At 37.8% G+C, this 72,089-nt stretch overlaps 5 protein-coding genes and 1 non-coding gene across 6 annotated transcripts in view; 4 read left to right on the forward strand and 2 right to left on the reverse strand.

Annotated features, from left to right (window-relative positions):
* The window catches only part of LOC110803587 (la-related protein 1C), a 4,809-nt gene extending 3,602 nt beyond the window's left edge, over positions 1-1,207 (forward strand). The window contains exon 6 of the mRNA XM_022009115.2: positions 121-1,207. Coding sequence (XP_021864807.1) covers positions 121-399 — 279 coding nt within the window. The 3' untranslated portion in view covers positions 400-1,207. The remainder of the gene's footprint in view (positions 1-120) is intronic.
* Positions 1,208-10,655: 9,448 nt separating this feature from the next.
* LOC110803594 (bZIP transcription factor 27) lies at positions 10,656-12,987 on the forward strand. Its single transcript, XM_056839623.1, has 2 exons — positions 10,656-11,006; positions 12,949-12,987. Exons 1-2 carry the CDS (start codon positions 10,656-10,658, stop codon positions 12,985-12,987), a joined length of 390 nt encoding a protein of 129 aa, XP_056695601.1.
* Positions 12,988-15,560: 2,573 nt separating this feature from the next.
* On the forward strand, positions 15,561-15,632 carry TRNAE-UUC (transfer RNA glutamic acid (anticodon UUC)). Its single transcript has one exon. It is a non-coding gene; the product is annotated as a tRNA-Glu (tRNA).
* A 3,947-nt stretch (positions 15,633-19,579) lies between these two features.
* On the reverse strand, positions 19,580-21,745 carry LOC110803589 (uncharacterized). Its single transcript, XM_022009117.2, has 3 exons — positions 21,579-21,745; positions 21,400-21,454; positions 19,580-19,921 (listed from the first exon to the last, which is right to left on the reverse strand). The coding sequence occupies exons 1-3, from the start codon at positions 21,677-21,679 to the stop codon at positions 19,841-19,843; spliced, it is 237 nt and encodes a 78-aa protein (XP_021864809.2). The 5' UTR covers positions 21,680-21,745; the 3' UTR covers positions 19,580-19,840.
* A 56-nt stretch (positions 21,746-21,801) lies between these two features.
* On the forward strand, positions 21,802-24,016 carry LOC110803588 (pentatricopeptide repeat-containing protein At3g51320). The gene has a single exon (XM_022009116.2). The coding sequence runs from the start codon at positions 21,936-21,938 to the stop codon at positions 23,643-23,645; it is 1,710 nt and encodes a 569-aa protein (XP_021864808.1). The 5' UTR covers positions 21,802-21,935; the 3' UTR covers positions 23,646-24,016.
* A 597-nt stretch (positions 24,017-24,613) lies between these two features.
* On the reverse strand, positions 24,614-26,992 carry LOC110803585 (SKP1-like protein 1B). Its single transcript, XM_022009114.2, has 2 exons — positions 26,533-26,992; positions 24,614-25,189 (listed from the first exon to the last, which is right to left on the reverse strand). Exons 1-2 carry the CDS (start codon positions 26,869-26,871, stop codon positions 25,016-25,018), a joined length of 513 nt encoding a protein of 170 aa, XP_021864806.1. The 5' UTR covers positions 26,872-26,992; the 3' UTR covers positions 24,614-25,015.
* Positions 26,993-72,089: the final 45,097 nt, after the last annotated feature.

A 72,089-nucleotide genomic window follows, 5' to 3' on the forward strand; every position in this document is an offset into this window, starting at 1 on the left:
ATTGCTGCTCAGTTTATTACTCGACCGTTGTCTACTCTAATTGTGATATGTTAGAGCATGGTTTTTGAAACTGTTGGAGGAGTGAATTTTTGTGTGATTGCTATTCCTTTCTTATTGCAGGGTGATAAAATCAGGAAACGCGATGATTGGGTAAAATGGATAATGCCACCTTCTGTTCAGTTTTCACCTGCATCAGACTCGCTACCTCCCATGTCTCCAACTATTGCTACATTGCCAGCACATTTCCAAAATGTTAAAGTTAATGAGAAGACCATTGATCAAAATCATCCCAAGGGTCAGATAGATGTTAATGCTGCCACAATCTTAAGCTCATCCTCTGGGGTTTCGCATAACCCGTTACAGACTGTCATGGATGGGGAAAGTTCAAATGGGCGTTGATCACCTGGATCCGCTTCATTGTGTCAACCAACACCATTATTGAACGTAGGAAGAGGGAATGACCTTTGGTGAGTCTAATCTGTTTGTTCAAAATTTTATTAGAGTATCAAACACTCCGGAAAATAGTTTTTTAAAAAAGGAAAAAAGTTTGAGAGATACAACTGAAAAGATAGACTGCCGAAAAAGAATCCTAATCAAATTTTGGTTTTTTTTTTTTTTTTTTTTTTTTTCTTTTTCTTTCTTGAAAAATCTTGACCTTGTGGCAGGAGTTTCTTAGTCTTTTTGTTTTGTTTTCGGGTCTGATAAGGGTGGAATCAGTTTTGCCTTCTTGTTCTCTGTTGATTCTGGTGCCTAGTAATCTTTTTGGGGGAATTTTGCTTTCATGTCCCTGCTCTGCCCCTCAGCCTATTTTTATCATAAATCTTTGGGGCCATTTGAGAAGTGAATTGCTGAAATGTTATTCCGTTGGTATAAGTCCTGTAAATTGCTGAGGATGACAGAGGTGGTGAGTTGTCTGAAGCTGCTGGTTGCGCATCACTCCTGGGCTTTTTATTTTTATTTTTAATTTTAATTTTTTTTCGTGTGTTTGGAACTCTTTTGGCTCCTATCTATACTGTGTCATATTTAGTTTTATACTGTGCAGTTCAACACTGCAAAGGATGCACTCTCTCATTCTGAGAAAAGTGTTCTAGGTTAGAATATGGTATGTTCAGAATTTTATTTGAAAGTAGATAGTAGTAAACTTATAATTTTGGATGTTAAACTTGATTGTTAATTTTTTATTATTGATAAGTAGATTAGTAGTAAATTTCTGTGTGCAGGGAGACAGTAGATACCTTGTGGGATCTATTCATCTTATTTTTGTTTACACAGGAAATGTTTGCTTAGCAACCTTTTGTTGAGTTAAACATGGACTTGAGATGATACAATTTGATATCATATTAGTCCCTTCCCAAAATTACAGGGTGCTTTTGGCTTATAGGGCTAAATTTTGCCAGCTCTTGTCCATTGTATTATCTCCGTCTCGTATAACTTGCTACATTTGACTATATTTTGTGAGAGTTTTTTGGGTCAAATGAAGTAATTAAATTGAGATGGAGGGATTAATTGTTGCGAATAACATATGCCCTTGATAATTGGCGTACAAAAGTTTTGTAGGGAGTATTGTGGTCAGCCTTGCATTACTCATGCGAAGTATATCATGTACTGCAAATATTCAACTCGTTTGAGTGTTGCCTGTTACACCATTTACATTCTTGACCCTTTAAGTGTAACGTATTTTCTCTCCTATTACTTCCCTTTGACATATCTCTTCCTCTAACTTCTACTTTTTCTTCTATAGTTTCTCTCACCTACTTCTATTTTGCTAATCACCTTCATCAAAACTTATTACCCACCCTTGATAAATTAAACTTACCGATTACTTTAGTTTCCAAAGCTCTCTCCATTTTTCTTTTGTTCATCTTTCTCCCCCAAAATAGGAGCAATCTAGTTATGGGGTCATGCTAGTGAACTTTTAGTTTATACCAACAATTATTTTTCGGTTATTTTCAACCTTATAACCTTTGTCCTTCCAACTTTGTGACTATGGCAAATTAGGGTTGTTGGTGGGAACCTTAGAGGCTTAGAAGGCAGTGTTGAAGAAGTTATGGCGGAAATTTTGAGATCATAGTTTGAATCTACGCTTTTAAATTTTAAATTTGAATAAGTTAATTTTTCTATTCAGCAATAAATATAGATAAGTTTTCTTATTGGTGGGAATCCTTAGAGGCTTAGAAGGCAGTGTTGAAGAAGTTCGGAAATTTCGAGATGATAGTTTGAATCGACGCTTTTAAATATCAATCTTGATTAAGTTTTTTCTACTCAAAATAATTACTGATAATTTTTCTTTATAATTACCGATAAGGGGTAAATGGATATGGGTAGATATGGGATCCTGATCAAGTATCAACACAATATGACAGAAAACTCATTTTTACCATTGTAGCATTTTTATAATGTTAACCCCTATTAAACCGAAGGTTATAGCTAAGGTTGTAGGTGCTTTTAGTCAAAACATTGGCTAGTGATTGTCAATTTTACTTGCAATGTGTTGTATGTACATCAGTATTCTTGATTAAGTTGCAAATTTAGTTTATTGTTTCATAATGAAACTCTTAAATAGTTTAAATTAATCAAACTCCTACAAAACAATATAGTTCTTGAATAGGTGAAACGTGCAGCTTTTCCTCCTCTTCCCCACCACAATACTCTCACTTTTTGTTGTCGCTGCTGCTACTGCAGTTAGGCTTCATTTGAATAAGTAGAATAAAGTTTTACCTATTACAACTACAAGTCTATAACCAATTACCTGGGTTATTAAAACCTCTTACATAACTTACACAAAAAACTAACAACATGCTTATTAAAACCGGGAAGGTAGCATGTTATTCGCATGTCGACCTTTGATTGTTGTCACGACTTTTTTATACGATGCTAGATTGAGCATAACTGTCAAAGCCATTTCCGCTTGTGATTTCCTTATCAGACGTTGAGTCATAGTTGGGTTGGTAAACAATAAGAGGTTCCCTTGAAAACCTGTGAAGCTTGGATAACGAAGAAAGGAACGAAAGGGAAGTGACATGAATTGGTCGCACATGGTGACATGACTTGTGAACTGGTCACAAGCCATGAGTCACTAAAAGAAACTCGATGACGACGGTGAGCATACTATGAACCTCCAAAGGGGAGCAATGTAAAAATAATTTTTTTTTGAAAGCAATGAGAACTATTCTCATCACTAACCTAAATTGAGAATTAAGATTTGGGCTCGATATTTTTAGGGAAGTCTGGAATGAAGATTTGGGCTGGATATTTATAGGGAAGTCTCCAAAAAATCGCCTAAGTTCCGTTCAGTTCTACACCGTGGATCAAACGAAGTCGTTAAGGCGATCGACACTTGTCATAAATGCACAAATTCAAAATGCTTTTTGAGTTAAATGGCGGGACTTTTGGACTTCAAAAACCGTAAAGATGCATATGGATACCCGTTCTTTCAATCTTAAATGAAACGGGTCTAAGCGCATGTTGTTTGGGTGGCCAATTGAATACCAATGCTGCTCAAAAACCCAATTGGCTAAACACAACAAGCCTACGCCCAATAAAGGCTCCATGCCCAATTCAAGTAGCCCAAAGCCCATTAGTAATAAATGTCCTATCTGCATTAATTACACGAACACTATACATATGTCGCCTTAGCGCATATATCAAGGTACGTTAACTTATTACCTACACACTTATAATTCTCTAGAGAACATTCTCTAGATCCGAACAAAGTACTTAGTTAGGCACCAGAGGGTATTTTCTCGAAAATACCCCCGAGATTAGTATTTCAACTCCACACAACCAATCAAGCGATATCTTCCATATCAATAAAAGGGCTTCGGATCACTATTTCATACCCGAAACAACATATAAAAGTTCATGAGCTTAAAAATGAATAACGGACATTTTTTAATTGATTTTCTAACTAGTCATCTACAGACTACAGACTATAGAGTATCCCGTACAAACTTATCCAATCCCACATATCATTCATATTCTTTTTAAATTTTAACTATTATCCCCAAACACAGTATCAAGTACATTATCAACTTCCATTAATTTTCGAAAAAAGTTTGAATATAACCGCTAGCTGTAGATTCCTTTGACTGCATAATAATAGAATTACCTCTACCTTATTTTCATCCCTAGAATAGTACGGAGTACTACATCCAACTTTTTATTTTTTTTGTTTTACTATGTTATTTACCAACTCAACCTATGTTATTAACCAACTCAACTAAAAATATAAGCTTATCGTTGAAGCCACAAAATTAGTTTTATACTCTAAAATGCCACCTCAAATGAAAGCTCTTTGAACTTGAAGTGTAGAGGCAACATTGACATCTCCATATCAGCGCTAAATATTCCACTTTAAAAGGAGGGGTGAATCAGATTTAAACTCGTGACCTTTGTGCCACTCTGATAGCATGTCATAGGACCAACTGAACAAAAAACTTAACCTAATGGTTAAAGCCACAAGATAGTTTTATACTCTATCGGTTCTTCATAATATTATTTTTAACATAAAAATTTACTATATTAGAATATTCTCTTGCCTCACAATATTTACATATTTTTACCTAATTTTCTCTTACTTTGTTATTTTTGATCTTACGATCACACGTCTTTTACCTTTTCTCTCTTCTATAACCTTCTTACAAGCTCTCTCTTATTTGCATTTGTGTAAATAATTAATTACCGTAAAAATCATTATTCCCTTTGTATTTTTTAGGAGTCACCATTTCATTTTTGATAACTTTTATACCCATTTTTCAATTATTTATTATTTTACTTTTTTTTACGCCCACTTAAATCATAATCCGTAAATAATTTTATTTTTAATAACTTTTACACTCTGCTAGTTTATTTATTTATTTATTTCTTTATTGTTAACTACCACTTATATCGTTATTAAATCAACTTTAACTGCGCTTTCTTAATACTTATACCGATTAACATGTGACGCATAAAAACATACAGAGGGAGTATGCATGACATATGCTAGGATTAATTGCAGTATAAAACAATAAACCCATTGGTAATAACTGTTGGAAATCCTAGTGAGAATACAAAAGAAAATGAGTGGGAAGTGGGAAAATGTGGGAATATGAAAAGTCCCACATGGGAAAAACACAAACCATGTTCAATGTTTATATTGGGGGACTTGAGGGAAACATTTGTTTAAGAAAGCATGTGAGTGACATGGGTGGACACACAACACACTAGCTTGGGGTGGGTTTTGTAGTTTTGTGGGCCGGGTTATTATATTTGGTCAAAAGTGGGTTTAATTAATTCTAACGGGCAGAAAGAATTAATCAACCACTAATCCCGTAACTGTCCCATTAAGCCCCACTAAATGTCGTTTTAACTACCTATTAATTACCCAGTAAAATGGTAACCTCCCACTACTCCACTACTTGTCTATATGGCGGTTGCAGCTCTCCTATAAATACCTTCCCTCTGTTTTCCATAAAAACACATTCACAGAAAACGATTCTCTTTATTCTCTCTAAAATAAACTCTTTCTGGGCAAGTATTCTGGTCTCCAATCGGGGCTTGTGAGTGCACACAAACCTTGGTGTCGTGTTAACCCTGGAGGGCAACCGCAAGCGTTCTACTGCACCGGGGTAGCGCGGAATTGTCTTTTAGAGCAGTGGTTCGGCCACGGCGCGACAATCGTTCCAAATCGGTTACCTCGTTCATCACGATATTGAGATAAGTTTATTCTAATTATATTATTGTTGCAACATTATTATTTTATGGCATTAAATAGCAAGAATCTAAAAGACATATTTATCGATGTTGCGTATAATTTGAATGGTGTTGCTAAACCTTTTGATTTCTTATTTGGGGTGTGCGCATAAGATTTCTTATTTGGGTGTGCGCATAATTTGATCTGGAGTATTGAGTATGATTGCATAATAATGTTAAGAGATTGAAAGCGGTTCTTTTTACGAACGGCGGCCGTCTGAGTTTCTTATTAATCTTGTGTTCTGTGATGTGGCAATTTTAATTGGCTGCTGTTGCACCAATGATTGGAATTATGATGATCAGATCTCAAAATGTTGCAAGACCTTTGAAGAATATTATCCTCTTAGTTTTTACATTCTGCCTTTTTCCGGGAATAAAAATGACAACTTGTTTCTTTTTCCATATATTTATATTTTGTGATTAATAATATTAAGATGGGAATTAGTTTATTAGCTCCAATGACAGTAATTCCAGAGGGCTTTGGGAGTGTGATTTATGATAAAGATGGTATGAAGATAAACACCAGATCAATTCTTGGATGTCGATTCACTCTCAACGAGTTTGTAAGCCTGTTAGTCAAGATTGTGTTGTTCAATGTCAGAATTATTTATTTTTGTATTTTGTGATATTCATAATAAGGATTATTGCATATGTTAGTAAATTCTTGTTTTTTGGGATGATTGATTTATCTGATGATGGTTGACAATCAAAACTATAGCTAATACTGTGGGGATTTGGTCGCTTCAAAACCCCTCATTTCTTCCAACAGTTACGACGGTAATACAGTTTGTGGATTTTCAAGTCTTGCAAAAGATGGTGGTTGGTTATGGAGGACTAGTATTTCCAGTAATAGGGCATGCGCCATGGAATATTGGCATGAATTGCATTTAACTGATCTTGTTATGCTTTTCTTTCTCTTCACCGTTGGACTTTCCTTGTAATTGCTTACAAGAAAGTTGGAGATAGGATGGACAAAAAGGCAATAATGAGGGCGGTGATTTTTTGGACACTTTTAACTGCTTTAGGCGTTTTTCTGCAAGAATAATTTTTTTTTTTTTTTTAAACTTTCAAAAGAATCATTGGTGGTTTAGGTGATAATGGATAATAATAATTATACTAATAATAATAAAGCGATTAAAGACTTAATAATTATACTAATAATAATTTTATTTACTAGAAGAAGGAATCAAAGGAGCAGAATTTCAATGGTGGTTCAAAGCCTGAAATCAGTTTACTATTGTAAAGGGAAGTTTTCTTAATCTATTTGGGTTGAATAAATATGTGTTATTCTCTAAGTTTACTTAAAGCAATTGGCTAGTTTGTCAACGATGGAACGTGGTATGTCAAAGAAAAATAGCTACTGCTATTTTTTCTCCCTCAACTAGTCAACTGTCTTCTTCTAGTTTACACAACCAATGTGATTAATTAATTAATTAATTCCAATGATCAATGTTTACTTTGTGTATGACATGGAAATCATATTTTGTGTTGTAGTTTTGGTGTAAATTTTCTATATGCCACGGGTTTAATAGTCTGGTACGAAATTGGTTGCTAGTAAAATTGTGCAGGGGTGTTAGACTCACAGTTGATACGACAATTTTCGTGTGATACTAGAAATACTAATGAGGTTGTTCAGATACTACTTGGCAAACAGGTGCAGTGATGGTAGTATATCCATCCAGCACGACAGTAAGGAAGTCTTTAATCGCTTTATAATATTTGAATATTTATTATTATTCATATATGTTTTACTTGTGCCCTGTTTATGCATAATATTTGTTTTGGTAAATAGTTGTGCAATGTGGGGGTGAGCTAGCGTGAGACTAATTAATATGTTAGTTACAAACTTGGTTATGACTTATGGTGAGTATGTTTGTAAAGCTACGAAAAGAATCGTTTCAAGCACCTACGATTCTCTTGGCATATAATGTTTATAATTTATAACATGTGTGTAGTTTATTAAAGTTGGTTTTGATTGCATTAATATGCCTTAATCACATGTTGTTGCTTCACACGTGGTTTAATATTGTTGATGAGACTAAAGTTTTAACTTCATAAGCCAAGATGAGTTTTTGAGGTGAGATAATTAGTAGGATACTTGGGGGCCTCGTAGGCTAATTAGTTGGTAGAGGTACACTTAAACTCATTCTCATCATGTAAAGAAACTGTTGACTTCACCTTACTTTTTACAGAATGGTCTTTGGTAATTATTAGTTACCTAGTATAGACTTGTTGTGGTTCTAGCATACTATTGTTTATAGTTTTTGAGAAAGTAATCTAAAAGTAGTATGCTATTGGCTTGTAAGTAAAATGTGGTTATTATTTACTCTTGCCTTGATGTTGTTTTGCAGTAAACAACGGTTGTTGGTACAATCATAATACTACTAGTAAATTTATTTTTCAGTAGGTGTTAGTGTAATGTTATGAGAAGATGAAAAGACGTATGTTATACTACTCACTATGAAGTTGAGTTCATAGGACTAAATCTCAGGTGTTAATAGAACAAGGTATGTAAATTGGTTAAGTCATTAAAAGGACTAAAGCAAACTCCTAAATAATGGCATTACAAGACAATGACTGGTAATGGTTTTTCATGTCAACGAGGTGATTTTGTGTTTATTCTAAGCAAGAGTCTCATTGTTTTTTGGTTATTTATCTTCTTGTGGATGACATGCTATTTTTTGTACTAACTTAGATCGAATAAATGAGACAAAGAATTTTTTTTTTTTTAATTTTGAAATGTAAGACATGGATAAGGCATATGTGATTTTCAGAGTAAAATTCATACGGACTTCAAATGGCATTTGTCTTAGTCCGTCTCACTAAAGTTGAAAATTTTCGTAAAATGTTTTTCTCATTTAAATGTCGATCAAGTTACGACTCCCTTTGATCCAAACATCCATTTAAAGATAAAGAAGAATGATCTAGTTTGTCAATTTGGATATGCTAAGATTGTTGGTAGTGTTATGTCTTGCATGAACTACGCTACGCTTGACATTGTATATTTTGTGAGTGAATTGAACAGGTACACTCATAGCCCAAGTAATGATTATTGGGATACTATAGGTGATTGCTTCGGTACCATATGGGTACCATGGATTGGAGTTTGCACTATTCCAAATTTACAGGAGTGTTGGAGGGATTATGTGGTGCCTATTTGGTATCTGACAATTATAAAGTTCACTCCAGTAGTGTTCATGTCTTCACCCTAGGGGGTGGAGCTGTATCTTGGAAATCTTGCAAGCAATCTTGTACTGCTATGACTAATATAGAATATAAATGTATTGTTATTGAATTGGCACGTTGTAAGGCAAATGGTTGAGGAATGTGCTCGCAGATATTCCACTGTGGGGGAAGCCAGCTCCTTCTGTTGCAATCGTTGTTGCAAACAACCTTGTCTACAATGGGAAGAAAGACACATTCGTTTGAGGCATAAGGCCGTCAAAGGTATGTTGTCTATTAGAGTTATAACTTTAGAACTTGTAAAGTCTAAAATGAATAATGTGGATCCGTTAACGAAAGGCCTATTAAAAACTAGTTTTGGAAACATCGGAGGGGATGGGCTTGAGGCCCATTGGATGAATTGTAAAGTAATGAACTCCTACTCTTAGAGTTCAAAGGGGGACATTACATGACAATTCTGAAGCACATAAATTAATTTTTGTCCATCCCTAGATGTTTGTTATGTGCTTGCTACTATTGGAACGAGGTTGAGCACACGGCTCTTAATGAACCCATATCCATATTTTTGGTGGTGTGATGTAGCTCACACTTGATGGGATTCACCTACTTAGGTGTGGAAGTGAGGCCGCTTCCTATGAGAATTGCATGGGCTCTTCTCTAGAGCACCTATGAGCATCCAGGTTATGGACGTATGGCCAGTACAATGCGTCACTTTTATCGGCGGAGATTCAGAATATCATACATGTTCAATTGTGTGCTTTGAGTAATGAGTTTCTAACCTCCTATTAAGTTCAAAACGAAAGTCACTTGGTAGGAAAGAGATTCTAGCTTGAATGTCACTAAGTGTTAATTCAAGTCGCAAGACATTGACACCTATTCAATTGTTTGTTTTGCCCAGAAATCCAATTCTCTTATTTCTTTCTTTTTCTTCTCATCTTCGGACCTGTGGGGGATTGTTGGAAATCCTAGTGAGAATACAAAAGAAAATGAGTGGGAAGTGGGAAAATGTGGGAATATGAAAAGTCCCACATGGGAAAAACACAAACCATGTTCAATGTTTATATTGGGGGACTTGAGGGAAACATTTGTTTAAGAAAGCATGTGAGTGACATGGGTGGACACACAACACACTAGCTTGGGGTGGGTTTTGTAGTTTTGTGGGCCGGGTTATTATATTTGGTCAAAAGTGGGTTTAATTAATTCTAACGGGCAGAAAGAATTAATCAACCACTAATCCCGTAACTGTCCCATTAAGCCCCACTAAATGTCGTTTTAACTACCTATTAATTACCCAGTAAAATGGTAACCTCCCACTACTCCACTACTTGTCTATATGGCGGTTGCAGCTCTCCTATAAATACCTTCCCTCTGTTTTCCATAAAAACACATTCACAGAAAACGATTCTCTTTATTCTCTCTAAAATAAACTCTTTCTGGGCAAGTATTCTGGTCTCCAATCGGGGCTTGTGAGTGCACACAAACCTTGGTGTCGTGTTAACCCTGGAGGGCAACCGCAAGCGTTCTACTGCACCGGGGTAGCGCGGAATTGTCTTTTAGAGCAGTGGTTCGGCCACGGCGCGACAATCGTTCCAAATCGGTTACCTCGTTCATCACGATATTGAGATAAGTTTATTCTAATTATATTATTGTTGCAACATTATTATTTTATGGCATTAAATAGCAAGAATAACAACTACGGAAAAATCATGGAGTCCAACACAAATATTTTGGGGAAATCCATGGAGGAGATTTGGGATCATATTAATCCACTCTCCAACACCCAAATCCACCACGTCCAGCCGCCAACACCAAGCCCCCCTTTCAATGGTTTCTTCTTCCAAGACTTTTCTGTTCTACCACCACCACCACCACCACCACCACCGACGCACCCTCAACCTCCGCAAATCAGACCCGTTGCCGCTGTAGATCGAAAGACCAAACGTTTGATTAACTGCAGGGAAAGTGCGAATCGTTCTAGGGCTCGAAAAAAGGCGTACATTGAAGAGTTAGAGTTAATAGTTGAGGATTTAAAAGCTAAGAATAAACGTTTGAAAGATGACAATGAAAACAGGAAGAAGCCACACCTACAGGTAATGAAGAATGTTATTAGCACATTTTTTTTTACAGGCGAAAAATAATACGGAGTAATATTATTAATAATTAATAATTAATAATTAATAATTAATAATTAGTCATATGTCATCTACTAACTCCATAAATTATTAGGTACACCCGGTTGTACTAACTCAGTAACTCAGCTTCATAAGAGTATTTTCAATCGTAAGCTAAATGTTAGATTAGTTTGTCATGCTACATAATATTTAAGCTATTATTTTATCTAACTAGTTAGTACCCCAATAGTTAGCGACGTACTAGCTTGATATTTGATTTAGTCATATTTATCAACTAATATTTTAAATTTAATATTATTTAATATTTGATTCATTGGCTTCCAAGCTAATTTTTTTGGCCAAACTAATTTATTATTTCAACTCCAATGGTCAAGCTACAATTGAAAATACTCAATTTTTAAATTTGCTTGAAATTTTTAAAAATTATAAGCAAGTCCATAGCTACAACTATTGAAGTTGCTCTTGATGTTTACATTTGCCTTTTGCATAAATATTAAGATTTTTTTATTTTTTGATAATCAAACTGATTCATTGATAATAAGTCATACGACGTCTACATAATATATAGATTTGAATGTAACAAATACATAAACAATCGAATCAAATAAAAACTTCATTTCACCTATCTACAATCGTAGTATATCGAACATTCTGTATACCCTCTTTTACGTTGTAATTCACGTCCTATTTCGACGAGGGGGTCTATCGATCTGTTGTAGCCGTGATAAACATGATTTCCGTCTGATTGTAGTCAAGAGATTGACCTTCTTTTCGATCCCGCACAAATCGTTACTAAAGAAACAACCTAAACTAAACTAAACACACAAAACTTAGCTAGAATCAAACTCATCATAGAGGTACTTACTAACGTAAAAATCAAAGCAGAATTGAAAGAAAAAGGGTCGAAAATAACCAAATATCCGAAGAAAATTGGCCATAAACCCTAGACAGTGAAGGGAGAAGTGGGGGGGGGGGTGGATGTATGATAAAATAAGTAAAAGGTGGGTGAATATAGTAAAATATAGAAAACATGACATAGATAATGTAAAATAATATGAATAAAGTTAGTAGAAATGTAGATTTTGTGGGTTAAGACCGTAAGATGATACACTATCATGTCAAATTATAGTACAAAATACAATGTAAAAAATATTAAGAAATGAAATAAACGGGAAATGTAAAGATCGTTTTGAAATGGAGGTAGTATAATGATAAAAGATGTATATCACATATTTAGAGAAAATATAACTTTCGGAATAAAAACAATTACTATTTTGCTTACTAAATCGCAACTCTTATTCCACCTTGTCTAACTTTTGCAAGCAGCGATTTTTGATGGCGCATCTTTCTAACTTCTAAGTATAACAACATTCTTAATTCGCGCATGAATTGTTTCAATAAGTTGATTGCAAACCCTAAACTCATCTGAATCAGATCACCTTCCCAATTATTGAAGCCCTAAACTCATAAGAATTCAGATCACCTTCCCGATTATTAAAACCCTAAAAATCAAATTCTCAAGAACCCAAAAAACATTAAGAAAAAAGTCAACAATATAAATAAAATGAAAACAACTTGAAAATGGGAAACAATCAAACAATCCAAAGGAAAAGAAACAAAAAAAAAAAAAAAACAGATCTTTGTAATCGTTAGTAAATGGTAATCTTTGATAAAATGATACAATACTCCCTACTTTGTATGTTACATTACACCGCTATTTTAGTTTTGGAAATTTATTTTATTTATCTTTTCACTGCTTAGCTTGACAGAAAGGGAGGTCTCCTTCGAACAACTACAGCTCCATTTTGAGAAAAAAGGCAACAGAAAACCCCATTATTTATTGGAGTACGCCGGCTAGCTGATGTTGATGTAATGTCTAATTTGTTGATATTGATTTCAGGCACATTGTACTCCACTGTTATTTTTCTCGGTTCGGTAACTGAATTGTTTATCTTATTCCGATACTTAAGGTTACTTAGCGTTTAGTCCGGTTTTTCGGTTTCGTTTTAGTTTTCGTATGAACACCCCACTGCTAGCTAAGGGTAGGAAGCTAATTAATTTAAAGGGGTACAAGTGTAATTATATTTTTTTAATTATTATTTTTAATTAGTAAAAGTTTATGTTTGCATATTGTTAAGATGATTATGAAGTTCTTTGAAAATTGGGAAGCGTCCTGTTCCCTAAATTGGTTGTATTTAGTACTAATTTGATTCCAAAAGTGGACTCTCCGGAGGTCATGTCTGATTTTAGGTCCATATGTAATACCTCGTGTTTTTCGGTATTTAAAAATATATTTTATTATATTTATAAAGTACTTTTATGATTTTTAGAATTTAAATCGCATTTAAATATTATTTAAATGTATTTTTATTTAATTAAAATATTTATAATTTTAATTAATTACGAAACGAAATTATTATTCGAAGTCGGGAATTTATTGGGTTCGATTTTTAAATGGTTTGAATTAATTATAAGCTCAATTCGTTCCACCAGTTGAGCCCAACTGAAATTTCTAATCTCAATTTCCAATTCAAACCCACCCATCTAATTTGCAAAGTCCAATATTTAATTCCTAAGCCTAATCCATCAGGGGTTGGGGAAGCCTATAAATATACCCACTTCATTAATTGATCCCCACTTCCCTCATTAATTTTCTCCCTCCTCTCTTGCACTCTCACCCGGCCTTCTCTTGCTCTCTCGTCCCCTTGCCCGCGCACAACAAATTAGAATTTATCATTGGCTTGACCAAACTAATTTATCATTTCAACTCCAATGGTCAGTTAGTAGATTAGAATTTCTAAAAATTGCAAGCAAGTTCCTAACTACAACCACTGGAGTTGCCCTTATGAAGTTATTTGAAAATTAGGAAGTTTCATGTTCCCTAAAATGATGGCATTGGAGTACTATTTTGGGGGAAAAACAAGAGTATGACTTGATTAGATTAGACTTTGTTGATCCTAAGTTTTGATGATGACAACACAAAATTTCTGATTATTGTTTAAGTATGTTATTGTAATGACCCGAGATCCTTTGAAGGACAGTGCTAAGTTAGAGAGTGCATGAGTTGGACAAACTAAGCATGTGGAACAAATACAAGCAACACAAGCAATATAAGGAGCTACTATGAAGAATCAATCAATTTGCAAAAGTTGAAACCGGAGATCCTCAACGAAGATCCTCAACAAAGATCCTCAGCGAGATCTCAGTGAGATCCTAAGCGAGTTCCTAAGAGAGTTCCTCATATATTATGAGGATCCTCGATTTTCCGGAGAAGGAACATTGCATGAAGCCTTCAAGTGAAGCTTTGGCATGCTAAATCACACTCCTAACAAGAGTGGTGGCCGGCGACACAAAGGAACGAGGAGGAGAGGTGGTGGCCGGCGACGCAAAGGAACGAGGAGGAGAGGTGGTGGTTTGGTTGGTGATTTTCGGGGAGGGGAAAGAAAATTTGATGTTGAGACATATGAGTGAAGAACAAAAAATGAGATGAAATAAAGGTGGGGAGGTCGGTGAAGAAGGAAGTCAGACTTCCTACTTCTTTCTTTTACTCTATATATATATTTTTTTATTAATTAATTAATTAATTATTATTGTTATTATTATTATTATTATTATATATATACAGGGCCCAATCACCAATTTTCCGGAGAAGGAACATTGCATGAAGCCTTCAAGTGAAGCTTTGGCATGCTAAATCACACTCCTAACAAGAATGGTGGCCGGCGACACAAAGGAACGAGGAGGAGATGTGGTGGCCGGCGACGCAAAGGAACGAGGAGGAGAGGTGGTGGTTTGGTTGGTGATTTTCGGGGAGGGGAAAGAAAATTTGATGTTGAGAGATATGAGTGAAGAACAAAAAATGAGATGAAATAAAGGTGGGGAGGTCGGTGAAGAAGGAAGTCAGACTTCCTACTTCTTTCTTTTACCCTATATATTTTTTTTATTAATTAATTAATTAATTATTATTGTTATTATTATTATTATTATTATTATTATTATTATTATTATTATTATTATTATTATCCCACTTGAATTCTAGAAACAACAATAATCAATAAATATTTTTTAAGATAAACTATATTGGGATAAATATTTATAAAAAAAAATATTTCCTTTATTGTTATGTAGTATATAAAATGTTGGGGCATCACATAAGTAGAACAATGTTTTACTCCATACTAATTAGATGTTCTTAAATAGAGATGATATCTAATTTTTCTTTTAATGACCTCCTTAAACATCTCTTTTTTGCGTATTATTTGTCTTATTTTTTATTCAATTTTAAGTTTTTATATAATCCCGAACGCATTGCGTGCATATAAGACTAGTATTTCATATTTGAACGGCTAGTCTTTTTTCCAAACAATTATTCATATTATATATATACAGGGCCCAATCTCCATTTTAGAAATGTTAGACCGATTAAATGCCTTGTGTAGTTGTGTACTTGTGTCTATAGAGTACAGGGTAAACTAGTTATATATTGTGTTACGGTAATTAATTGAACAAGCATCCGATGTCGTCCAGCGGTTAGGATATCTGGCTTTCACCCAGGGGACCCGGGTTCGATTCCCGGCATCGGAATTTTTGTATTTTGTTTTTCTACCCTAAGTTTTAGGGCAAAACTCTGTATTTTAGCTTCAGCTTGGAGCTCGAATTGAGGTTTACTTCATGCAGAGAAGCCAACGATGTAACCGGAGATGGCCAACGTGGCAGGTTAGATGGGTTTGGTGGGTCATGGGTCGTGAGTCGGAGATACTTGAACATGACTCGGCTCAATTAAACTAGGGTGGGTCGAGTCGTGGGTTGTGTCGGAGATAATGGATACAGTACATGATGGGTCCTGGGTTGCGTGGGTTGGGTGGGTTCGATGGCTTGTGTAGGTTGAATGGGTTGTGGGGGTCAGGTGAGTTTGGACGATTACTTAAGCGTTTAGAGTTACAAAATTTGTATGATTAATTAATTTTTATGTTATTCACATACTCACATTGTGGTTAATGTTTTTTTACACAATACATTTAGAATTTATTAGCATTTTAAACGTACAAAATTGTTTAAATTATGATGGGTTTGGTGGGTTGGGTTCGTGGGTTCGATTCCCGGCATCGGAATTTTTGTATTTTTGTTTTTCTACCCTAAGTTTTAGGGCAAAACTCTGTATTTTAGCTTCAGCTTGGAGCTCGAATTGAGGTTTACTTCATGCAGAGAAGCCAACAATGTAACTGGAGATGGCCAACGTACGTGGCAGGTTAGATGGGTTTGGTGGGTCATGGGTCGTGAGTCGGAGATACTTGAACATGACCCGGCTCAATTAAACTAGGGTGGGTCGAGTCGTGGGTTGTGTCGGAGATAATGGATACAGTACATGATGGGTCCTGGGTTGCGTGGGTTGTGTGGGTCGGGTGGGTTCGATGGCTTGTGTAGGTCGAATGGGTTGTGTGGGTCAGGTGAGTTTGGACGATTACTTAAGCGTTTAGAGTTACAAAATTTGTATGATTAATTAATTTTTATGTTATTCACATACTCACATATATGTGGTTAATTAATGTTTCTTTACACAATACATTTAGAATTTATTAGCATTTTAAACATACAAAATTGTTTAAATTATGATGGGTTTGGTGGGTTGGGTTGGTCGGGTGTGCCTTGGTGGGTTGTGTCGGGTCCGATGTGGTGGGTTGAAAAAATTGGACCCATGACACATCAAAAAAAATACCTGGGTTGCACGGTTTGTGTCATGGATCATAAGTGAGTCCGACCTACGTGACCCACTATGGGTTGTGTCAGGGTGGATTGGGTCAAACTCGAGCCAATGGCCATCTCTAAATGTAACTATGTAAAGTACGGAGTAACCATATATGATTAGTTGACACGTGTCACCCTACCATATATAATTAGTTGACAGGTATCACCCTACCATATATGATTAGTTGACACATGTCACCCCTCATATATCTTTCATCCATAAATTAGTTTTTTTTTCCAAATTTTCATTTTGTTGTTTGTAATACGGAATATTTTACAGCTTCAACACCTATTTCACTTCATCTTCCTCATTAAACATCAATTCACAATTTAATTCATATATTCATTCAATCGCTTCCACTAGGTCACTCCATCTCCCTCTGTAACACTCAAATTAATTCACCATCTATTTTTTTTTCAACTTTCACCTCTATATTAATCATCTATTCTCACTACAAACGCAAGCCCTCAATAAAATTAGCACTTTAAAAGACGGCTTAACAACCACTATGTAATTGTCCGTTCATTGAACGAGCTCAAAAGCTTGTTATCTTTAAAGAGATTTTAAAATTGCTATCCAAAAGCCAGGAACGATTCTTTAGGGCAGCAGAAGGTTGCGAGCATAGACAATACTAGAGGATACTTAATACTGAAATTTAGTACTGCTGACAGAGAATGGTTTGAAAATCTAAACTGTAATTAGTGTAGTATATACTCCGTATGTTTCTAGTAGTACATACAATTATACAAATGATACTTCTTATTTCACCCACCTCCAAACTTTGCTTTTTTTTGTTTGTTAATTGTATTTGTAGCCCACCAGAAGAAATTCTCTATTTAGAAAACGTTGTAATTAAACACGTAAATTGGAATACTAAAAACACTTGTTTCGCAATCCGTGGAGTATGGATCATGGTGTACAGTGAGCATGGTGCACCATGTGCACCAAAAGAACACATGTGCATAAACAAAAGAACATGACACTACGGAAAAAGAACATGCGATATAATATTTTACTTTTTTGTTATAAAAAATCACAATTTATTAAAAATATAAAAAAATATATGTCATTGTTCTTTTTACGTAACCATATGTTCTTTTAATTATATACTTATGTTCTTAAGGTGCACCATGGTCCAACTTCTAAATTGCGCTTGTTTCGGACATTGGTGGAGATTTAATTGAGATTGTTATATATTCTCTCAAGAGTCAGTACATACTCTTAAGAAACAAAATAAGAATAGTGCATATGGTACGTACATCTAACTAAAATTATTTTCCAATCACTAAAAAAAAAAAAAACTTAGAAAATGCCAGACAATCCAGTAACATGGAAAGAAGAATACCAAATCATCATTTCCCTATTTTCTTCCTTCTTCTCCTCTTCCACGAGAAACCGGCAAATCGGACATGTTTTCCGGCGTGCACTGAACCACTTATTGACACATTTGGAATGGAAATGGTGAAGGCAAGGAAGAATTGCCACGTCTTCTCCTTCCTTGTTTAGACTTGATAAACACACACAACAATCATCCTCATTCGTGAAACTTGGATTCTTTGCTTCTTTGATCACCTTTCTTAGGCCGATGAAGTTGAAGATGAAGCACATAATGTTCTTCGGCATAATAATTATCTGTTATAGACTAGTATGTGGAGTTAATAACAAGTGCACCTTGTGTAGGCCTTTTTGCTTGATTTGTAAGTAAATGAGAGGTTGGGTCAAATTGGTTGTACCTAAACTCAAGAGTCAAGATTCAAGTGAGTTTTAATTTAATTTAATATAATATAATATAATTCTGGTCTTTGTATTAGTTTGTTAATTTACTCTACTAATTTTAAATTATGTCGTACGAACAATATAGCTATATTTGGACAGACCCAACAACCCTTGGGCAATCAACAATATCATTGGCTCCACCATATAGTGTTTGTCGAGCAAATTTAATAGTAGCCAGGAAGCTAAAAAAAAGGAGTATCGGATGACAGATAGGATATCGGGCTTTCACCCGGGTTCAATTTCCAAAAAAAGGAAAAAATACTTACATAAAACATTTAGATCGGACCAAATCAGAAATTCAGACCATGAAAAATCAGACCAGACTAGAAACTAGAAAAGTCATACCAAATCAGGTAAAGTTCTAGAAGTACTTCTTAATATGAAAGCAAGCCTTGCTCGTCATATAGTCCCATTATTAATCCTAAAATTCTACGAAATTAAGATGAAAGGAAGAAGATAAAATAAATAAAAGGGTTTCTAAAACCTTACCAAGAAGTTGCTGAAATCAACAGTTCTGGACTTCTGGAGTTCTGGGTAAGATTAAGTCTGCACTCGTGCGCATAAAAACAGGTGAAGGATCCTTAAATTTGAGATGTTTATGAAGTTTACCCAGTAAATTAAAGTTTAGATGGCATCCCCCTCATACAAAAATCTGGAAAAGATAAATTTAAGAGATTAAAAATGCGTGTACTAATGTTAGTATCTATCCTTTCCAATATTTTTTCTTACTTTTATGGATTAAATTTGCCAACCCATAACTGCTAAGACAGACGTACAGATTCATGGTTTAAGTTTTGCATGAAATTAAATGATAAGAATGGTGACTAGTTATTTACTAACAAATCCTGACTAAGCAGCAAGAATAGCATTCGCATCGCTCACAAAACAATATTGTGTAGCGTGTACGGACTGCGCATCTGTAAGCGTTACCCATCAGGTATACCGTGAAATCAAAATATGCAGCTTTTGCAGTCTACTCCAATTTCATCCAATTATCCATGTCGAATAGTAACAGAAATTTGTAAAATCTTCAAACGTGTAGTATTTTATAGTATACGTGTAGTACAAATGGGATGTAGATGAAAGAAGATGATTATATGAAATTATTGATCACCTAGTCCTAAAACACCGAGCTAATGTTACATGTGACTCGTAGCAGTGATCTCAGGGAAATACCAAGAAACATACAAGTAAAATTCCGTGGATTTTCCTGCATAATACGAAGTAGAAAAGTAGTCCGTACAAAACATCTCAATCTTTCACTTCCATTTTAGCTACCTGATTTGGATAATTCTTCATCTTCAAGTATCTTCCCATCCTTTGGAACCAAGCGAGGTATCCCATCAACTATCTGTTATGTAACAAACATCAGAGACACATTAGGTGGAGAACTTATTTTGTGAACCCCCAAACAGCAAGAACAAGAAAGCAGAACAGTTATCTATTGTAACAAACAATAGTAAGCAGTCAATCAAGACTGAAATAAGATCGAGAAGCATCTAATATATGCAACCTTTGAGCCGTGGCAATGTTTCAACTCTTGTTGACACTAAGGCTCTGTTTGGTTTGGTTTTGGTGTAAAACATTTCCAATGCAAAATGATTTTCCAGGGGAAAACGCAATGTTTTCCTTTGTTTGCTTTCTTAAAAGAAAATTAGAGAAGATGGTGGAGAGGGAGGTAAAGAGGAAAGGTGGAAAAGTGGTTTCCCTCCCTTTCAAATGGAAAATGTTTTGGCACCTTTGAGGGAGTTATGAATTTTTTACCAAACAACGTAAAATGATTGAAAGGGGAAAATTGTTTTCCATGAAAATCGTTTAGGGGAGCCTAAGACTATTAGACTAACAAGATATGACTTATGATTCATATGACCCACTGATGTGTTCATGAATCCTAACATGAACATAAAGATAAAGATTGAATATAACCTTTAACATGGTGTTCGGTTTTAATTTGGAATGTCCAGTGTGAGGCTGTATTGTGAGTATTGAAGGGAAGGGCAGAAGGATCAAACATATTTCTAGAGACCATTAGTGTAGACTGTAGAGCGTAGACAAAGCTCGATTTCAGAAAATTTACTCAATTCATTCTATTGCGGTTGCTAGCATATTGCACCAACGTTACTGAACTCGGCTACAAGTACGTGAAGTACCTACCCCTGTGCCATTATCTTACAAAACTGGTGCTATGATGTGCAGGAAGAATCAATATATATGGTGGATTGCAAGTCCAAAATGTATTCAAGAACCTTAATTTCTATTTCTTATCACAGTAATAGTCCTTTGACAAATATGGATGTATGAAAGCCGATCCATCACTGATTCAATTCTCATACCAGTTTCATAGAGATAATGTTAAAAGAACAGGCACACAAACTTAATTTGCTAGTTGAAATGCATTACTTTGGACATTCCATGTCAAATTATACATAATCCTTATCAATTTCCTTTGATTTATCAGTTTATCACATTACATTGAATCCGGCATTCAGGTGTAAATCACTCAATGTGCAATTGTGCATTGTTTATTGCTTCTTAAACATTTCAGGCTTTCAGAAACCATACTCAATTTCAATAGGATAACCTAAGCTTCTATAATTCATACAAAAAAAGGGGCTTCGCCAAAGAAAACCCAAACCAAAAACATGATTATTAGTTATTTTTCATTCAACAATTTACTGAATATTTGGCTTACTATTAGTTCATCTTTCAGCTAAGAAATCTTGAGCCTTTAATAATTGTAAAATCTCCAACTAAAACCATGAAACTCCCCAAATATACAGCATGTAATTTCTTATAAGAAAAAACGAAGCAAAAAGATGTGAAATTCACCGGAAAAGAAACCCCAATTTCATCACTAATCAATGATCCTGTCTTCTCACAGTACCTGCAGGAAAATATAAACCAGAAATCAAACAGAATTTTGATAAATAAATGAATAAAATTGATTTGTTTAAGAAAACTGCAATTCAAATCTAGAATGAAGAGGAAGAGAGAAGAAAAGATGAAACCTTAAGGGCTGTTTGGTTAATGGGCAAACAAGAATTTCAGAGAGAGTTTTAGTGATTCCTTCTCCTACATTTTTCATCACCACTCTGCTCACCCTCACCATTTTTTTCTTTCTTCCTGTTTTCTCTCTCCTCCTCTGTTTCCCCTGTTTTTTATAATCCCCCCAATTTAATTTCATAATAAATGTATAAAACCCTTTTGCTGGTTTAAACGACGTCGTTCTGAAGCTTAACAATTTTAGTAAGTCTACTGCGCCTCCAGTTGCTCATTTCTCATGGTTTTGGAGAGAGAAAGCTATGAGCGTTAATGGCGGAATCCAATTTGATTGTGAAATCCCATCAATACCCAGTTGCAGATGAATGGCAAGAGCTTTAGTTAGAGGCATTTCTTGTCTCTTTCTCCCTACATTTCGACGTTATCACTCTTCTTCTTCCTCTAATAATCTCCCTTTTTCCCATCAAATTTTAACCTGCCTCAAATCTCAATGGTTGAAGACGAAAAAAATCAAACAAATTTATGCCATCTTGATAACTTCTGGTCGTGTAAAAATACCATTTTTTGGAAGTAAGTTGCTCAAATTTTCATCCCAAATTGGTGATTTGCGTGATACTTTGTGGGTTTTTAACAGCATTGATTTTCCAGATATAGTTTGTTATAACACTGTGATTAAGGCTTACTCTGGTAGTTTATTTCCATCAAATGGTGTCAAGTTTTATTTTGAGATGCTGAAATCTGGGGTTTTTCCCAATTCTTATACTTTTCCTCCGTTGTTGGGTTGTTGTGCTAAAGTGGGTAGTTGTAGAACAGGTGAAGTGTGCCATGGTCAACTCATTAAGAATGGGTTTGATGGTGTGATGCAAATACAGAATTCTTTGATTCATATGTATGCTAGTTGTCGGGTGATTGAGCTTGCCCTTAAGGTGTTTGATGTTATGCTTGAGAGAGATTTGGTGTCTTGGAATTCAATCTCTGATGCTTTTGTGAAAGTTGGTGATATGAACACTGCACACAAGTTGTTTGATGCAATGCCTGAGAAAAATGTTGTGTCTTGGAACATTATGATGACGGGGTACTTAGAAAGGCACAACCCTGGCTGTGTGTTGAAACTTTATAGACAGATGATTAGATGTGGATTATTGGGGAACGACACGACTATGGTTAATGTGCTTGCTGCTTGCGCGAGATCTGGTAGGTGGAAAGAGGGAGCATCTGTTCATGGTTTTCTTGTGAGGAGGCTGTGGAATTTGAGCTTGATAATGAACACTACCCTTATTGATATGTATAGTAAATGCCAAAAGGTAGAGGTGGCTCGTTGTATTTTTGATGGCCTACTTCAAAGGAATATAGTGTGTTGGAATTCAATGGTCTTAGGGCATTGTCTTTATGGCAAACCTGAAGATGGAATTCATTTATTTGAAGATATGATGTATTTTGTTGGGGTAGATAGGAAAGCTGAAGGTCATGGGTATGTGCCTGTCGGTGGAAGACATCAGGTGCTCCCCGATGAAATCACATACATCGGTGTTCTATGTGCATGCACACGTGCAGGGCTGTTAGAAAAAGGGAAGTTCTATTTTGATCAGATGGTAAATTTGTTTGACATAAAACCTAATTTTGCGCATCATTGGTGCTTGGCAAATCTACTGGCAAGTAAAGGGCTGGTAAAAGAAGCAGTGGAAACGGTTAGGAAAGTTAACGAGTCTGTTGGTGGTATGCCATCAGGATCATGTTTATGGGCGAGTTTGCTTAGTTCATGCAGATTCCAGGGTGATTCGTCTATTGCAGAACAAGTAGCAAAGACATTAATTGAAATAGAACCACAAAATACAATGTGTTATGCATTACTCTTGAATATTTATGCTGCTGGTGGTAGGTGGGAGGAGGCTGCTGAGGTGAAAGAACTGATGAAAAAAACAGAGGCTGGAAAACTGTATGGTTGTAGTCTTGTAGACTTGATTGAAATTGTTCACAATTTTAGATTAAGAGATGGGAAAGAGTATGCAATGGAGATGGCTAAGATGGTGGATAGAGGATGTTTGCACGATGGAGCTGTCAATGACCATGGCTGAATGTCATACTATAATCTCAGAGCTTAATTGCTTATGATGTATCATTGCATTTTCCATATTGATGTCTAACTGGTGCAAATTATTCAGATACTGTAAATGGTGTTGATGATGGTCTGTAGCGCAAATTTACACAGCATCTGGTAAAGAATTGCTCAGTTAATGGCGTCATTGCCGAGGACTCGGGTAAATTGGTGGCTTTATGTAAGGGAAAGGGGATGGATGAAATGACGGGAGCGCCCTATGAGAGGGGGCAGCTTTCTTGAGGTCGAAAATTCTTATACATGTTCAGACCTCAACTTTGTGTTAGTGTACCAGAGTATTTCTCTTAACCTTTTCCAGACTAATGGTTCACCTTTCATTTCTTATACTCATTTGATGCTTCACTTTGTCTATCAGTTGCCTTGAACAGTTGAACGTTCTGCTTAAAGCTGTACCACACTTCCTATCAGTTTCCTTGAACAATCAAACATTAAGAGTCTGCAATTCTGCATGGTTCGTCTAAAACGAGGCTCAAACACAATCAAAGAACAATACATTATCACAGTCAACAAGTTCTTTTAAGGCTCGAGTGTTGCCATTTTATTCTTGAGTTTGCAACATAAGATCTTTGAAGGCTGTTCTTTTTCTTTTTGGGTCCAGTTTCTGTAATCTGAAGATTTGACCATTATCATTATGACTAACTGATGATATTTACATGTAGAGTATAACTCAGAAAAGATTTTTGCTATAGATTAAACTTCTCATCTATCAAATATGCAGGAGTAATAATACTGTAGATAATGATTAAAACTTTGATAGGATAAATCACCTTTATAAATAAATGAACCGAATATTTATTGAAAAATAATCTAGTTGGAATGGAACTTTCAAAACCAAGCCATAGGTCACATTCAATCCGAAGGTCAGGCCAAGTACCTGTAAGGTTGCAACTTAACAAACAGGTTCACACCCTAAGGCGCAACTTAAAATGCAGCAAGAACTCGTAATAGCTTAGTCTCACAGAAATCAGATACATATGTTTTTAAGGCAAAGTACTCAACAAATCCCATAAATGATTACACGATAGAAGGTGTGATTGTATGAAAATGGGGCATACCAACAGTAACAAGCAAGCACCCACTAGCAGCCACCCTCCAAAAGACTACTATTATTTACAATCCATCTTCGTCTCATAATTGAAGATTGTATTCTAAAGAGAGGAGAATACAGATGAGATCAAGTCTGGACAATATCAACTACAAGATGCATAAAAACAGTGACATGTTCATAGAATAACCAAACACATCCTTCCCATAAATTTGATTCTCTTCTGTGCCCATGAACATCATCTTTCCCATAAGTTTGATTGCATCAGTTCTGTGCCATGAACATCATTCAAAGGCCCATTGATTCTCCCTGCGAACCTCCTCCTCTTCCTCCGGGGTGAAGTCGTTCTTGATGTTGAACGTCTTTCTGATCTCCTCGGGTGTCTTTCCCTTGATCATGTCGGCAACAGTTTGACAAGTCAAGTCCAGCAAGCTCTTAATATTCAGGTAGTTGGCAGCCTGAAATTTTGAAAAAAAAAATCAATCAATTAGTAATCATTATTAACAAAAGTATGTTCAATACTTTAATGACAACATCAACCAAGAATCTTGTTGCACCTAAGACGCATTATTAATCATAAAAAGGACCAAAACTCAGTCAACTAAATACAGAAAGCATTCTAGCTTATCAGGGGGGAAAAAACAAGAAAAAACTTGTTTTGACCATTCTTTCCTGAGCACTTCCAGCCCTTCACCATATAACAAAATAAGGTCTTGCACAACATTATCCAACAAATTGCAACTGTAATCTTCAAAAATTACCGAATAAATCATAATACAATCTCAAGCAAATAACACTGCAGGAAGTAAAATAGGAAATAATTAGACCATCCATTAAACTCTTTGTTATGAACTTATGAGTTATGACTGATACATACGGGAGTATACACGTTACGCTATCTTGAAAGTTGATGAAGGAATCCAAGGGTGAATGAAAAACGTTCCAGAATACCAAGTATGTACCACTTCTGCACAAGAGCCACGCAGGAATACCTCTTTGGAAACCAAGAATTATACAACCACAACATAATCTTATCCGGCCTCAAACCAAAGAAAAGGTTCACGGACAAACAATTTTTAAGTAGCAAAAAAAGGAAATAGGTGATTGTAATGTGTTCTCACTTCCTAAACCACTTTGACAAAAGCTTACTACTATAGGTTATTGAACCCCTCTATATTCTAATGGCTGCAAGTTCTACAATTATTCTAATGGCTGCAAGCCAAGTGAAAGACAGCAACATGACAAATAAGCTCCCATGATATTAACACAACGACATGACGAACACAATGGCTTAACCTTCAAAAGTTTGGAAATACCACAACATTCATAAGCAATCTATGTAAATGGGACCAACAAACTTTCATTTCACATCAGACTCAGCCTCAATAAACCTCAATAAACAATTAGACAATCATCCAAGCAGAAACCATAAGCTCAAAAGTGATAAATTTCAAACAAGAAAATCCTAGTCAAAATTAAGAAATTGTCACAAACTCGATATAAATCAACAGAAACTTCAAAAACGTCACCTGGTTCCAGAAAATGAAAGCAAAGCTTCAAATTCAAACAAAAAACAACAGTCCCAAACTTCCTGAATTACCAATTATAAGAACATAATTGATATTATTTCAAACTCAATTTCCAAAAATAATCAGCTGCAACAACATCAACCCCAGAAAAAATGACATCCAATTTCAAACCCCCAATTACAACAATAATCATCACAACTAGCACAAAAACATAAGAAAATCCACATAAAAAACAATTAAATTAAGAGAGAGAAAGAGGGATAGAGAGATACAAGGATGAGATCGAAGAGGGTAGCCTGGTCAACTTTAACGAAATCAGCATCCCAACTCTTGAGTTCGTCATCAACCTGACGATCGGTGGCGGTGGCGGTAGCGGTAGCGGTAGCGGTGGCGGTGGTATCAGAGGGTTTAGGAGAATCGACATGCTTCTTACAGTACTCAATGACCTTAGCTAGGATCTTGCTGCTAACATTCGGTAAAGGGATCACATTATCAGCGCAATCGTCTTCAACCATGTGCTTGATCGTCTGCGATTCCAAAGCAACCGTTTCTTCGACCTCAAAAGTTTCACCATCTGAACTCTTGAGTGTTATCTTCCTTGTTGACGCCATTGAAATTTGATTTCTGTGGGATTGAAAACCCTAACCCTAAGGGAGAGAAAGTGGAGGTAGGAGGTAGACGATGAGATTAGAACGAAGGAAATCCGTAAGTAATTTTGGTTGTGACTTGTGATGATTATTGTATTTGTATTTATTTTTTTAATTAAAAAAGAAAGTTGAGGAAAATAAAAATCCGCGTGGGTAAAGGAAAGGAAACCTGCATGGATGGGCCCATGGCTATGCGGATCATTAATGGGGTGTGTTTATGTACGTGTCGTGTTTTTATTGGTTTTGCCTTGATTATTATGGAGTAAGGTTCCGTTATTTTTTTAGGCCGTTGTGTATTGGAATTCCGTCGGTATGGCCTGACTGTCGGTAGGAGTCCGATTTATTATTATTTGGTGTATGGTGGGCTCCCATCACCCTTTTCTTTTCTTTTGAGGATACTTTATTTTATCCGTTCGAAACTGCTTTTCATTAATATGTGAGTCAAGAGTCGTGTCATGTGTCGAGTCTTGTCTCCATGATTATCTGTTTATTACATGGCTTTTGCATGTTGATTATTTAATTTGTCGAGTGAAGCATGTTAGGATAGAATGTTATTCTGGCTTGTTCGTACTCAGCTTTTGCTGATTTCGTGCTTCATGTCTTCTGGTCATGGTCTTCGCCTTAATGACCCTATGATGATCCATCCATTGCATTTGCGTTGTTGGGGAGTAGATTCTTAATAAAGCAGGTTTGTAGAGATAACTTGCGGGAGAAGTTATCATGGGATTCGAGTTGAGAGTTTATTCTTCCGTATTTTACACACTCTATTTTTATTTAAAGTCATGACTACTATTTTCAGTTAATGGATTTCAAATGATTTATTACTTTGGATTTGGGCCTCTAACGGTTCCAACTTGTTTAATGACCATTAACTATTTATTTATTATGTTTTGAAAGTTAGTTAATTCCGCTGCTGTGAGGGGGTCGAAAAAGCACGAGGCTAATGCGTGACCTCGTCCCTCGTGGGCATGACGTTTCTTTTTGTCAAATCAAGTGTAATTGGATTTCCGGTGAGTTTACACCCAATTGACTAGTAATATAGGAGTCGCCATTCAGTTTTTAACGACAATGAGAAAAACTAACAAAACTCGGTTATCGTGACATAAAGGGAGTGCAATTATGTTTGACCACGACGGCCATAGGTTCCCTTGTGATCCCTGGTGTGGGGATCTCTCAACGTACACCCGCAAGGTAGAGATTGAGGGTTCGGGGGACTGTAACTACCGAGAAGAGTACTCGCTCTTCGATAACTCCAGAGGCAGGATATCCTTACTAGCTCAGCATAAATAATTGAAGGGACATGCGTTAACTATTAAACTAATCTGAATTGATTTTAACAATATGCAACACATAATACTAGATCGACCGTGATTATCTTGTTTAGATTGATTTAAGGGACCTAGCATGATAGTTCAATTTCCCAAGATATTATCTTTATTAGGCGTGATAGAACAATCAGATTCAATAGTTTAACAGTTTTATAAAAGGACGAGGAAAGCGATTAAATCATACGAAGGGACACATTACGACGCACCCTTGAGAGGTGCGTCATGGTTCTCAGAAAACTAACCACTTTGGCTTTGCTATTTCTCCTGTTATTTAACGAATCTCAAGTTTCCGGGCTTAATTCTTCAGCTACAAGGGACAAGGTACGTTCTGTTCGATTTTTGGATCGATTGCGACAGAACGCGGGATCAATTTCGCAGCGTGAGGCTTAGGCTTAGGGGTTGGAGTCAATACTCATAATATGAATTGTGTGTTGTGTCTTTTTCACGTCGAATTTGGGGATGTATTTATAGGGAAGAGTTCGTGGAAAGATAGAATTGTAGAGCTCTAATCCAAGAAGAATTTGGAGAGAATACGTACCCAGGTATTTTCAGCGCCCAGGGCTGGGCGCCGAAGATTTCCTTGTCAGATTTGGACTCGTGGAATACGGAGTCTTTGAGACTTATCCGAGTCTTTTAGTGCGTATTAACTTTATGACGGAATGCATCTGGGCCCGTTACGAACTCTAGGCTCGTTAGGATTTTAATTAATACGTAACTCTTATTTTCGAATTATACTAGGAACTAGATTAGGTCCCGTGCACGCACGGATATTTAAAAATTATTATTTGACCAAATTTTTTATAAATTTTTTTTATTGAATTATTTATCCCTTAAACCTATTGCGTAATTAATAATCTCGAATGTACTCATTTTATCATATAATATACAATTTTAACCTACTACGTATTATATATTTTAAATGTTTAATATGATGATATGACTAAAATATTTGATATATTTAATTTGCTACCCCGTAATTTGACCAAAATACTGAGCAAGAATATTTTCTATTATGGATATGACAATTTGACTAAAATATTACCAAAATTTTCTAATAATGGCATATTCCATGATCCTATATTTTTTTTCATATATTAACATTTATACAAAAGGAGAGAAAAAAAAATAAAAAAAGTAAACATGCATGTCTTTTTAGGTAAGAGTTTTTGGCGGGAAATTTTTTCACCAGGAAGTGACACGTGTCATTCCTGGTGTCTCTTTTAGTATATAGTAATAGATAGGATTCCTCTTGCAAATTCTATCTCTTTTAGGATTTATGTCGGAGTGTAACACCTAATTCTGACAGGTTTCTATCTTTTATGTCTTGCCACTTTTAGCAACTACCTGTTACGGCAGTTACTATTTTTAGCAGGTTTCTATAAATAGCAGGTTCGGGTGAAATGAAAAGGGCGATTGAGATTCGTCATTTTATAGGAGATGCGTTGCCAAGTGGAGATTTATGTTCTCATCATTGAACCTTCCTTTCGGGAATGGGGACAAAAGTAGGTGTCTACAGTTAGCCCCCACTTTGACTGAGTCATGATCTCGGGATGAGACGATGGTCAAAGTACTGGACGGAATGCGTCACACAAGCCATAGTGTATGTGACCTGTTTTGCGAGGGTCTCACGAGCCCCCAAGTGATAACATTTGACTTAAGGGTCATCACTTGAAGTGTCGACATATCCCTCACGTGTCATTGGGATTTGTCAACTGGTAGTATAGAAACTCCCTCACTTTGTCATTGGAAGTATCTAAAGATGCGTAGAAACTCCCTCACTTTGTCATTGGAAGTAGCTACAGATGTTTTCGAAATCAAAGCTATAAAGTGTAATTGGGCCTGACCAAGCCCAATCACGGGGTAAAATGTTTTTAAAGATTCTCATTTTCAGGGTTAGCTAAACGAGAAAACCCCCTTGTTTTTATGGGACGTAAAACGAAGGAAAATCCAGCACATCGTTCTTTTTTTTGGAAAAACGGAAAACCAATCCTTTAATTTTTGGAAAAAGGGAAAACCGATCCTTTAATTTTTGGAAAAAGGGAAAACCGAAAAAAGTTATCGCTGCAGCGACTAAGGACCTGCGCGGTTAGTGGCGCAGACCCCGCCGGCTAAAGATGGCGAGCCTGTCCGCTAAGGGTGGACACCCCGTGCGATAGAAGTGGACGAATCTGTTTTGAAGTTTGTTTTTTTTTTGAAAATAAGGACCTACGCGGTTTGTGACGTAGACCCCGCCGGCTAAAGATGGCGAGCCTGTCCGCTAAGGGTGGACACCCCGTCCGATAGAAGTGGACGAATCTATTTTGAAATTTGTTTGTGTTGTTTTGAAAATAAGGACCTACGCGGTTTGTGACGTAGACCCCGCCGGCTGAAGATGGCGAGTCTGTTTTTTTGTTTTGAAGATTTTTTCGAAAACTGAGGACCTGCTCGGCTAGTGACGCAGACCCCGCCCGCTGAAGGTGGGCGAGCCCTGTCCGCTGAGGGTGGACGTCCCTGAATTCGTTTTTTTCAGTTTGGAACTCGCGTGGTTCGTGACGCGATCTTGCCCGCTGAAGATGGGCAAGTTCCTATTTCTTTTGTTCATCGTGATTTCTTTTGAGAATTTCTTTCTTATTCATTCTCGCAGGAGCGAATTATTTCGAGGGATGCTCGAATTTAGTTGCAATCTGAATGTGGGTTGACAACGGGCTTAGACGGACCCTTGTCTTGTGGTCATCTTCTTTTGTGGTTTTGAGCTAGTCTTTACGGCTCAATTTTGCCACCACTTGGTCTTTGATCAGAGGACCATGTACAAGTATCAACGGCGACCTTTATTCTGAGGTCGAAATCCGTTTTTTTTTTGAGATTATCCAAACACGGGACTGTGTATAGCGTAGTCCGGGGATATGATTTTAACTTTGCATACTTTCTTTTGAAATGTTTATTTTCTTTCTAGCCCCCAAGCATTTGTGCTTGGCGGTCATTTCTTGTCAAAGAGATTCCTTGGGGATACGCATTTCGTAATGTTCTCGATCGTATTTGGGATCGTGCTCGTAAGTGCGAGCGATCTTTGCAGTGGTGTGCTACTCTTAACAAAGCCGCGAGGTGCGACTTTCAGTAAAGAAATCGGCAATTTTCGGGTCGAATGGATACGGCAGGGCCCTATAGAAGTCAGGGGCCATTTTGGGTCTGGGATCATTTTCGGCGCCCATGCCTGGGCGTTAAAGATTTCGGCACCCAGCGCTGGGCGCTGAAAATGATTTCTGGCGAGGTTTCTTGATGACACAATTGGCCTCTTGTTCGTTCGTTTTCTTTTTTTTCTTTTCGTCTAGAGATTCTTTTCTGGAATGAACCGTTCATTTGAGATCACCGTTGATTGGTGAATAATTATTTCTCGAGAAACCGTAGCCTAATAGTGGACCAACGGTGTTTATTATTTCCTTATTCGTTCGCCATTTCTTAGCTTAGAACGATTGTGGGATTAATCGTCAACGCCCAAAGTCAGGCGTGGGATTTGGCGTGGGAGTTGATTATTGGGCAGATCTGCCTCTTTTCCGTTCGCTTATTTCACTTGGAGATTCCACGTATTCTCTTCTCTTTTGTTTTTCTTTATTTTTGGAACGTAGATTTTTATTAGAGATCACAATGAGCTGAGTGATCGTGATGATTTCTCGAGAAGCCGTAGCCGATTGGTGGACTACGGCGTTTGTCGCTTTGGGGCGCTTATATAAAGGAACTGTCGCTCTTAAGGCGTGCAGTTATTGCAATAGTTGGGCGAGTCTATATGGCCCGAGGAACATACCTTGAGGCGTATATTTTTGATCGCTCGTATATATATTTTTCTTTTGAACGCGTTCGTGAATGTTCGATACTTAGAATGATGATATGTATGTGCGAACGAGCGTTCATAGAATGGCCGTTGTGTGCGGTCCATTAATCAGTTTGCTTGAATCATTTTTTTTGAGCAATGATTGATTTTGAATAGTTTGCTTAGAAGCTTGATAGGGTTCAGGCCCATTCATGAAGTGGGCTCAAACATCGTGCCCTTTCGATTGTTCAAACATTTGCTTCGAGATTTTTTTTATTTTCCTAGGGTCGTTTCGTAGCTTGGAGCCCCCAAGTATGCATATTGGGATGCTTCCTTTTGGCGTACGATTTTTGTAGGTTCTTTCGAGAAAGATGCCTTGGGGTTCCGCTCGTGTAGGTGCGAGCTATCCCTTCCGTGGTAGGTAATGTTTTGCTACCTTTAATCCTTAATGTAGAAGTCGTGTGGCTTGCATTTTGAATTAGTCTTTGCCTCTTTTACACATGCTCTTGGTCGTGCCCGCATTAGTGCGATATGCCTTACTCTTTTTTTTAGACTTGTACCGTGGGACGGTTGAACTTATGGTGCGACGTAGGCTTGTGTGGCCTAACAGCGTGTCTTAGATCATTCGTCCAGGTGTTGGGATACTATTATTATTTTTTGCATTGGAGTACTTCATCACGCCTCGTTCAGGTGCTTGAACAAGTGTAGCACCTTCTGCGTGGGTGTGCACGGCTTATTACTTCGTTCGATGCGAGGATTCATAGATGTTTCTTTCTTTTTATTTTCTTATCCTTGATTTTTCTTTCGCTTTTGCTTTGTAACGACGTAGACTGTGTAACGGGTGCTTATAGGGCGAGCGTTATGTGAAGTAGTTTGATCGGAGTTTTGGTGACTCGCGATTTTCAGTTACCCTTGATAGTGGGGTGACTTTATATATTCTAAGTAGTGCTTAGAATTTGGGAGGGGTTGTAGCCATTCTAAGGTTCGTTTTACACGATTGACCTTAGGATTGTTCCCCTAGGACGTGTAATTTGAGATAAAATCGTCATTTCGAGCATTTTTAGAGTGTTTTTCTCAAGCCCCCAATTGTAGCTACGGGATTGGCTTGGTGCTATAATGCTTGGCATACGTTTTTATGCATTCATGGTGACATGGATCATGAATAGTTTGAACCAGACTCGTTTAGTGCGAGGTACGTTCGAGTAGTGATTTGCTACTTCTCATGTAAATGTCGTATTGTGCGACATTGCCATGGGAGACTGAAGGAAATAGTGCCCTTGGTCCAAGTATGCATTCAATGTTAAGTCCAATAAATGCGGTTCAGTATTAATTAACAAGTTAATAATTCAGTGAGATCAAGTGAGCTGAATGCCTAGCTAGAGGCCGCTTCAGTTCAAGTGGAATTAATGATATTAATCCACAGCTTACTCTTGACTGAACCCGTAGGGTCACACAAATAGTACGTAAACGGATCAAACATTTAATGGCATTAAATACTCCATCTATGGATATACGGAATCGACGGGTCTTGGTTTCAGTGGGAGCTGAGATCGTCACAAGCAAGAAATGAATACTCCGGAAACGATAATATTGCCGGAAACGGAAATATGGATTGTATCGGAAATATAAATATTATCCAAGTCGTAGATGTTGCCGGAAACGGAAACATTGTACGTATCGGAAAATATTATTGGAAATGGAAATATTACCGGAATCGGAAATATTGCCGGAAACGGAAATATTGTCAGAATCGGAAATATTATCGAAATCGGAAAATAATTCCGGAAACGGAAATATTAAATATTTGTTCGAAACGGAAATTAATTCCGGAATCGTAAATATTAAATATTGTTCGTATCGGAAATGAATTCCTGAATCGGGAATTTAATCGGAAGAGTATCGTACGAATTAGCATCGGACGAGGCTTGCTAGACGAAGGCCCAACACGAAGCCAGGCCGTCGCCCAGCAAGCCACACGCAACAAACACACGCCAAGCTCGACCAGGCCCAGCGCAAGGCCAGGCCCATCCAAGCCTTGGTGCGCGCGCATAATGGGCTGCGGGCAAAGGGGCTGTGCGCCGTGCGTGGGCCGCGAGGCTTGCGCATGGGCGTGCGGCTCGTGCGTGCGTAAATGTTTGTGTTCCTGTACGAATCCTAAAGCTATCGGGATTCTACATATTGATTAAATCCTAATCCTAATAAGATTATATTTATTATTTAGAGTTCAAGTTGGATTCTAATTAATAAATCCAAATCCTAGTAGGATTATAATTCCTTTTCCATACCTCTATAAATAGGAGCCTAGGGTCATAATTTATAGACACAATTGAAGTATTCAAAAGGTAAGTTTTTGAAAGAAAAATTCAGCCATACACTTGCACTAACCTAGCCGAAAATCCTAGTACCTTAAGGGCGATTCTAGTTGGTCAATCTTGAGGCGGATCCGGACGTACTGTTGACTATCTACGGAGGGACGACACTTGGAGTCCTAAAGACTTGTTCTTGTTCGGTTCGGGCGCAGCTAGGGAGGGCACGCAACAAAGTGTATGCATCTAAACTATGCTAAATGATTATGTGTAAATAATATGCTTTCCTGGCTTTATGGTTTTTCCGCATGATTTATGCTTTGTCATATGAATCATAACCAAACAGTGGTATCACGAGCCTCTTATTATTTTCATAATCTAAATTGCATAAACATGGTTAAAATTCACAAATTTGCAAGGAATTAAAAGGGGTGATTAATTTTCGTAATTGTTAATTAATTGCAAATTGCGTTTATTTAATTATATGTACGCAGTTTTTCGGCAGTTTCTTCGTTACTCATCCAAATCGAGTGATTTTTGTGTCAATTCCGCATGTAAAAGCATTCTAAATTTTTGACAAAATTAGTATTTTTCGTTGAAACCCAGAATTCCCAAATTTGAAGCCTAACTATGACTTTTCGGAGGTTTTAGTTTTTCGAACGCAAAAACTTGTAAATTTAAGATGTTAAATTAAGTATTTGCGATTCTTGTTGATAAATCTTGAATTTTTGATTGACCTACAGTATATGTTTAACAAGTTTGAATGCCTAGCCTTGTTAATTATACAACCTAATTTGAAATTATGATTAATTTGTTGAAATTCGAATAATTTAGAATTAATTTGATTTTCATAATTAATTAATAGTTTAATTAGGTATTTATGATTAAAATCCACCATAAAAATTGTTAATTTATGTTAAATTTTTAATTTTTATGACCTAGATTTGAATCCATGTTAATCGGAAATTAATTGATTAATAAATTTTCGATTTTTCGCCCTAAAATTATGAAATTAATATGTTTTATTAATTTGTCATTAATTTTCAATTAAAAATTTTAAATTTTTATGAAAACGCTCATTAATGTTGCACGCACAAAGTAATGGAAGCTACGTGTTACCCTTAAGGGGTGTTGTAAAGTGAGGGCACGCGACGACGAGCAAGGGAGCTCGTCGCCCGTGCGGTACGAATGCAGCGAGCTGTTAGGTTATGATACATATGACAATTCATAAATCATGCGGAAAAACCATAAACCCAGGAAAACATATTATTTACACATAATCATTTAGCATAGATTAGATGCATACTCTTTGTTGCGTGCCTTCCCTAGCTGCGCCCGAACCGAACAAGAACAAGTCTTTAGGACTCCAAGTGTCGTCCCTCCGTAGATAGTCCACAGCACGTCCGGATCCGCCTTAAGATTGACCAACTAGAATCGCCCTTAAGGTACTATTATTTTCGGCACTTTATAGGCAAATGTGTGACTGAATTTTTCTCTCAAAAAATTCACTTTGAATACTTTGAAACTTGTGTTATAAATTGTGAGCCCTAGCCTCATATTTATAGCGGTATGGAAAGGGAATCGAAATCCTATTCAGATACAAATTAATCAAACCTAGAATCCTACAAGAACTCTAATTTAATTAATTTATCAAATAGAATTTAGGAATTTAATCATTAACCGAACTCTGCATGTTTTAGGAAACGTGCACGAACACAAACACTTGCACACACACGCACGGCAGCCACGATGGGCCCCATGCGTGCGCGCGAGCAGCAGCCCACTCAGCGCCCGCGCGCGCTGCGCGCTGCGCGCTGCGCGCAGCCTGCTGGGCCTGGCCTTGCGCTGGGTCTGGCGTGGCTGTTTGTGCGGCGCGCTTGGCTTGCTGGGCGATGGCCTGGCTTCGTGCTGGGCCTCGTCCGGCAGGCCTCGTCCGATGCTTATTCGTACGATGCGCTTCCGATTATATTTTCCGATTCCGGTAATATTTCCGATTCTGACAATATTTCCGTTTCCGGCAATATTTCCGATTCTGGCAATATTTCCATTTCCGATAATATTTTCCGACACGTACCATGTTTCCGTTTCCGGCAACATCTACGACTTGGATAATATTTATATTTCCGATACGATCCATATTTCCGTTTCCGGCAATATCATCGTTTCCGGAGTATTCATTCCTTGCCTGTGACGATCTTAGCTCCCACTGAAACCAAGATCCGTCGGTTCCGAATATTCATAGATGGAGTATTTAATGCTATTAAATACTTGATCCGTTTACGTACTATTTGTGTGACCCTACGGGTTCAGTCAAGAGTAAGCTGTGGATTAATATCATTAATTCCACTTGAACTAAAGCGGCCTCTAGCTAGGCGTTCAGCTCACTTGATCTCACTGAATTATTAACTTGTTAATTAATACTGAACCGCATTTATTAGACTTAACATAGAATGCATACTTGGACCAAGGGCATTATTTCCTTCAGTCTCCCACTTGTCCTTAGGGACAAGTGTGCATTTCCTAATTCCTTTGTCGCTCGATGCTTGCTCTTGAACATAAGGTAAGAGTTGTCATCCTTATTATGTCCAGAGGTGTTCCTCGGTTTCAGAGTTCAACTGATCAAATAAACAGATAATCATAGCCTATGATTCATCCGAGCACGGCCATGCATTTCACAGTTTCTAGCTCTCCGAGTGGCCTTGTACAACTTTTAAGCATCTCATCCCGATTTTTGGGAGGACAATCCCAATCTTGCGATCTTGAGATTAGACTTCGTTTGATAGGTGATTACCTGAGCGTTGCCTTTATAGCCTCCTTTTACGGTGCGACGGTTGGTCAACGTCAAAGCAACCAGTTCTCAAACAAGTAATCTCAAATCACTCAGGTATTGAGGATTTAGTGTCTAATAATTTAATGAAATTTACTTATGACAGACTTTCATCTCTTACAGTAAAGTTTCATAGGTCTCGTCCGATACTAGTCTTCCCAAAGTAAGTATCTATGCAAATGATTATGACATTGCCATGTCCACATAGTTCAAGAAACAGAACTACTAGTCATCTTGCATTCTAATCGTCTAACGTTTTCTATGCGTCCAATTTTATAGAAAACTCCAATTAGGGACCATTTTCAACCTTTGACATTCAAGTTCACTTGATAGACATTTCTTAGTCACAGGACTGGTCCTGACAGTCTATCTTGAATATATCGTCAAATTGAAGGGACTCATCATTTAATAAACCACAAATTAAATGGAAAAATGAATTCTTTTCATTTATTGTGAATGATTAACCAATAATGTTTTACAAAGATTTAAACTCTAAAACTTTAAAACATTAAACAGAGACATCAAAGCCATTCTCCAATATGCTTGATTCCCATAGCTGCAGTGTGCGAGTTGTGCTTCGCCTGCGGCAGAGGTTTAGTTAATGGATCTGATATGTTGTCATCAGTTCCAATTTTGCTTATCTCGACTTCTTTTCTTTCAACGAACTCTCGTAGAAGGTGAAATCTACGAAGTACATGCTTGACTCTCTGGTGGTGTCTAGGCTCTTTTGCCTGTGCAATAGCTCCGTTATTATCACAATACAGGGCTATTGGTCCTTTAATGGAGGGGACTACACCAAGTTCTCCTATGAACTTCCTTAGCCATATAGCTTCCTTTGCTGCTTCATGTGCAGCAATGTACTCCGCTTCAGTTGTAGAATCCGCAATGGTGCTTTGCTTAGCACTTTTCCAGCTTACTGCTCCTCCGTTGAGGCAGAAGACAAACCCAGACTGTGATCTGAAATCATCTTTGTCGGTTTGGAAACTTGCGTCCGTATAGCCTTTAACAATTAATTCATCATCTCCACCATAGACCAGGAAGTCATCTTTGTGCCTTTTCAGGTACTTCAGAATATTCTTGGCAGCAGTCCAATGCGCCTCTCCTGGGTCTGACTGGTATCTGCTCGTAGCACTGAGTGCGTACGCAACATCCGGGCGTGTACATATCGTAGCATACATTATTGAACCAATCAATGATGCATATGGAATCCCATTCATTCGTCTACGCTCATCAAGTGTTTTTGGGCACTGAGTCTTGCTTAGAGTCATTCCATGAGACATGGGTAGGTAGCCTCGCTTGGAGTCCGCCATCTTGAACCTATCAAGCACCTTATTGATATAAGTGCTTTGACTAAGTCCAATCATCTTTTTAGATCTATCTCTGTAAATCTTGATGCCCAATATGTACTGTGCTTCTCCTAGATCCTTCATCGAAAAACATTTCCCAAGCCAAATCTTGACAGAGTTCAACATAGGAATGTCATTTCCGATAAGCAATATGTCGTCGACATATAATACTAGGAAAGCAATTTTGCTCCCACTGACCTTCTTGTATACACAAGATTCGTCCGCGTTCTTGATGAAACCAAAGTCACTGACTGCTTCATCAAAACGTATATTCCAGCTCCTGGATGCCTGCTTCAATCCGTAGATTGACTTCTTTAGCTTGCATACCCTTTTAGCATTCTTTGGATCCTCAAAACCTTCAGGCTGTGTCATAAACACAGTTTCTGTTAAAACGCCGTTTAAGAAAGCAGTTTTGACATCCATCTGCCATATTTCGTAATCGTAATATGCAGCGATTGCTAACATTATTCGAATAGACTTTAGCATTGCAACTGGTGAAAAGGTTTCATCGTAATCCACACAGTGGACTTGCCTGTAACCTTTTGCAACCAATCTAGCTTTGAAAACTTCAAGTTTCCCATCCTTGTCCTTTTTCAGTTTGAAAACCCATTTGCTTCCAATGGCTTGGTAGCCATCTGGCAAATCGACCAAATCCCATACTTGGTTTTCAGACATGGAGTCTAATTCAGATTGCATGGCTTCTTGCCATTGCTTGGAGCTAGGGCTCGTCATAGCTTGCTTGTAAGTCGCAGGTTCATCACTTTCAAGTAATAGAACGTCATAGCTCTCGTTCGTCAAAATACCTAAGTACCTTTCCGGTTGAGATCTATATCTTTGCGATCTACGCGGGGTAACATTTCTAGATTGACCATGATTCTCACCAGATTCTTCTAAAGATCTCTGAGTTTCATCCTGAATGTCATCTTGAGCATTCTCTAGAGTTTGTTGTTCGACTCGAATTTCTTCGAGGTCTACTTTTCTCCCACTTGTCATTTTGGAAATGTGATCCTTCTCCAAAAAGACACCATCTCGAGCAACAAACACTTTGTTCTCAGATGTATTGTAGAAGTAATACCCCTTTGTTTCCTTTGGATAGCCCACAAGGATACATTTGTCAGATTTTGGATGAAGTTTGTCTGAAATTAATCGTTTGACGTATACTTCACATCCCCAAATCTTAAGAAAAGACACATTTGGAGGCTTTCCAAACCATAATTCGTATGGAGTCTTTTCGACAGCTTTAGACGGAGCTCTATTTATAGTGAGTGCAGCTGTATTTAGTGCATGTCCCCAAAATTCTAATGGAAGTTCGGCCTGACCCATCATTGACCTGACCATGTCTAGCAAGGTTCTGTTCCTCCGTTCTGACACACCGTTCCATTTTGGTGTTCCAGGAGGAGTCAATTCTGATAGAATTCCACATTCTTTCAGATGGTCATCAAATTCATAGCTCAGATATTCACCGCCTCTATCAGACCGCAGTGCCTTGATCTTCTTGCCTAATTGATTCTCTACTTCACTCTGAAATTCCTTGAATTTGTCAAAGGATTCAGACTTATGCTTCATTAGGTAGATATAACCATACCTACTGAAGTCATCAGTGAAAGTGATAAAGTAGCTGAAACCACCTCTAGCATTTGTACTCATTGGTCCACATACATCTGTATGGATTAAACCCAATAGTTCATTTGCTCTTTCTCCAACTTTAGAGAAAGGTTGCTTCGTCATTTTGCCAAGTAAACACGATTCGCATTTACCATAATCCTCTAAGTCAAATGGTTCTAGAATTCCTTCCCTTTGAAGTCTTTCTAAGCGTTTCAAGTTTATATGGCCTAATCGACAATGCCACAGATAGGTGAGATCTGAATCATCCTTTTTGGCCTTTTTGGTATTTATGTTATATACTTGTTTGTCGTGATCTAATAAATAAAGTCCATTGACTAATCTAGCAGATCCATAAAACATCTCTTTAAAATAAAACGAACAACTATTGTCTTTTATTATAAAGGAAAATCCCTTAGCATCTAAGCAAGAAACTGAAATGATGTTTTTAGTAAGACTTGGAACATGGAAACATTCTTCCAGTTCCAAAACTAGCCCGGAGGGCAACGACAAATAGTAAGTTCCTACAGCTAATGCAGCAATCCGTGCTCCATTTCCCACTCGTAGGTCGACTTCACCCTTGCTTAACTTTCTACTTCTTCTTAGTCCCTGTGGATTGGAACATAAGTGTGAGCCACAACCTGTATCTAATACCCAAGAAGTTGAATTAGCAAGTATACAGTCTATAACGAAAATACCTGAAGATGGAACGACTGTTCCGTTCTTCTGATCTTCCTTTAGCTTTGGACATTCTCTTTTGTAATGGCCTATTCCATCACAATAAAGACAGCTTGATGTGGACTTGTCCTGCTTTGATTTAGCATTGCCCTTGGACTTTCCACCTTTCTTGAATGGTCTCTTTCTAGCCTTGAGTAAATCTTTGGCTTCACAGTCCAGTACTATTTCAGCCTTTCTGACAAGGTGAATAAATTCTGCAACTGTTTCTTCTCTTGGTTCACTTAGGTATAGTTGCTTGAAGCGACCAAACCCACTGTGTAGTGAATTGAGCAAGACAGAGACTGCCATCCTTTCGCTTATTGGTGTTCCTAGTAGACTTAGGCGATCAAAATATGAACACATAAGATCCACATGGAACCTCAGTGGGACGCCTACCCTTTGTTTAGTGCGAAGGAGCTGAACATGTGTTTCTTGGACCTCCATCCTATAACACCTGTTGGGAGAACTAACCTTTAGACCAGACATTGATTCAATCAACTCATGGAAGTTCAGGTCCCTGTCCTCCGTACTTCCACGACAGATATCCCTCAGATTCTTGATGAGCGTAAAAGGTTCATAGGCTACAAACCTTCTAGCCCAATCATCAGGGATATTGTTCAGCATGAGACTCATAACCTTTTTGAGATCCGCATCCCAGGCGTAAAATCTCTCAGGGGTCATGTCTCTGGCATAGTAGCTTGGCATGGGATGTGACAGTACATACTCAAGTCCATTGAGTTTGACTATTTCAACTAGCTTAGCTTCCCATTCAAGAAAATTTGTCAGGTTCAGCTTGACCATAAGCTCAGAACCCATGATGATGTTTTGATTGTTGTTTGCCATATTAAAACTACAATTGAAAAGAATAAACAAATAAATAACCATTCACAGTTTCTCTTAATAAACTTTAAATTCTAGCATACATGCATAATTCAATGTTTATTAAGCATTTTATTCAAATTATGTGTTCCGGCAGGTGTGAATAAAATGATTCCAAGATCCTAAAATCATTGAAGAACTAAGCACAGTTTGTCGACTTAATCCTAGAACATCTTAGGTAAGAAAAAGCCTTTTGCTAATAGTCTAGAAACTATTCTTGGTTGATAGGTACGTCTAAGAACTTATTAGGTAAACCTATCGAATTTGCCACGACATAAAAGGACTCCTTACTTATATCGTTGAGTTTCACCAAAACTAACATGTACTCACAATTATTTGTGTACCTTGCCCCTTTAGGACCAATAAGTAACACCTCGCTGAGCGAAAACTATTACTAGATTGATGTAAAGGATATCCAAGCAAGTGTATATTTTGGCATGGCACCTTTTAACTCAATTTTTAAGTTTGGAACTTAAGGCTCTTACTATGTTGGTTAGATTTTAAGTGAACTAAAATCCTTAATCATGCAACATAATCAAGCTTTTGATCTCATGCATTTTAAGACATATTTAAAACAATAAATAACTTAAAACATGCATAAGATATTTGTGATCTAGTATGGCCCGACTTCATCTTGAAGCTTTGACTTCAAAGTCCGTCTTGAAAATCTCCGTGGGAGGCATCATTTTCTTCAAATAGGATAAGCTATAACTAATTACAACTATTTGATGGTTCGCAGACCATATTTGAATTGAAAAATAACTTTGGTACTTTAGACCAATTACATTCAAATTAATGGTACGCAGACCATATTTTCTATCATATTTGGGCCATACTAGTCACTTCATAACCTGCAAAACAGTACATATACAATATATACCATTCACCCATTCATTATCATGAATGGCCCACATAGCTGGTTAGTAAAACACATTATGCATCACGTAAACATTTGCAGCAATTAATCAAGGGCACCAATAATCTACCAATTATTCAGTCCTTATTAATTCTAATCAAGTTGTTTTAACCTTAAGGATTTGTAGACCTAATCAAGAGTTTATGACTAAAAAACGCTCCCACTTAAACCAATAAATTCATATGCTTTACCAATTTTAAACATAAAAATGTATTTCTAGTCTAACCGGAAACATACAAATTTAATTAAAATTTAAAGCTCATATAAATTTATAATTGAATCCAAAAAGTTTAATTTAATTTCAGTCGCATTTAAATTAATTCATGATTTTAATTTTAGTAAAATAATTAGAATAAATAACATTTATTATAATTATAATATTCAAAATTAAAATCCAAGAAAATAATTTAAATTATTAATTTTAAAATTAATTAAAATTATGTGAACTGAAATTTTCAAATTAAACATTCAGAACGATCTAATCGTAACGCAAACACCCTACGCGTTGCATGCCCATGGGCCGCACGCACACAGCCATTGCTGGCCATGTGCGCGCAGCCCATGCGCTCGTCGCATAGCTGCTGCATCCCTATCGCAAGCCTCCGCACGCATTGGTGCTCGCTGCGCGCGCCAGCGCTCATCGCACGCGGGCTATCGCTCGCAGTGCGCGCGCGACATCGCTCGCTGGGCGCGCGACATCGCTCGCTGGGCGCGCGAGCCATCGCTCGCTGGGCGCGCGACATCGCTCGCTGGGCGCGCGACATCGCTCGCTGGGCGGGCGACATCGCTCGCTGTGCGCGCGAGCAATGCTAGGCGCAGCGCTCGTGGCACGCGAGCTTGCGCTCGCTGCGCGCGAGGCTACGCGCTCTTGTGCGAGGCAGCGCGCGTTGTGGCGCAGCTCGCTTGCTGCCCACACGCGACTGCCTTGGCTCGCCCTACGCCCATGCCCATTCGCCCATTGGTCGTGGCACACGACACAAGGCAGGGCTGCTGCCTTGTGCTCGTGCACTACGCCCTTGCTCATTGCATTCGTGCCGCACGGGCGACGAGCTCCCTTGCTCGTCGTCGCATGCCCGCATTATACAACACCCCTTAAGGGTAACACGAAGCGTCCATTGCTTCGTGCGTGCAAGTTTTATGAACGAATCGCATAAAATTTAAAATTTATATTTAAAATTAATGACAAATTAATAAATAATATTAATTTCATAATTTTAGGGCGAAAAAATCGAAAATTTATTATCCAATTGATTTCCGATTGTTATGGATTCAAGTCTAGGTCATAAAAATTAAAATTTATCGTAAATTTACAATTTTTATGGTGGTTTTTAATCATAGGTTTCTAATTAAATTACAATTAATTATGAAAATCAAATTAATTCTAAATTATTCTAATTTTCAACAAATTAATCATAATTAATAATTAGATTGCATAATTAACAAGACTAGGCATTCAAACTTGTTAAACATATGCAGTAGGTCAATCAAAAATTCAAGATTTATCAACAAGAATCGCAAATATTTAATTTAACATCTTAAATTTACGAAATTTTGCATTCGAAAAACTAAAACCTTCGAAAAGTCATAGTTAGGCTTCGAATTTGAGAATTCTGGGTTCGGCAGAAAATTACTATTTTTTGTCAAAATTTTAGAATGCCTTTTACATGCGGAATTGACACAAAAATCACTCAATTCGGATGAGTAACGAAGAAACTGCCGAAAAAACTGCGTACGTATAATTAAATAAACGCAATTTGCAATTAATTAACAATTACGAAAATTAATCACCCCTTTTAATTCTTGCAAATTTGTAATATTTAACCATGTTCATGCAATTTAGATTATGAAAATAATAAGGGGCTCGTGATACCACTGTTAGGTTATGATACATATGACAATTCATAAATCATGCGGAAAAACCATAAACCCAGGAAAACATATTATTTACACATAATCATTTAGCATAGATTAGATGCATACTCTTTGTTGCGTGCCTTCCCTAGCTGCGCCCGAACCGAACAAGAACAAGTCTTTAGGACTCCAAGTGTCGTCCCTCCGTAGATAGTCCACAGCACGTCCGGATCCGCCTTAAGATTGACCAACTAGAATCGCCCTTAAGGTACTATTATTTTCGGCACTTTATAGGCAAATGTGTGACTGAATTTTTCTCTCAAAAAATTCACTTTGAATACTTTGAAACTTGTGTTATAAATTGTGAGCCCTAGCCTCATATTTATAGCGGTATGGAAAGGGAATCGAAATCCTATTCAGATACAAATTAATCAAACCTAGAATCCTACAAGAACTCTAATTTAATTAATTTATCAAATAGAATTTAGGAATTTAATCATTAACCGAACTCTGCATGTTTTAGGAAACGTGCACGAACACAAACACTTGCACACACACGCACGGCAGCCACGATGGGCCCCATGCGTGCGCGCGAGCAGCAGCCCACTCAGCGCCCGCGCGCGCTGCGCGCTGCGCGCTGCGCGCAGCCTGCTGGGCCTGGCCTTGCGCTGGGCCTGGCGTGGCTGTTTGTGCGGCGCGCTTGGCTTACTGGGCGATGGCCTGGCTTCGTGCTGGGCCTCGTCCGGCAGGCCTCGTCCGATGCTTATTCGTACGATGCGCTTCCGATTATATTTTCCGATTCCGGTAATATTTCCGATTCTGACAATATTTCCGTTTCCGGCAATATTTCCGATTCTGGCAATATTTCCATTTCCGATAATATTTTCCGACACGTACCATGTTTCCGTTTCCGGCAACATCTACGACTTGGATAATATTTATATTTCCGATACGATCCATATTTCCGTTTCCGGCAATATCATCGTTTCCGGAGTATTCATTCCTTGCCTGTGACGATCTTAGCTCCCACTGAAACCAAGATCCGTCGGTTCCGAATATTCATAGATGGAGTATTTAATGCTATTAAATACTTGATCCGTTTACGTACTATTTGTGTGACCCTACGGGTTCAGTCAAGAGTAAGCTGTGGATTAATATCATTAATTCCACTTGAACTAAAGCGGCCTCTAGCTAGGCATTCAGCTCACTTGATCTCACTGAATTATTAACTTGTTAATTAATACTGAACCGCATTTATTAGACTTAACATAGAATGCATACTTGGACCAAGGGCATTATTTCCTTCACGAGCAACATAGCGCATGGCGCGCGCACTAGGCAATGCAGCCTTTGCGCGTGTGCGTGTGTGCTATGCGATGGGCGAGGGCGACGATGCAAGGCACGAGCGACGAGCAAGACGCTTGTGGGCAGCGATGCTGCCGCGCCACAGCGCGCCTGGCTCGCCCAGCCAGCAAGCAGAACGCGCGAGCAGGGAGCGATCCCTCGCTCGGCGCGCGCTGGCCTGCGCAGCAACACGCGACACAGCACAGGGCTGCGCGCAGCGTGGCCAGCTGTGGCGTGTCGCTGTTTGTGCTTTGTGCTACGATCAATCGAACGGGGCGCGCTGCCTCGTAGCTTGATGGGGCTTGGGCGCAAGCCCAAGTGCCTCGTCTCGCGACGATTGGTACGTTTTGATTTTAATTTTAATTTTCAGTTCGGAAACGATTTTAATTAATTTTAAAATTCGAAATTTAAATTGTTTTCTTGGATTTTAATTTTGAATATTATAATTATTATAAATTTTATTTATACTAATTATTTTACTAAAATTAAATCTTGAATTAATTTAAATTCGTTTAATTCAACTGAAATAAATTAAGTTAATGGATTCGATTATAAATTTATATGAGCTTTAAATTTTAATTAAATTTGTATGTTTCCGGTTAGACTAGAAATACATTTTTATGTTTAAAATTAGTAAAGCATATGAATTTATTGGTTTAAGTGGGAGCATTTTTAGTCATAAACTCTTGATTAGGTCTACAAATCCCTTAAGGTTAAACAACTTGATTAGAATTAACGGATATTTCATGAAATGCCCTCGAGTTTTTCCATAATTCACCAAACGCCCATCAAGTTTCAATAATTCATAAAATACCCCTCACAATTCGTACAAATACCCAACATACCCTTACTAATAACGGACCGTTAGTCTGCCGTTAGCCAAGTTTTCAATTCACCCAAATGCCCCTATTCTGAAACTTATTTCACCAAATGCCCCTATTGTGAAACTTTTTTCACCAAATGCCCCAAACTTAAATATAGCTATTTTGATGTTTCAGCGACTAGTTTTTGTGTTTGAAAGGTAGTTGTTGGTCACGATCGACTATAAAAGCCCCTTTGCTAAATGGTTCTTGTAAGTTAGATGTTATTTTGATTTGCTTTGCTAATTTCATAAGATTTTTGTCATGAGTTTTCTTTCAAAATCATCATCCACACCCAATGAGTCCACATATATATTAGAGTACCTACCAAATTTTTTTATTGTGGTAGGAAATTTGTCATTCGAAGCTCTAATACAACACTCAATCCACAAAGGTTGTACTACAAGTGTGATCCTTGAAACAATCTGAGATGGTGAAAGGGAGTAGTTGAGCAAAAAAACAAGGGGCAACAACACGAAGGACAATGCGGGGGAAGCTTAGACGAATGAGAAAGTATTGAAAACAGGCGAAACAGTAAGATGCAAGAAGAATTGAAGCAAATGAAGAAGAAGCTAAAACAACAACAAAAAGTAGTCAAAGTTGTAATACAAATGGGGATATTGATGTTTGTAATTTTACTGTTTGTAATCACGAAGTAAACACAAGTAATGAGAAACAAATTCACATTTCATAAATAATTGATGTTGCATAATCTGCACAAAATACCAAAGTGGGAAGCATTTCTGTTTTTAGCTTCACTTACAAAACATCTTTGCACCAACTACATTTAATGTTATTTTCTACTCAACGAATATGTGCAAGATCAAAACAGATGTGCAAAAAACTACCCCAAAAAGCATTAGCAGCTATCCAGAAGAGCTTGTGGAACACCACTTCAACCTCCATTCCTACCACAATAACAAAATTTGTTAAGAAATTTCATGAAATTTCCGTAGAATTAATAAGGACTGAATAATTGGTAAATTATTGGTGCCCTTGATTAATTGCTGCAAATATTTATGTGATGCATAACGTGTTTTACTAACCAGCTATGTGGGCCATTCATGATAATGAATGGGTGAATGGTATACATTGCATATGTACTGTTTTGCAGGTTATGAAGTGACTAGTATGGCCCAAATAGGATAGAAAATATGGTCTGCGTACCACTAATTTGAATGTAATTGGTCTAAAATACCAAAATTGTTTTTCAATTCAAATATGGTCTGCGTACCATCAAATAGTTGTAATTAGTTTAATTATAGCTTATCCTATTTGAAGAAAATGGTGCCTCCCACGGAGATTTTCAAGACGGACTTTGAAGTTGAAGCTTCAAGATGAAGTCGGGCCATACTAGATCACATTTATCTTATGCATGTTTTAAGTTATTTATTGCTTTTAAATATGTCTTAAATATGCATGAGATCAAAGCTTGATTATGTTGCATGATTAAGGATTTTAGTTCACTTAAAATCTAACCAACATAGTAAGAGCTTTAAGTTCCAAACTTAAAAATTGAGTTAAAAGGTGCCATGCCAAAATAACACTTACTTGGATATCCTTTCTTCATCGATCTTAGTAATAGTTTTCCGCCATAGCGAGGTGTTACTTATCGATACTAAAGGGGTAAGGTACACAAATAATTATGAGTACATGTTAGTTTTGGTGAAACTCAACGATATAAGTAAGGAGTCCTTTTATGTCGTGGCAAAATCGATAGGTTTACCTAATAAGTTCTTAGACGTGCCTATCAACCAAGAGTAGTTTCTAGACTATTAGCAAAAGGATTTTGCTTACCTAAAATATTTTAGAATTGAGTCTAAATACATAATGTGCTTAATTCTTCAATGGATTTTAGGGTCTTGGAATCATTTTATTCACACCTACCGTAACACATAACTTGAATAAAATGCTTAATGAACATTGAATTATGCATGTATGCTAGAATTTAAGTTTATTAAGAGAAACTGTGAATGATTATTTATTTGTTTATTCTTTTTCAATTGTAGTTTTAATTATGGCAAACAACAATTCATTCAACATTCGATCAATTCTCGAAAAGGAGAAGTTGAGCGGGAAAAACTTCCTTGACTGGCAAAGGAACTTGCAAATAGTTCTTATGCAGGAAGAAAAGGAGTATGTCCTGGAATAGGCGATGCCCGAAGTCGCAGGCGAAGGGGTCACTCAGGCAGCCCTCAATCGTTGGATTGATGCCAACAAGGATGTGAAATGTCTAATGCTCGCCACCATGAGTGCAGATCTGCAGAAAATGTTCATTAACTCAGATGCTTTCACAATCATTAGTGAGTTGAAGAACATGTTCCAAGATCTGGCTCGAGTCAAAAGATTCGAGACTCATAGGCAAATTCTTGAGACCAAGCTTAAGAAAGGCGAGCCCGTAAGTCCACATGTTCTCAAAATGATTGGACTCATTGAGAATATGAGTCGGCTGGATCAACAATTCTCTTAGGAAATGGCTGTAGACACCATCCTCCATTCTCTTCATAACGGGTATGATCAGTTCAAACTGAACTACAGTATGAATAGTCTGGACAAAACGCTCACTGAGCTTCACGGTATGCTAAAGACCGCTGAAAAGACGCTCAAAAGTGATAAGCAAGATGTGCTTATGGTGCGTGGGGGCAAGTTCAAGAAATCTGGAAAGAAAAGGAATGCTAAGAAAGGTGGCAACAAGGCAAGCCCAACTAAGCAAACTGGCGCCAAGTCTGAAAAGAGGAAGGACAGTCAACCCACTTCTGAATCCGAATGCTTCTACTGCAAGAAGAAGGGGCATTGGAAGATGAAGGAAATAATGCCCTTGGTCCAAGTATGCATTCTATGATAAGTCTAATAAATGCGGTTCAGTATTAATTAACAAGTTAATAATTCAGTGAGATCAAGTGAGCTGAATGCCTAGCTAGAGGCCGCTTCAGTTCAAGTGGAATTAATGATATTAATCCACAGCTTACTCTTGACTGAACCCGTAGGGTCACACAAATAGTACGTAAACGGATCAAGTATTTAATGGCATTAAATACTCCATCTATGAATATTCGGAATCGACGGATCTTGGTTTCAGTGGGAGCTGAGATCGTCACAGGCAAGAAATGAATACTCCGGAAACGATGATATTGCCGGAAACGGAAATATGGATCGTATCGGAAATATAAATATTATCCAAGTCGTAGATGTTGCCGGAAACGGAAACATGGTACGTATCGGAAAATATTATCGGAAATGGAAATATTGCCAGAATCGGAAATATTGCCGGAAACGGAAATATTGCCAGAATCGGAAATATTATCGGAATCGGAAAATAATTCCGGAAACGGAAATATTAAATATTTGTTCGAAACGGAAATTAATTCCGGAATCGGAAATGTTAAATATTGTTCGTATCGGAAATGAATTCCGGAATCGGAAATTTAATCGGAAGCGTATCGTACGAATAAGCATCGGACGAGGCCTGCCGGACGAGGGCCCAGCTCGAAGCCAGGCCATCGCCCAGCAAGCCAAACGCGCGCCACAAGCCCAGCCAAGGCAGCGCCCAGGCCTACCGCAAGGCAGGCCCAGCGCGCGCCAAGGCCGCGGCTGCGTGGGCCTCGCTGCGTGGGCTGCTGCTCGCACGCACGCGCATGGGCGGCCCATCGTGGCTGCCGTATGTGTGTGTGTGAGTTTGTGTTCATGCACGATTCCTAAAACGTGCAGAGTTCGGTTAATGATTAAATTCCTAATTCTATTTGATAAATTAATTAATTAGAGTTCTTGTAGGATTCTAAGTTTAATTAATTCGTATCCTAATAGGATTCCAATTCTCTTTCCATACCCCTATAAATATGTGGCCTGGGTTCACAATTTATAACGTGTTTTAAAAGTATTCAAAGTGAGTTTTTGAGAGAAAAATTCAGTCACACATCTTGCTCAAAAGTGCCGAAAATTCTAGTACCTTAAGGGCAATTCTAGTTGGTCAATCTTAAGGCGGATCCGGACGTGCTGTGGACTATCTACGGAGGGACGACACTTGGAGTCCTAAAGACTTGTTCTTGTTCGGTTCGGGCGCAGCTAGGGAGGGCACGCAACAAAGAGTATGCATCTAAATTATGCTATATGATTATGTGTAAATAATATGTATTCCTGGGTTAATGGTTGTTTCCGCATGATTTATGTAATATCATATGTATCATAACCTAACAGTGGTATTCACACCTGCCGGAACACATAACTTGAATAAAATGCTTAATAAACATTGAATTATGCATGTATGCTAGAATTTAAGTTTATTAAGAGAAACTGTGAATGGTTATTTATTTGTTTATTCTTTTCAATTGTAGTTTTAATATGGAAAACAACTATCAAAACATCATCATGGGTTCTGAGCTTATGGTCAAGCTGAACCTGACAAATTTTCTTGAATGGGAAGCTAAGCTAGTTGAAATAGTCAAACTCAATGGACTTGAGTATGTACTGTCACATCCCATGCCAAGCTACTATGCCAGAGACATGACCCCTGAGAGATTTTACGCCTGGGATGCGGATCTCAAAAAGGTTATGAGTCTCATGCTGAACAATATCCCTGATGATTGGGCTAAAAGATTTGTAGCCTATGAACCTTTTACGCTCATCAAGAATCTGAGGGATATCTGTCGTGGAAGTACGGAGGACAGGGACCTGAACGTCCATGAGTTGATTGAATCAATGTCTGGTCTAAAGGTTAGTTCTCCCAACAGGTGTTATAGGATGGAGGTCCAAGAAACACATGTTCAGCTCCTTCGCACTAAACAGAGGGTAGGCGTCCCACTGAGGTTCCATGTGGATCTTATGTGTTCATACTTTGATCGCCTAAGTCTACTAGGAACACCAATAAGCGAAAGGATGGCAGTCTCTGTCTTGCTCAATTCACTACACAGTGGGTTTGGTCGCTTCAAGAGCCTATACCTAAGTGAACCAAGAGAAGAAACAGTTGCAGAATTTGTTCACCTTGTCAGAAAGGCTAAAATAATACTGGACTGTGAAGCCAAAGATTTACTCAAGGCTAGAAAGAGACCGTTCAAGAAAGGTGGAAAGTCCAAGGGCAATGCTAAATCAAAGCAGGACAAGTCCACATCAAGCTGTCTTTATTGTGATGGAATAGGCCATTACAAAAGAGAATGTCCAAAGCTAAAGGAAGATCAGAAGAACGGAACAGTCGTTCCATCTTCAGGTATTTTCGTTATAGACTGTATACTTGCTAATTCAACTTCTTGGGTATTAGATACAGGTTGTGGCTCACACTTATGTTCCAATCCACAGGGACTAAGAAGAAGTAGAAAGTTAAGCAAGGGTGAAGTCGACCTACGAGTGGGAAATGGAGCACGGATTGCTGCATTAGCTGTAGGAACATACTATTTGTCGTTGCCCTCCGGGCTAGTTTTGGAACTGGAAGAATGTTTCCATGTTCCAAGTCTTACTAAAAACATCATTTCAGTTTCTTGCTTAGATGCTAAGGGATTTTCCTTTTTAATAAAAGACAATAGTTGTTCGTTTTATTTTAAAGAGATGTTTTATGGATCTGCTAGATTAGTCAATGGACTTTATTTATTAGATCACGACAAACAAGTATATAACATAAATACCAAAAAGGCCAAAAAGGATGATTCAGATCTCACCTATCTGTGGCATTGTCGATTAGGCCATATAAACTTGAAACGCTTAGAAAGACTTCAAAAGGAAGGAATTCTAGAACCATTTGACTTAGAGGATTATGGTAAATGCGAATCATGTTTACTTGGCAAAATGACAAAGAAACCTTTCTCTAAAGTTGGAGAAAGAGCAAATGAACTATTGGGTTTAATCCATACAGATGTATGTGGACCAATGAGTACAAATGCTAGAGGTGGTTTCAGCTACTTTATCACTTTCACTGATGACTTCAGTAGGTATGGTTATGTCTACCTAATGAAGCATAAGTCTGAATCCTTTGACAAATTCAAGGAATTTCAGAGTGAAGTAGAGAATCAATTAGGCAAGAAGATTAAGGCACTGCGGTCTGATAGAGGCGGTGAATATCTGAGCTATGAATTTGATGACCATCTGAAAGAATGTGGAATTCTATCAGAATTGACTCCTCCTGGAACACCACAATGGAATGGTGTGTCGGAACGGAGGAACAGAACCTTGCTAGACATGGTCAAGTCAATGATGGGTCAGGCCGAACTTCCATTAGAATTTTGGGGACATGCACTAAATACAGCTGCACTCACTATAAATAGAGCTCCGTCTAAAGCTGTCGAAAAGACTCCATACGAATTATGGTTTGGAAAGCCTCCAAATGTGTCTTTTCTTAAGATTTGGGGATGTGAAGTATACGTCAAACGATTAATTTCAGACAAACTTCATCCAAAATCTGACAAATGTATCCTTGTGGGCTATCCAAAGGAAACAAAGGGGTATTACTTCTACAATACATCTGAGAACAAGGTGTTTGTTGCTCGAGATGGTGTCTTTTTGGAGAAATATCACATTTCCAAAATGACAAGTGGGAGAAAAGTAGACCTCGAAGAAATTCGAGTCGAACAACAAACTCTAGAGAATGCTCAAGATGACATTCAGGATGAAACTCAGAGATCTTTAGAAGAATCTGGTGAGAATCATGGTCAATCTAGAAATGTTACCCCGCGTAGATCGCAAAGATATAGATCTCAACCGGAAAGGTACTTAGGTATTTTGACGAACGAGAGCTATGACGTTCTATTACTTGAAAGTGATGAACCTGCGACTTACAAACAAGCTATGACGAGCCCTAGCTCCAGGCAATGGCAAGAAGCCATGCAATCTGAATTAGACTCCATGTCTGAAAACCAAGTATGGGATTTGGTCGATTTGCCAGATGGCTATCAAGCCATTGGAAGCAAATGGGTTTTCAAACTGAAAAAGGACAAGGATGGGAAACTTGAAGTTTTCAAAGCTAGATTGGTTGCAAAAGGTTACAGGCAAGTCCACTGTGTGGATTACGATGAAACTTTTTCACCAGTTGCAATGCTAAAGTCTATTCGGATAATGTTAGCAATCGCTGCATATTACGATTACGAAATATGGCAGATGGATGTCAAAACTGCTTTCTTAAACGGCGTTTTAACAGAAACTGTGTTTATGACACAGCCTGAAGGTTTTGAGGATCCAAAGAATGCTAAAAAGGTATGCAAGCTAAAGAAGTCAATCTACGGATTGAAGCAGGCATCCAGGAGCTGGAATATACGTTTTGATGAAGCAGTCAATGACTTTGGTTTCATCAAGAACGCAGACGAATCTTGTGTATACAAGAAGGTCAGTGGGAGCAAAATTGCTTTCCTAGTATTATATGTCGACGACATATTACTTATCGGAAATGACATTCCTATGTTGAACTCTGTCAAGATTTGGCCTGGGAAATGTTTTTCGATGAAGGATCTAGGAGAAGCACAGTACATATTGGGCATCAAGATTTACAGAGATAGATCTAAAAGGATGATTGGACTTAGTCAAAGCACTTATATCAATAAGGTGCTTGATAGGTTCAAGATGGCGGACTCCAAGCGAGGCTACCTACCCATGTCTCATGGAATGACTCTAAGCAAGACTCAGTGCCCAAAAACACTTGATGAGCGTAGACGAATGAGTGGGATTCCATATGCATCATTGATTGGTTCAATAATGTATGCTATGATATGTACACGCCCGGATGTTGCGTACGCACTCAGTGCTACGAGCAGATACCAGTCAGACCCAGGAGAGGCGCATTGGACTGCTGCCAAGAACATTCTGAAGTACCTAAAAAGGCACAAAGATGACTTCCTGTTCTATGGTGGAGATGATGAATTAATTGTTAAAGGCTATACGGACGCAAGTTTCCAAACCGACAAAGATGATTTCAGATCACAGTCTGGGTTTGTCTTCTGCCTCAACGGAGGAGCAGTAAGCTGGAAAAGTGCTAAGCAAATCACCATTGCGGATTCTACAACTGAAGCGGAGTACATTGCTGCACATGAAGCAGCAAAGGAAGCTATATGGCTAAGGAAGTTCATAGGTGAACTTGGTGTAGTCCCCTCCATTAAAGGACCAATAGCCCTGTATTGTGACAATAACGGAGCTATTGCACAGGCAAAAGAGCCTAGACACCACCAGAGAGTCAAGCATGTACTTCGTAGATTTCACCTTCTACGAGAGTTCGTTGAAAGAAAAGAATTCGAGATAAGCAAGATTGGAACTGATGACAACATATCAGATCCATTAACTAAACCTCTGCCGCAAGCGAAGCACAACTCGCACACTGCAGCTATGGGAATCAAGCATATTGGAGAATGGCTTTGATGTCTCTATTTAATGTTTTAAAGTTTTAGAGTTTAAATCTTTGTAAAACATTATTGGTTAATCATTCACAATAAATGAAAAGAATTCATTTTTCCATTTAATTTGTGGTTTATTAAATGATGAGTCCCTTCAATTTGACGATATATTCAAGATAGACTGTCAGGACCAGTCCTGTGACTAAGAAATGTCTATCAAGTGAACTTGAATGTCAAAGGTTGAAAATGGTCCCTAATCGGAGTTTTCTATAAAATTGGACGCATAGAAAACGTTAGACGATTAGAATGCAAGATGACTAGTAGTTCTGTTTCTTGAACTATGTGGACATGGCAATGTCATAATCATTTGCATAGATACTTACTTTGGGAAGATTAGTATCGGACAAGACCTATGAAACTTTACTGTAAGAGATGAAAATCTGTCATAAGTAAATTTCATTAAATTATTAGACACTAAATCCTCAATACCTGAGTGATTTGAGATTACTTGTTTGAGAACTGGTTGCTTTGACGTTGACCAACCGTCGCAACGTAAAAGGAGGCTATAAAGGCAACGCTCAGGTAATCACCTATCAAACGAAGTCTAATCTCAAGATCGCAAGATTGGGATTGTCCTCCCATAAACCTGTTAGGTTATGATACATATGACAATTCATAAATCATGCGGAAAAACCATATACCCAGGAAAACATATTATTTACACATAATCATTTAGCATAGAATAGATGCATACTCTTTGTTGCGTGCCTTCCCTAGCTGCGCCCGAACCGAACAAGAACAAGTCTTTAGGACTCCAAGTGTCGTCCCTCCGTAGATAGTCCACAGCACGTCCGGATCCGCCTTAAGATTGACCAACTAGAATCGCACTTAAGGTACTATTATTTTCGGCAATTTGAGCAAGATGTGTGTTTGAATTTTCTCTCAAAGACTCACTTTGAATACTTTGAAACTTGTGTTATAAATTGTGAGCCCTAGCCTCATATTTATAGCGGTATGGAAAGGGAATCGAAATCCTATTCAGATACAAATTAATCAAACCTAGAATCCTACAAGAACTCTAATTTAATTAATTTATCAATTAGAATTAGGAATTTAATCATTAACCGAACTCTGCATGTTTTAGGAAACGTGCACGAACACAAACACTTGCACACACACGCACGACAGCCACGATGGGCCTCATGCGTGCGCGCGAGCAGCAGCCCACTCAGCGCCCGCGCGCGCTGTGCGCGCTGCGCGCTGCGCGCAGCCTGCTGGGCCTGGCCTTGCTGTTTGTGCGGCGCGCTTGGCTTGCTGGGCGATGGCCTGGCTTCGTGCTGGGCTTCGTCCGGCAGGCCTCGTCCGATGCTTATTCGTACGATGCGCTTCCGATTAAATTTTCCGATTCCGGAATTCATTTCCGACACGAACAATATTTAATATTTCCGATTCCGGAATTAATTTCCGTTTCGAACAAATATTTAATATTTCCGTTTCCGGAATTATTTTCCGATTCCGGTAATATTTCCGATTCTGACAATATTTCCGTTTCCGGCAATATTTCCGATTCTGGCAATATTTCCATTTCCGATAATATTTTCCGATACGTACCATGTTTCCGTTTCCGGCAACATCTACGACTTGGATAATATTTATATTTCCGATACGATCCATATTTCCGTTTCCGGCAATATCATCGTTTCCGGAGTATTCATTTCTTGCCTGTGACGATCTTAGCTCCCACTGAAACCAAGATCCGTCGGTTCCGAATATTCATAGATAGAGTATCTAATGCCATTAGATACTTGATCCGTTTACGTACTATTTGTGTGACCCTACGGGTTCAGTCAAGAGTAAGCTGTGGATTAATATCATTAATTCCACTTGAACTGAAGCGGCCTCTAGCTAGGCATTCAGCTCACTTGATCTCACTGAATTATTAACTTGTCAATTAATACTGAACCGCATTTATTAGACTTAACATAGAATGCATACTTGGACCAAGGGCATTATTTCCTTCAGTCTCCCACTTGTCCTTAGGGACAAGTGTGCATTTCCTAATTCCTTTGTCGCTCGATGCTTGCTCTTGAACATAAGGTAAGAGTTGTCATCCTTATTATGTCCAGAGGTGTTCCTCGGTTTCAGAGTTCAACTGATCAAATAAACAGATAATCATAGCCTATGATTCATCCGAGCACGGCCATGCATTTCACAGTTTCTAGCTCTCCGAGTGGCCTTGTACAACTTTTAAGCATCTCATCCCGATTTATGGGAGGACAATCCCAATCTTGCGATCTTGAGATTAGACTTCGTTTGATAGGTGATTACCTGAGCGTTGCCTTTATAGCCTCCTTTTACGGTGCGACGGTTGGTCAACGTCAAAGCAACCAGTTCTCAAACAAGTAATCTCAAATCACTCAGGTATTGAGGATTTAGTGTCTAATAATTTTAATGAAATTTACTCATGACAGATTTTCATCTCTTACAGTAAAGTTTCATAGGTCTTGTCCGATACTAGTCTTCCCAAAGTAAGTATCTATGCAAATGATTATGACATTGCCATGTCCACATAGTTCAAGAAACAGAACTACTAGTCATCTTGCATTCTAATCGTCTAACGTTTTCTATGCGTCCAATTTTATAGAAAACTCCGACTAGGGACCATTTTCAACCTTTGACATTCAAGTTCACTTGATAGACATTTCTTAGTCACAGGACTGGTCCTGACAGTCTATCTTGAATATATTGTCAAATTGAAGGGACTCATCATTTAATACTAAACCAAGATTAAATGGAATATGAAAACACATTTCATATATGATAAATGTTCAACCCCAATGTTTTACAACCATGGGCCTCTAACCCATCTTTAAAACATTTCATGGAATTCAAAGCTATGTTTGATTTCCAGTGCTACAACGTGAGTGTTGCTTCTCACTTGTTGCATAGGTTTAGTTATCATGCTTTGCCAATCTTAATATCCTTTTCATCGAATGTTCTTCGAGATATGATGATAAGATCTTTTGAGTTTGTTTATTATGTGATCTAGTCTTTCTTACTTCGATAGTGGTTCTACGCATTTTGCAATGAAGAATCATCAAGTTAGCAGACATGTGATCCACCCAAGTTCAATGAAGAACTCATTAATATAAACAACTCTGTTTTATTGCTTCTTAGGCAATAAGTACTTTTACTTCAACTGTTTAGGTTGCTAGTGATGCTTTGTTTGGATTTGCTTATCCAAGCAGTTCACAGATATGTGGAAGACTTTCCAGCTATATCTTTGAACATATTTAATTTCCCACGCAACAACTCATGGTCTCCAATCCATGTTGCCATTTCAAAACACGATGCTCTATAGCTCGTCCTTATCAATGGTTAACTCCAAAGGGTCTTGCTTGATCCTTTGCCAGTGTTTATGCGTGTAGCATCAATATTTAGCATATCTTTATTTCCTTGAATCAAGAACTATTCCTATGTACCTTTTCAAGTACCATAAGTATTCTTGATCTCAATCTAGTTGATCTTCACTTAGATCAATAGAGATTGGTATATGTTCGTCATGCCTAAAGTCATACGATACGTTTTTGGCGATCCTCATATTATATCATACATGATAAATTCTTTTGCAGAATAATTCCCAATTGAATTCTATTCATGTAACTTTAGCTTATCTCGTTTCAGTAGATACTAAATTCAGCTAAATTCTTTGACATATAATATAGGTTAAGAATCTCATTTAGACTCTTTGATGTTTAACTTAGTAAATGCTTATACATAGTTCAAACATCCTTTACTTAGATTTATTCACATGGGTCGAATATCTCCAATGGAGACTTTCGTGTTTGATTTAGTAAATGCCATTACTTAATCCAAAACAATATCATAAGATCTTTGTAAATAGATCTTAATACCCAGTATGTACTAAGTTTCGCCATGGTCCATCATTGATGAATAATTTCAAATCTAAGTCATTAGCATTTGAATGTTATATTACAATAGAGAGATATGTGTGTGATACACATAGGACCAATTAAGTTTTAAGTACTCCCACTAAACTTCTTATATATCTATAAGAATTATGTACATTTTATGAAACTAAAATACTTATTAGCTTCATTAAAATATAATTCCAATCCCCAATTGCTTGCTTAAATCTGTACTTAGATTTTATAAGCTAGCTTTCTCTTTCAAGCATTTATTTGGATCCACAAATCCTATGACATACCATGTACATAGTTTCTTCCAACATTTGACTGAGGAAGATGTTTTGTCATCCAATTGCCATATGTACCAATATGCAATCATTGCTTGAATTATAGACTTAAGCATTACGATTTTGCATGAGGTTTCAACACAATCCACATCGTGAATTTGCTTGTAACCTTTAGCAACTAATCTAGCTTTGTGTGTGAACACAATTTCATGTTTGATGGTTTTTATCCTTAAAACAAACTTGCAACCAATAGGTGTGAACCTATTCTTGCAAATCAACAAAATTTCAATTTTGTCATCAAAACATTGAGTATGTTTTATGGCCTCTAACCATTTAAAACATTTGAGTCTATATATGGCCTCTAACCATTTTAGGGAATTTGGGTTTCGTCATAGCTTTCTTACAAGTCACAAACTCATTAATCTACATGATAATAGTTTGACTGCAAGTTGTAGGTTTCTTCACTATTTAATAGAAGAATCTCATAGTTTCATTGACCTGATCTCTATGTTTCTTCACTATCTAATAGAAGAATCTCATAGTTTCAGTGACTTGAATTCTATGCCTACTTGGGTATAGAACATCAAACAATAGAATATCAATAGCCACTTGAAAGTCCTTTGAATATTCTGTTCTCCTTGAAGCACTTGTAAAGTCTTCTAAGAGATGTCTATTCTTTAACGCCACTTCTAAAGTCTTTAAAGAATAAGTTCGGATTTTCTGAAGCACTTCGAAAAGCCTCCGGAATGTCCGTTTATGTTTGTTGTTCGCCTCAAAGACTTTCGAGGTCTATTTTCTCCCACTTGTCATTTTGGAAACGAATCTCCAAAAGGACATTATTTCGAGCAAACAAACATTATGTTCTCAAAAATTTGTGGTAGAAACAATACCCTTGTGTCTCATTTGAATAAATCACAATGAAACATATATCTATACTTGGGCCTTAGTTTGTCGAATGACAAACACTAAGCTCCCACTGAGTTTTGCAACTCTCTAGATATTTTATGAAAAGTTATTCTGAAATTACTTTTCAATAGCTTTGACGAATTTGGTTTAGTTTGGTGGTAGTTGAGCATTTTGTTTTAGAAATTATAGGAAAAGTCTTTATGATTCATCATTGATCGAATCAAGTACTAATTGACTTCGATCATTCCAACGTAGATATGCCATATCTTATGGAGCTAGATTGTGAAATTACAACACACAATCATTGATGATCATATTTGGTCTCAAGTAATCATCAACATGATCTAACCTAGATCTTTATGATTTCTTGCCGAGTGGATTTTATACTTCTGAATCTTTGAACTAGCCAAACAGATTCAACTTATATCACATTTGAGTAAATAAACCTATATTCACTCAAATCCATGTGAAATAATAAAGTCATAAAACCTTTCTTTAGCTTTGAACTCTATCGTCTAGGCGTTCTAACAATAGTTCATATTCTTTGTTACTTTCAACAAGTAAGACTAGCTTGTCTTAAGTTGATCTAGAAATCAACCAACTTTCAAAAGTCCATCAAAATAGAGCTTATGAATGTTAACTTGTTGATATGGTCTAAGCAACAATGCCAAAGATTTAATGGAACTCAAATCAAGGGTTTGATTTGAACCTAGTAAAGTTCTTTAAAGAGTTGTTTGTTTTAATCAAGCATATTGACTCAACCAGTAATTGACCATTTCATTCAAATAAACAAACAAACAAGCATTGTTTTTGTTCTTCTGAATGTGAGTCTTTCTGTGTTTGAAGCAGAAATTTAGGTATGCTGATTATGGAACAAAATAGCCATTAAGTTCCAGCCTTTGAAAGGACTTAAAACAAACTAGATGACCCTACAACTAATGTAGCATTGCCATGCTTCATTTCCCACTTGTAGGTCATTAGTGTATCCTAGCTTCCATTGTTTGAGTTATTACCGAAGTAAGAACCTCAAGCGGTATATGATACCAAGGAAGTTTGATTACTAGGTCACTCCTCTTTAAACATAAACTTATAGGTAGAAACGGAATCGTAAATTCCTTTCATATGTTCCTTTGTTTTCCTATTTCTTGTACCCTTTCTTATAGTCTTAAGAATTGAATTCTTTAGTGTTGACTTTTATACTTTGTTAGACATGTCCAATGTCACCAACAAGGTTCTTTTCCATTTTAATTTATGTTGAATATTTTGTTTCAACTAGATGATCTTACCAGAAGCTTCTAAAGTTCTCTAAGTATCGATCTATTCGAATGTCTAGTGACTAGACTCATTCGAGAATTAAATGGACAAAGATATTAGGTTGTTAACCATTGGTAAGGCTGAGCGTATTAAACTCAATGCTTTATGATCTCAAAACTACATTGTATTTTGAATTCACAAGCACCAATTGGTTTGCCATTCGATTTTGATATTCGAAAACAACCATAAAAGTCGCTATAAGAAACGTACATTTTAAATTGCTCACTTTCTCTCATTTCCGTGAATCGTTCTTGGATTCACTACCAATCGAGGAAATTTACTGTTACCTTTCTAAAAGGATTTATTGCAGTGCAAGATATTTAATTATAAACAATAATTAAAACATACATTGAAGCATGCAAAGTCTAAACATTTATCATGAATAATAACTTGAAAATCAAAGCAATCATGCAATTTCAACAAGTTATTAGCATTTTATTCGAATTTATTGTTCCGGCAGGTGTGAATAAAATGATTCCAAGATCCTAAAATCATTGAAGAACTAAGCACAGTTTGTCGACTTAATCCTAGAACATCTTAGGTAAGCAAAAGCCTTTTGCTAATAGTCTAGAAACTATTCTTGGTTGATAGGTACGTCTAAGAACTTATTAGGTAAACCTATCGAATTTGCCACGACATAAAAGGACTCCTTACTTATATCGTTGAGTTTCACCAAAACTAACATGTACTCACAATTATTTGTGTACCTTGCCCCTTTAGGACCAATAAGTAACACCTCGCTGAGCGAAAACTATTACTAGATTGATGTAAAGGATATCCAAGCAAGTGTATATTTTGGCATGGCACCTTTTAACTCAATTTTTAAGTTTGGAACTTAAGGCTCTTACTATGTTGGTTAGATTTTAAGTGAACTAAAATCCTTAATCATGCAACATAATCAAGCTTTTGATCTCATGCATTTTAAGACATATTTAAAACAATAAATAACTTAAAACATGCATAAGATATTTGTGATCTAGTATGGCCCGACTTCATCTTGAAGCTTTGACTTCAAAGTCCGTCTTGAAAATCTCCGTGGGAGGCACCATTTTCTTCAAATAGGATAAGCTATAACTAATTACAACTATTTGATGGTTCGCAGACCATATTTGAATTGAAAAATAACTTTGGTACTTTAGACCAATTACATTCAAATTAATGGTACGCAGACCATATTTTCTATCCTATTTGGCCATACTAGTCACTTCATAACCTGCAAAACAGTACATATACAATATATACCATTCACCCATTCATTATCATGAATGGCCCACATAGCTGGTTAGTAAAACACATTATGCATCACGTAAACATTTGCAGCAATTAATCAAGGGCACCAATAATCTACCAATTATTCAGTCCTTATTAATTCTAATCAAGTTGTTTTAACCTTAAGGATTTGTAGACCTAATCAAGAGTTTATGACTAAAAAGCGCTCCCACTTAAACCAATAAATTCATATGCTTTACCAATTTTAAACATAAAAATGTATTTCTAGTCTAACCGGAAACATACAAATTTAATTAAAATTTAAAGCTCATATAAATTTATAATTGAATCCAAAAAGTTTAATTTAATTTCAGTCGCATTTAAATTAATTCATGATTTTAATTTTAGTAAAATAATTAGAATAAATAACATTTATTATAATTATAATATTCAAAATTAAAATCCAAGAAAATAATTTAAATTATTAATTTTAAAATTAATTAAAATTACGTGAACTGAAATTTTAAAATTAAACATTCAAAACGATCTAATCGTAACGCAAACACCCTACGCGTAGCACGCCCATGGGCCGCACGCACACAGCCATTGCTGGCCATGTGCGCGCAGCCCATGCGCTCGTCGCATAGCTGCTGCATCCCTATCGCAAGCCTCCGCACGCATTGGTGCTCGCTGCGCGCGCCAGCGCTCATCGCACGCGGGCTATCGCTCGCAGTGCGCGCGCGACATCGCTCGCTGGGCGCGCGACATCGCTCGCTGGGCGCGCGAGCCATCGCTCGCTGGGCGCGCGACATCGCTCGCTGGGCGGGCGACATCGCTCGCTGTGCGCGCGAGCAATGCTAGGCGCAGCGCTCGTGGCACGCGAGCTTGCGCTCGCTGCGCGCGAGGCTGCGCGCTCTTGTGCGAGGCAGCGCGCGTTGTGGCGCAGCTCGCTTGCTGCCCACACGCGACTGCCTTGGCTCGCCCTACGCCCATGCCCATTCGTCCATTGGTCGTGGCACACGACACAAGGCAGGGCTGCTGCCTTGTGCTCGTGCACTACGCCCTTGCTCATTGCATTCGTGCCGCATGGGCGACGAGCTCCCTTGCTCGTCGTCGCATGCCCGCATTATACAACACCCCTTAAGGGTAACACGAAGCGTCCATTGCTTCGTGCGTGCAAGTTATATGAACGAATCGCATAAAAATTTAAAATTTATATTTAAAATTAATGACAAATTAATAAGTAATATTAATTTCATAATTTTAGGGCGAAAAATCGAAAATTTATTATCCAATTGATTTCCGATTGTTATGGATTCAAGTCTAGGTCATAAAAATTTAAAATTTATCGTAAATTTACAATTTTTATGGTGGTTTTTAATCATAGGTTTCTAATTAAATTACAATTAATTATGAAAATCAAATTAATTCTAAATTATTCTAATTTTCAACAAATTAATCATAATTACAAATTAGATTGCATAATTAACAAGACTAGGCATTTAAACTTGTTAAAAATATGCAGTAGGTCAATCAAAAATTCAAGATTTATCAACAAGAATCGCAAATATTTAATTTAACATCTTAAATTTACGAAATTTTGCATTCGAAAAACTAAAACCTTCAAAAAGTCATAGTTAGGCTTCGAATTTGAGAATTCTGGGTTCGGCAGAAAAAAACTATTTTTGTCAAAATTTTTAGAATGCCTTTTACATGCGGAATTGACACAAAAATCACTCAATTCGGATGAGTAACGAAGAAACTGCCGAAAAACTGCGTACGTATAATTAAATAAACGCAATTTGCAATTAATTAACAATTACGAAAATTAATCACCCCTTTTAATTCTTGCAAATTTGTAATATTTAACCATGTTCATGCAATTTAGATTATGAAAATAATAAGGGGCTCGTGATACCACTGTTAGGTTATGATACATATGACAATTCATAAATCATGCGGAAAAACCATATACCCAGGAAAACATATTATTTACACATAATCATTTAGCATAGAATAGATACATACTCTTTGTTGCGTGCCTTCCCTAGCTGCGCCCGAACCGAACAAGAACAAGTCTTTAGGACTCCAAGTGTCGTCTCTCCGTAGATAGTCCACAGCACGTCCGGATCCGCCTTAAGATTGACCAACTAGAATCGCACGTAAGGTACTATTATTTTCGGCAATTTGAGCAAGATGTGTGTTTGAATTTTCTCTCAAAGACTCACTTTGAATACTTTGAAACTTGTGTTATAAATTGTGAGCCCTAGCCTCATATTTATAGCGGTATGGAAAGGGAATCGAAATCCTATTCAGATACAAATTAATCAAACCTAGAATCCTACAAGAACTCTAATTTAATTAATTTATCAATTAGAATTAGGAATTTAATCATTAACCGAACTCTGCATGTTTTAGGAAACGTGCACGAACACAAACACTTGCACACACACGCACGACAGCCACGATGGGCCTCATGCGTGCGCGCGAGCAGCAGCCCACTCAGCGCCCGCGCGCGCTGTGCGCGCTGTGCGCGCTGCGCGCTGCGCGCAGCCTGCTGGGCCTGGCCTTGCTGTTTGTGCGGCGCGCTTGGCTTGCTGGGCGATGGCCTGGCTTCTTGCTGGGCTTCGTCCGGCAGGCCTCGTCCGATGCTTATTCGTACGATGCGCTTCCGATTAAATTTTCCGATTCCGGAATTCATTTCCGACACGAACAATATTTAATATTTCCGATTCCGGAATTAATTTCCGTTTCGAACAAATATTTAATATTTCCGTTTCCGGAATTATTTTCCGATTCCGGTAATATTTCCGATTCTGACAATATTTCCGTTTCCGGCAATATTTCCGATTCTGGCAATATTTCCATTTCCGATAATATTTTCCGATACGTACCATGTTTCCGTTTCCGGCAACATCTACGACTTGGATAATATTTATATTTCCGATACGATCCATATTTCCGTTTCCGGCAATATCATCGTTTCCGGAGTATTCATTTCTTGCCTGTGACGATCTTAGCTCCCACTGAAACCAAGATCCGTCGGTTCCGAATATTCATAGATAGAGTATCTAATGCCATTAGATACTTGATCCGTTTACGTACTATTTGTGTGACCCTACGGGTTCAGTCAAGAGTAAGCTGTGGATTAATATCATTAATTCCACTTGAACTGAAGCGGCCTCTAGCTAGGCATTCAGCTCACTTGATCTCACTGAATTATTAACTTGTCAATTAATACTGAACCGCATTTATTAGACTTAACATAGAATGCATACTTGGACCAAGGGCATTATTTCCTTCAAAACCGGGATGAGATGCTTAAAAGTTGTACAAGGCCACTCGGAGAGCTAGAAACTGTGAAATGCATGGCCGTGCTCGGATGAATCATAGGCTATGATTATCTGTTTATTTGATCAGTTGACCTCTGAAACCGAGGAACACCTCTGGACATAATAAGGATGACAACTCTTACCTTATGTTCAAGAGCAAGCATCGAGCGACAAAGGAATTAGGAAATGCACACTTGTCCCTAAGGACAAGTGGGAGACTGAAGGAAATAATGCCCTTGGTCCAAGTATGCATTCTATGATAAGTCTAATAAATGCGGTTCAGTATTAATTAACAAGTTAATAATTCAGTGAGATCAAGTGAGCTGAATGCCTAGCCAGAGGCCGCTTCAGTTCAAGTGGAATTAATGATATTAATCCACAGCTTACTCTTGACTGAACCCGTAGGGTCACACAAATAGTACGTAAACGGATCAAGTATTTAATGGCATTAAATACTCCATCTATGAATATTCGGAATCGACGGATCTTGGTTTCAGTGGGAGCTGAGATCGTCACAGGCAAGAAATGAATACTCCGGAAACGATGATATTGCCGGAAACGGAAATATGGATCGTATCGGAAATATAAATATTATCCAAGTCGTAGATGTTGCCGGAAACGGAAACATGGTACGTATTGGAAAATATTATCGGAAATGGAAATATTGCCAGAATCGGAAATATTGCCGGAAACGGAAATATTGCCAGAATCGGAAATATTATCGGAATCGGAAAATAATTCCGGAAACGGAAATATTAAATATTTGTTCGAAACGGAAATTAATTCCGGAATCGGAAATGTTAAATATTGTTCGTATCGGAAATGAATTCCGGAATCGGAAATTTAATCGGAAGCGTATCGTACGAATAAGCATCGGACGAGGCCTGCCGGACGAGGGCCCAGCTCGAAGCTAGGCCATCGCCCAGCAAGCTAAACACGCGCCACAAGCCCAGCCAAGGCAGCGCCCAGGCCTACCGCAAGGCAGGCCCAGCGCGCGCCAAGGCCGCGGCTGCGTGGGCCTCGCTGCGTGGGCTGCTGCTCGCACGCACGCGCATGGGCGGCCCATCGTGGCTGCCGTATGTGTGTGTGTGAGTTTGTGTTCATGCACGATTCCTAAAACGTACAGAGTTCGGTTAATGATTAAATTCCTAATTCTATTTGATAAATTAATTAATTAGAGTTCTTGTAGGATTCTAAGTTTAATTAATTCGTATCCTAATAGGATTCCAATTCTCTTTCCATACCCCTATAAATATGTGGCCTGGGTTCACAATTTATAACGTGTTTTAAAAGTATTCAAAGTGAGTTTTTGAGAGAAAAATTCAGTCACACATCTTGCTCAAAAGTGCCGAAAATTCTAGTACCTTAAGGGCAATTCTAGTTGGTCAATCTTAAGGCGGATCCGGACGTGCTGTGGACTATCTACGGAGGGACGACACTTGGAGTCCTAAAGACTTGTTCTTGTTCGGTTCGGGCGCAGCTAGGGAGGGCACGCAACAAAGAGTATGCATCTAAATTATGCTATATGATTATGTGTAAATAATATGTATTCCTGGGTTAATGGTTGTTTCCGCATGATTTATGTAATATCATATGTATCATAACCTAACAGAAGAGAGATTGCTTGAAACTAAAGGAAGATCAGAAGAACGGAACAGTCGTTCCATCTTCAGGTAATTTCGTTATAGACTGTACACTTGTTAATTCAACTTCTTGGGTATTAGATACTGGTTGTGGCTCACACTTATGTTCCAATTCTCAGGGACTAAGAAGAAGTAGAAAGTTAAGAAAGGGTGAAGTCGACCTACGAGTGGGAAATGGAGCAAGGATTGCTGCATTAGCTGTAGGAACTTATTATTTGTCGTTGCCCTCTGGGCTAGTTTTGGAACTGGAAGAGTGTTTCCATGTTCCAAGTCTTACTAAAAACATCATTTCAGTTTCTTGCTTAGATGCTAAGGGATTTTCCTTTTTTAATAAAAGACAATAGTTGTTCGTTTTATTTTAAAGAGATGTTTTATGGATCTGCTAGATTAGTCAATGGACTTTATTTATTAGATCACGACAAACAAGTTTATAACATAAATACCAAAAAGGATGATTCAGATCTCACCTATCTGTGGCATTGTCGATTAGGCCATATTAACTTGAAACGCATGGAAAGACTTCAAAAGGAAGGAATTCTAGAACCATTTGACTTAGAGGATTATGGTAAGTGCGAATCATGTTTACTTGGCAAAATGACAAAGCAACCTTTCTCTAAAATTGGAGAAAGAGCAACTGAACTATTGGGTTTAATCCATACAGATGTATGTGGACCAATGAGTACAAATGCTAGAGGTGGTTTCAGCTACTTTATCACTTTCACTGATGACTTCAGTAGATATGGTTATGTCTACCTAATGAAGCATAAGTCTGAATCCTTTGATAAATTCAAGGAATTTCAGAGTGAAGTAGAGAATCAATTAGGCAAGAAGATTAAGGCACTGCGGTCTGATAGAGGCGGTGAATATCTGAGCTATGAATTTGATGACCATCTGAAAGAATGTGGAATCCTATCAGAATTGACCCCTCCTGGAACACCACAATGGAACGGTGTGTCGGAACGGAGGAACAGAACCTTGCTAGACATGGTTAGGTCAATGATGGGTCAGGCCGAACTTCCAATAGAATTTTGGGGACATGCACTAAATACAGCTGCACTCACTATAAATAGAGCTCCGTCTAAAGCTGTCGAAAAGACTCCATATGAGTTATGGTTTGGAAAGCCTCCAAAAGTGTCTTTTTCTTAAGATTTGGGGATGTGAAGTATACGTCAAACGATTAATTTCAGACAAACTTCATCCAAAATCTGACAAATGTATCCTTGTGGGCTATCCAAAGGAAACAAAGGGGTATTACTTCTACAATACATCTGAGAACAAGGTGTTTCTTTTTGGAGAAGGATCACATTTCCAAAATGACAAGTGGGAGAAAAATAGACCTCGAAGAAATTCGAGTCGAACAACAAACTCTAGAAAATGCTCAAGATGACATTCAGGATGAAACTCAGAGATCTTTAGAAGCATCTGGTGAGAATCATGGTCAATCTAGAGATGTAACCCCGCGTAGATCGCAGAGATATAGATCTCAACCGGAAAGGTACTTAGGTATTTTGACGAACGAGAGCTACGACGTTCAATTACTTGAAAGTGATGAACCTGCGACTTACAAACAAGCTGTGACGAGCCCTAGCTCCAAGCAATGGCAAGAAGCCATGCAATCTAAATTAGACTCCATGTCAGAAAACCAAGTATGGGATTTGGTCCATTTGCCAGATGGCTACCAAGCCATTGGAAGCAAATGGGTTTTCAAACTAAAAAAGGACAAGGATGGGAAACTTGAAGTTTTCAAAGCTAGATTGGTTGCAAAAGGTTACAGGCAAGTCCACGGTGTGGATTACGATGAAACCTTTTCACCAGTTGCAATGCTAAAGTCTATTCGGATAATGTTAGCAATCGCTGCATATTACGATTACGAAATATGGCAGATGGATGTCAAAACCGCTTTCTTAAACGACATTTTAACAGAAACTCTGTTTATGACACAGCCTGAAGGTTTTGAGGATCCAAAGAATGCTAAAAAGGTATGCAATCTAAAGAAATCAATCTACGGATTGAAGCAGGCATCCAAGAGCTGGAATATACGTTTTGATGAAGCAGTCAGTGACTTTGGTTTCATCAAGAACGCAGACGAATCTTGTGTATACAAGAAGGTCAGTGGGAGCAAAATTGCTTTCCTAGTATTATATGTCGATGACATATTACTTAACGGAAATGACATTCCTATGTTGAACTCTGTCAAGATTTGGCTTGGGAAATGTTTTTTGATGAAGGATCTAGGAGAAGCACAGTACATATTGGGCATCAAGATTTATAGAGATAGATCTAAAAAGATGATTGGACTTAGTCAAAGCACTTATATCAATAAGGTGCTTGATAGGTTCAAGATGGTAGACTCCAAGCGAGGCTACCTACCCATGTCTGATGGAATAACTCTAAGAAAGACTCAGTGCCCAAAAACACTTGATGAGCGTAGACGAATGAATGGGATTCCGTATGCATCATTGATTGGTTCAATTATGTATGCTATGATATGTACACGCCCGGATGTTGCGTACGCACTCAGTGCTACGAGTAGATACCAGTCAGACCCAGGAGAGGCACATTGGACTGCTGCCAAGAACATTCAGAAGTACCTGGAAAGGCACAAAGATGACTTCCTGGTCTATGGTGGAGATGATGAATTAATTGTTAAAGGCTATATGGACGCAAGTTTCCAAACCGACAAAGATGATTTCAGATCACAGTCTGGGTTTGTCTTCTGCCTCAACGGAGGTGCAGTAAGCTGGAAAAGTGCTAAGCAAAGCACTATTGCGGATTCTACAACTGAAGCGGAGTACATTGCTGCACATGAAGCAGCAAAGGAAGCTATATGGCTAAGGAAGTTCATAGGTGAACTTGGTGTACTCCCCTCCATTAAAGGACCAATAGCCCTGTATTGTGATAATAACGGAGCTATTGCACAGGCAAAGGAGCCTAGACACCACCAAAGAGTCAAGCATGTACTTCGTAGATTTCACCTTCTACGAGAGTTCGTTGAAAGAAAAGAAGTCGAGATAAGCAAGATTGGAACTGATGACAACATATCAGATCCATTGACTAAACCTCTGCCGCAGGCGAAGCACAACTCGCACACTGCAGCTATGGGAATCAAGCATATTGGAGAATGGCTATGATGTCCTTATTTAATGTTTTAAAGTTTTAGAGTTTAATTCTTTGTAAAACATTATTGGTTAATCATTCACAATAAATGAATAGAATTCATTTTTCCATTTAATTTGTGGTTTATTAAATGATGAGTCCCTTCAATTTGACGATATATTCAAGATAGACTGTCAGGACCAGTCCTGTGACTAAGAAATGTCTATCAAGTGAACTTGAATGTCAAAGGTTAAAAATAGTCCCTGATCGGAGTTTTCTATAAAATTGGACGCATAGAAAACGTTAGACGACTAGAATGCAAGATGACTAGTAGTTCTATTTCTTGAACTATGTGGACATGGCAATGTCAAAATCATTTGCATAGATACTTACTTTGGGAAGACTAATATCGGATAGACCTATGAAACTTTACTGTAAGAGAAGAAAATCTGTCATAAGTAAATTTCATTAAAATTATTAGACACTAAATCCTCAATACCTGAGTGATTTGAGATTACTTGTTTGAGAACTGGTTACTTTGACGTTGACCAACCGTCGCACCGTAAAAGGAGGCTATAAAGGCAACGCTCAGGTAATCACCTATCAAACGAAGTCTAATCTCAAGATCGCAAGATTGGGATTGTCCTCCCATAAATCGGGATGAGATGCTTAAAAGTTGTACAAGGCCACTCGGAGAGCTAGAAACTGTAAAATGCATGGCCGTGCTCGGATGAATCATAGGCTATGATTATCTGTTTATTTGATCAGTTGAACTCTGAAACCGAGAAACACCTCTGGACATAATAAGGATGACAACTCTTACCTTATGTTCAAGAGCAAGCATCGAGTGACAAAGGAATTAGGTAATGCACACTTGTCCCTAAGGACAAGTGGGAGACTGAAGGAAATAGTGCCCTTGGTCCAAGTATGCATTCAATGTTAAGTCTAATAAATGCGGTTCAGTATTAATTAACAAGTTAATAATTCAGTGAGATCAAGTGAGCTGAATGCCTAGCTAGAGGCCGCTTCAGTTCAAGTGGAATTAATGATATTAATCCACAGCTTACTCTTGACTGAACCCGTAGGGTCACACAAATAGTACGTAAACGGATCAAATATTTAATGGCATCAAATACTCCATCTATGGATATTCGGAATCGACGGATCTTGTTTTCAGTGGGAGCTGAGATCGTCACAAGCAAGAAATGAATACTCTGGAAACGATGATATTGCCGGAAACGGAAATATGGATCGTATCGGAAATATAAATATTATCCAAGTCGTAGATGTTGCCGGAAACGGAAACATGGTACGTATCGGAAAATATTATTGGAAATGGAAATATTACCGGAATCGGAAATATTCCCGGAAACGGAAATATTGTCAGAATCGGAAATATTATCGAA

This window comes from Spinacia oleracea, chromosome 3 (genome assembly GCF_020520425.1).
Source record: "Spinacia oleracea cultivar Varoflay chromosome 3, BTI_SOV_V1, whole genome shotgun sequence".
Classification (NCBI taxonomy): Eukaryota; Viridiplantae; Streptophyta; class Magnoliopsida; order Caryophyllales; family Amaranthaceae; genus Spinacia; species Spinacia oleracea.

What these genes read in the sequence shown, in the direction of transcription:
- LOC110803594 (XM_056839623.1), top strand. Translation starts at nt 10,656, where the DNA reads ATGGAGGAGATTTGGGATCATATTAATCCACTCTCCAACACCCAAATC. An exon ending in GGAAGAAGCCACACCTACAG is followed by an intron (nt 11,007 to 12,948) that starts GTAATGAAGAAT and finishes TATTGATTTCAG; the next exon opens with GCACATTGTACTCCACTGTT.
- LOC110803589 (XM_022009117.2), bottom strand. Translation starts at nt 21,679, where the DNA reads ATGGTGAGGGTGAGCAGAGTGGTGATGAAAAATGTAGGAGAAGGAATC. An exon ending in TTAACCAAACAGCCCTTAAG is followed by an intron (nt 21,455 to 21,578) that starts GTTTCATCTTTT and finishes ATTTTCCTGCAG; the next exon opens with GTACTGTGAGAAGACAGGAT. An exon ending in AAATTGGGGTTTCTTTTCCG is followed by an intron (nt 19,922 to 21,399) that starts GTGAATTTCACA and finishes GTTACATAACAG; the next exon opens with ATAGTTGATGGGATACCTCG.
- LOC110803588 (XM_022009116.2), top strand. Translation starts at nt 21,936, where the DNA reads ATGGCAAGAGCTTTAGTTAGAGGCATTTCTTGTCTCTTTCTCCCTACA.
- LOC110803585 (XM_022009114.2), bottom strand. Translation starts at nt 26,871, where the DNA reads ATGGCGTCAACAAGGAAGATAACACTCAAGAGTTCAGATGGTGAAACT. An exon ending in CCCTCTTCGATCTCATCCTT is followed by an intron (nt 25,190 to 26,532) that starts GTATCTCTCTAT and finishes TCAAAATTTCAG; the next exon opens with GCTGCCAACTACCTGAATAT.